The sequence below is a fragment of the Emys orbicularis genome, chromosome 4 (genome assembly GCF_028017835.1).
Source record: "Emys orbicularis isolate rEmyOrb1 chromosome 4, rEmyOrb1.hap1, whole genome shotgun sequence".
In the NCBI taxonomy this organism is placed as follows: domain Eukaryota; kingdom Metazoa; phylum Chordata; order Testudines; family Emydidae; genus Emys; species Emys orbicularis.
In genome coordinates this window covers 65,794,805-65,855,752 of record NC_088686.1, presented here as the reverse complement: position 1 = coordinate 65,855,752, position 60,948 = coordinate 65,794,805, and the positions used below count along the sequence as shown (strand labels likewise).

Below are 60,948 nucleotides of genomic sequence, written 5' to 3'. Positions count from 1 at the left end.
GGGTCACCGACAGGGCAAAAAAAAAAATCATCATTAAGAATGAACCGGGTCACTGAGGGCTGGAAGGAAGCCGCGTTTTACCAAAGCTGCTGCTCCCAGCTAATGACAGGCGCCCCCTTTCAGCGCTGAACTGGGGGAAATAAGTACCCCACCGCGCAAATGCGGAGCCCTCCGGGCGCTGCACAGAGGCTGAGCTGGCCCCTCTGCGGGAGGGATGATCCGCTCTTCTGCTCAAGACAAGTGACCCGGAGGGGCTAATCCCCCAGCTCCATGGCAACGCCGACTCCCGCCGCGCCGGAGGCCCAGACCGGCGATGGGGGGCGGGGGGGCAGAAGGCGGGACCCGGCGGGGGGCGTGTGGGGCTCCGCTCCCCCCTCACCAGCCCCGGAGCTCACCGATGTCCACCACGGAGGCTCCGGGCAGGTCCAGCGTGTCGATGCCGCCCACGATGGGCACGGCCTCGGCGGGGCCCAGCGCGGAGCCGTAGGCGCGGTGGTGGTCGGGCTGCGGGGTGGGCTGGGGCATCTCCTCCGTGCACAGCAGCAGGCCGAGCCCGCCGGGGTGGCCGGCGGGGCCGGAGCCCTGCGAGAGGCGGCAGAGCTTGCTGCGGTCGCGCCGCTTCAGGTCCCTCCAGCGCTTCTTGAGATCCTCCACGTCGCGGGGACAGGCGGCCACCGGGTTCACCTTGTGCCGGATCAGCTCCCAGACCCGCCGCTTCTGGCCCGGGGAGGCGCGGCCCGGCCCCGCCGCGAACAGCAGCTGCTCGTGCTTCAGCACCTGCTCGATCAGCACCTCGGTCTCCGCCTCGTTGAAATTGGCCTTGCGCCGCTTGGGCGAGTCCTCGGCCATCATCCTCCCCGGCGGGCGGGGCCCGCGGGCCGCCGCGATAGGTGCGCGGCCGCCGCTAGGCCACAGCCCGGGCCCTGCTCGGGAGACCAACGCCGCGCACGAGAGCGGGGGACGCGCAAGCCCCCGGCGCAGGCGCCCCGCGCCCCGCTTGTTGACATGGGGAGAGGGCGGGAGTCGGTGTCCGGGCGGCCCCGCCCCGCGCAGGGAGCCGGCGCGCGCCGCTCCCCAATGGGAATCCCCGCTGCGACCCGCGTCCGCCCCACCTGGCCCCCAGCACCACCGGCACAGAGCGTTCTAGCCCCGCCCCTTTCTGGCGTCACAAGCACACCCCACGGCGCAAATCTGATCCCAATCTCTTCCCGCCCCAGGCCCAAGTAGGCTAGTGGCGGCGCCGTCCCCGCCCGCGTGGTACAGCATTCTAGCCCCGCCCACAGCTGGTGTCCCCCGCGCTCGGGGGCAGGCGGGGTCTGCCCCCACCCCCTGCCGCAGTCGCTCCTGTCCGCGCGCCGCGACGTGCGTTGTGCGCCTGCTCGGCGGGCGGCCGGGGCCGGGGATGGCGGCTGTTTTGGAGCTGCTGTTGCGGGAGGAGGTGGCGCCCGGCGCCGTGGTGCGGTGGCTCGACCACGGCCCCAGCCACCGCCCAGCCGAGGTAACGCGCAGCCCAGCAGCGTTGTGTGACGCCGCTCCGCCCTCAGCCCTGCAGCGAGGGGCCTGGGCCCGCTGCAGCCCCGACTCCCCGGCCCCGGCGGGCCAGGAGTCCTTGTGGCGTGGGGCGGCTGGAGACTGGCGTCTTGGGCTGCAGCCTGGCTGCCCCGGGGTGGCCTCTGGGCCACACGCCCAGCCCGCCGGGCGCCGCTCGCCTGAGCACGGAGCGCTGCTCCCGGGGGCTGCAGGGCTCCCTGCGCTCTCGGGCCCCGGCGTGAGTCCAGGCGTACCGGGCGCAGCGTCACTGGAGGGGCATCCTGTGGAGGGGAGGGAACCTCGTGTCCTGCTCAGCACTGATCTGAGGGCAGCCGAGGGGCCAAGGCGGGGACCGGGGCTCTCCACGGCGCAGGGTAACTCATGAAGTTGGCACCCTGTGTGCTGAGCCCTGGCGGTGGACAGTGCTTACAGCGGGCAGGAGGAAAATAATGCGGGAGGAGCAGCGGCGCTGGTAAAGAAGTGCTTGGGGCGTGTCCCTCCTCAGCAGCCCCGCCCCACTAATGCCTATATAAATAAAGTGGCAGGTGGGTGTGATCCTCTGCGCCCTCCCCATCCCCCCGCTTTCAGCACTGCCCGTAGTTTCCATGAGCTGTGTTAAGAGAAGGGTAGCTAAAGTTACGTTTTACATTAATTAGGTACAGCTTTTTGTTTCTGGCAGTTTGCCAGTCCTGGTGTGACCCACAAAACTGCTTGGTTATTATTTTGGTCTGTAGCCGCTGAGGCAGGCTTGGCCGAGTGAGAGCTGAGCAGGGAGTCCAGATAACCTCAGCCTGAGCTACAGATCCAAGTGTATGTACAGAATACTCACACAATTATCTTGTATTCCTGAAATATGGCTATGCCTGTAGTTTGTGAGCTCCATCTGCTGGTTTTGCAGCAAGCTGTTATCAAACGCTATTTTAAAGGCACATTCTATTAACATCTTCTTATCAACCTGATAAGCTAAGTGAGATCTAGCCTGGTTATTTACTTGAATAGGAGACTTCCAAAGAAATCCAGGTTGCTGCAGGAAGAGAGTGGCAATTTAATAGATGGCACTGATCCCTCTGAGTTAGTAAAAAGAACAGGAGTACTTGTGGCACCTTAGAGACTAACAAATTTATTAGAGCATAAGCTTTCGTGGGCTACAGCCCACTTCTTCGGATGCATATAGAGTTAGTGCTGACTAATTACTCCAGTGGAGTGCTTGGGTACTGTGCTGCTGTCAGTGCTGTCTCTTGCATGAGATGTAAAATGCTTCATTAAAATCCCTTGGCATTTTTCATAAGTTAGAGGTGGTAAACACTATCTTTATCAAAGGCCACCTCAGGTAATTACACTATTTCTCTTAGCTTCCTTTCTAAAACTGTTGTATAGCATTGCTGCTGAGCAGGTGCCACTTTCTAATGCCACAGTTACTGTGAATCAAGGAGTAGCTGAATTGATAGTAGTAATTGTTAAATACATTTACCTTTGTGATGTGTTTAGAATCTTTTTGGGAAGAAAAGTGCTGTATAAATGTAGTTTAATTATGTGATTGTAAATAAAAGGTGCCACCATGGGAGAAAAATCTATATCCTGTGGGAAAGAAGTCAAATCAAAAGACACTCACTGCAGTTTTGAAATAAAAATTAAAAAAGCAAGGGGAAAGAGATACAAATTGAGATATATTGTGAAGTCATTGTCGGTGCAGCTTCACCAGCTAGAAGAATATTGCTTAAAAGGGAGATTAGAGGTCTAGTGCGAGGGCACTGGACTGGGAATCAGGAGACCTGGATTCTATTCCTGGCTCTCCCCTGCCTTTCTGTGTCTCCTTGTATGTGTAGAGTGCCTAGCAGTGAGTCTTGGTTGGGGCCTCTCGGTTCTGTTGTAATACAAATAATAAATAAACGTTGGTTGTGAGTGATTGTGTTTTTGGGATTGTATTTGAAAACAGGCTTTGCACTTTATAGCATTTTCTGCTTAAGGACTTCAGTGTGCTTTACAAATATTAACTAACCCTCACAGCTGTCTCACTCATTAAGACACTACCCCTATGAGGTAGACAAGTAATATTTGCATATTCTTAGATGTTAAGGCCAGAAGAGAGTATTCAATCATTTCGTCTGATCTCCTGTATAACACAGACCTTAGAATTTCATCTAGTTACTCTTGCATTGTGAGTACATTTTACAGGTGGGAAACCTGATGGTCTGACAGGGTAACTGTCTTGGTGAAGGGTGCAGTCCTAGGATACATCAGGTGTGGTATTTCTAGTAGAGATAGGGAAGTGTTAGTATCCTTATACAAGGCACTGGTGACACCTCATCTGGAATACTGTGTGCAATTCTAGTCTCCCATATTTAAGAAAGATGAATTCAAACTAGAACAAGTGCAGAGAAGGGATACTAGGATGATCAGAGGAAGGGAAAACCTACCTTACAAGAAGAGACTCGAGGAGCTTGGCTTGTTTAGCCTAACCAAATGAAGGCTGAGAGGAGATATGATTGCTCTCTATACATACATCAGAGGGATAAATACCAGGGAGGGTGAGGAGTTAAGTGTCAATGTTGACCCAAGAACAAATGCGTATAAACTGGCCATCAACAAGTTTAGGCTTGAAATTAGATGAAGCACAGGCGTGGACTTTGTGATTTCCCTGGGGAGTGCTCGACACCCCCCCCCCCCACCCCCAGCTCTGCCCCAGACCCCGTCCCCACTCCATCCCTTGCCGCACACCCCTACCCTGCCTGTTCCACCCCACCTCTGCTCCTCCACCCCCCAGCGCCTCTTGCATGGTGCTGAACAGCTGATCACCAGCGGGCGAGAGGCGCTGTGGAGGAGGGGGACGAGCTGATCAGCACAGCTGCCAGTGGATGCTGAGCACCTGCTATTTTTTTCTGTGGATGCTCCAGCCCCAGAGCACGAAATCAAATGAAGGAGGAGTGAAGTTCTGAAGCAGCCTTCCGGGGGAGGTGGGTGGGTGAGCATGCGTGTGAGAGAGAGAGAGAGAACCTAACTGGCTTCAAGACTGAGCATAAGTTTATGGCGGAGGGGATGGTATGATGAGACTGCCTACAATGGCACGTGGCCCATCTGCGACTGCTAGTAACAAATATCCCCATTGTCCAGAGATGGGACACTAGATGGGGAGGACTCTCAGTTGCTACAGAGAATTCTTTTGCAGGTGTCTGGCTGGCAGGTCTTGCTGATATGCTCAGGGTTCAACTGATCGCCATATTTGGAGTCGGGAAGGAATTTTTCCCTAGCTCAGATTGACAGAGACCCTGATGGGTTTTTGCCTTCCTCTGCAGCATGAGGCACGGTCACTTGTTGGTTTGAACTAGAGCAAATGGTGGGTTCTCTGTAACTTGAAGTCTTTAAATGATTACTTGAGAACATCAGTAACTAAGCCAGAGGTTATGGATCTATTACGGGAGTGGGTGGTGAGGTTCTGTGTCTTATGGTGTGCGGGAGGTCAGACTAGATGATAGCAATGGATGCTTCAGGCCTTAATATCTAAGTCTAAGGGCATTTAGCAAGTCTGTATCAGAGCTGATAAAATCCAGGTCTGTTGACTGTCAGTTTTGTGCTCTAATTAGTAGAGACATTTTTGGAAAACAATGAACAGTGGAAAAGCAGAGAGAGACTTTACAGATTTTTCTTACTTGAGCAGGAAACTGAAATTCATTTGCATTCTCAGCCAAATCTCCCAGCATGTGCTTCTTGAAGGGCACATATATGAAGCAAAGGAAGATACCTCCTCTCCTAAGAAAAAGCTCCATAAAAATAAAGTACTTGCTGTCTTCTGAAATTCCTGCTTTCCATTTCACCAGGGTCTCACTTAGGGAAATAAAGCTTTTCCTCTTTGGATAGGGCCTAAGAGAGGAGAGCACAAGTATGACAATGTGGTTGCCAGGTCTCAGTACAAAAAAGAATTAGTATCCAAGAGAGTTCTTCTGGCAGTGTGTCTAACTTTGCCTAGTTCTGTTGTGAGGAAAATAGAAATGTGATGCACTGAAAGAGCAGAGTGACTTTTTTTACACTGCATACAAGGTTTTACAGTATTATAATAATTTTTAAAAGCCGATGGTAGAATTCTCAGATAATTTACAGATGTTACCCTTTTAAGGATTATGTTCCCATGAAGATTTAAAATATATTAATGTTGCATTTTTATTTAGCTTTCTTGAATATTAGTTTTGTGCATCATAAAAGTTGCAGCATACTATATTTGGAGCTCTGTGATCTCACAAGTGAATAATATGACTTCATTAAAATGTAGTAAGAGCTTTTCTCTTCTGTTGTGTCCTGCACGTGAGGATATCAAAGCATTATACAAACAATCATTTATTTTTGGAGCACCCTCTGAGGAAGTAGATGGTATTAGTAGGGAACTGGAGCACGGAGAAGCTACAGGTTTAATAAATTGTCCACTAATTTTGTTTGCCTCAATTTTTGGCACTCTACTTGAAACATTTTAAAGGGGTCTGATTTTGAGGTTCTGATCACCCACAGCTCTTAATGACTAGGTGCAGTGGTGGGTGCTAAGCATTTTTGTCAGACAGGCCCCAATTGTTTCCAGCTGGGCAGCCAAAATTAGTGGCTGCTTTTGAAAATTTGGGCCTGAGGAATCATTGTCAGACTTGGGAATTCTGTAGAACCAAGAACTCCTGAATCTGTTCCTTGCTGTAACTACTAGAGACACTCCCTCAACTTAAGTGTTAGAATCCATGATGAGGATGAATTTGTGCCCAGTATTTGAGAGAGAGAAACAAATTGGAGTAAGTCCACGGGTATCTTTATTAATGTTTTGTTCTCTTTCCTTGCAGGAGAACCATGTCCATGACAAGCTGGTACCTCATAGTTTGCTTCAGAAAGACTTTGTGCCTTTCCTGTTGAATTTTTTAAGGGAACAGACTAGTCAGATCTTGACCAATGGGCCCTCTACCCCTGCTAAAACCCCAAATTCTAATGTCCTCAGGAGCTCAGCTAGCCATGGGAGCCAAAAGACAGGGTCAGAAAGGAGGGCAGGCAACTCAGCAGGGTCATGCAGCAGCCGAATGCAGCTCTTTTCCCAGAGGACCCCTGCTAGCTCCTGTACCCCAGGTGCTAGTTTTCCCTCCTCTGCTGCATCAAGTGGCTCTTCTGCCTTTACTGGGTCAAGCTTGTCTGGCCCCGGCAGTGATTTCCCCAGCACCAGCCCAAGCTTTGGTTGCAGCCCTGTGTTCAACCACAGCGAGAAACGTTCATCTCAGAAGGCCAATTTGGGCAGCTTCCTTATGCCCACACCAGATGTCCAGCCAGTGAGGCGAGGCAGAAGAAAAGGCAACAATTCTGCCAATGCCGCTTGCCGGCAAGTGGCTCGGGACATAGGGCAAAGCCTCACTGAAGAGGAGGATGGGAAGGGTGACAGCACATCGTTGAGTGGCGGGAGGAGGAAACGGAGTGAGGTGGGTCCTACCTCAGCCAATTCCCCACCTGATCAGCTGAACCTCAACAACTTGGAGGAGTTCCCACCCATGAGTGCTGCTTCTGGCTTGACAAAGTAAGAGCAAGTCTTCCTTGTTGCACTCTTATTTTTCTGATCGTGCTGGCAGCATTAAGTACTGCAGGTTATTTATTGGGAGCAGCTGACATTGTTATCTCACAGGTAATAATATATAGGTGATCTTATACCGTCTCAGTTATGAACGTTTTGTAATAGATTGCAGGTTGGGGGCTGTTGCTATGCTGTGCAGCCCATGTTTCTCAACTCACCATGCTCCCCCCTCCCCAGTATCCTTCTGAGGCTCCTCTAGGGCAGGGGTCGGCAACCTTTCAGAAGCGGTGTGCCGAGTCTTCATTTCTTCACTCTAATTTAAGGTTTCGCGTGCCAGTCATACATTTTAACATTTCTAGAAGGTCTCTTTCTATAAGTCTATAGTATATAACTAAACTATTGTTGAATGTAAAGTAAATAAGGTTTTTAAAATATTTAAGAAGCTTCATTTAAAATTAAATTAAAATGCAGAGCCCCCCGGACCGGTGGCCAGGACATAGGCAGTGTGAGTGCCACTGAAAATCAGCTTGGGTGCTGTCTTTGGCACGCGTGCCATAGGTTGCCTACCCCTGCTCTAGGGGCTCATCTTCATTAGGAAATCTTACCATTAAACACAGTTGTGAAGAGTTGAGACAGTGGTGATGTGATGCTGAGCACACCTTTGTCCTTGTTTGCCATGACCAGTGAGTCACAGTCAGTCAGCATTATCTTGACTCTTTACAGTTGTATTTAAACATGATAGGGCTTATCCTCAATATGAAATCCTAGGTGGCTCCTCTACTTTGCTGCAGCTGTCTGGAACAGCTGCTGGGATGGCAAACAGGCATTCTGAGACCTCTGGTGGCAACAGCATTGTCAGGTGAGGCATCGTATGTCTCTGGCTCTGTGGTGGCGGTTAGAGGGAAGTGGGTCCCCTGTGGTAATGGGCTGGGTGGATGGTTGGCATGTGGGTTCTGTTTGGTTTTTGAAGTGCATGAGTTTCCTCTGATTGCTAATGATCTCTTCTAGCTGGGCTGGCTAGGGGCGCAGCTCTTCCTGGTGGTACAAGCTGTTGGCCCTTTTTTCTCTCTGTCTGTCTCTCTCTCTTTCTCTTTCTCTCTTTAATGAAAGCTAAGATTCGCTGCTAGGTCTCAATAAAGGAGAAATCAGGCCCCTTTAAGGTCTCTCATGTTTGCCACCTAAAATCACTTTCGAAAATTTAGGTCATGGCTATCTGTAAGAATCTGAAGGATATGTGATTCTGAAAGGCCTCTTCAGATCAAGGCAGGGGCTTCTCCGGCTAGACTTAGCTGAATGTAATGTAGGTCTGGCCCACTAATCTTAGCCACCTTAACTCTCCTTCTCTTTAGTAGACCACAAAGTTCATAGGTTCAGAATTCCGAATAGTTGCTACAGTAGCTGATGCACAGCTCTCCATACCACAATGTAGGCTACCAGATTTTTCTTCCTGTGAGTCAGTGGTCTCTTTCTCCGTGAGGGGTGGGATAGGGAGTACCCCCTCTCTTTCCAGGAGGTATAGTTACAATTGAATCTGTACTTAGCAATTCCTGTTAGGCCTGGTCCATCTACACTGAGGTAATATCTTCACATACACCCCCCCTCACCAAAAATAAATAAATAAAAATAAAAAATAAAAAAATTAACCACCTTGCAGGGAGAGTTAAGCTTCTGCTGCCTGGTCTGTGCAGTTCTAAAGTCAGTTAATTGAAGTGATTTTAGAGCTGGTTAGAACTCTTAGTTCTCTTGAGAAATAGGGTCCCACATGGAGGGTGGGGATTTAAAGATGGGAAATCCTTATGATGCTCTGTGAGATGGTTTTGGCCTGCAGGATATGATGCATTTCCATCACAAGCAGTAAGTTTCAAGCTGTGCAGAGTGTGACTGATGTGAAAAGTGTGAGGAGACCGGTCAAATATAAGTCTGGAAGTAACAGTATAAGTAGTCTTTTGAGGTCCCTAGCAGCTAACATTGTAGCAGGCAGCAGATTCATTGGGAAAAGAGATGTCAGTTGTAGAACACTGATTTTATCATAATTTCTACATTTTATTTCAAATGACATATTACTGTTCTATGGAGCCTTTTCCCCAAGAATCTCACAGCACTTTACAAATCTTATGCCTCACATCACCCTCGTGAGGTGGATAAGCAATATTGTATGGATAGGTAAACAGAGGTGAAGAGAGATTAGGATTTGTCCAGGTTACAAAGCAGGTTGGTGACAGAGGCAAAAATAGAAATCTGGGAGTCCTGACTTCCAGTGATCCTCTTTGGCCACTATGTCATGCTTTCATGAACATTTTGGGACTATATGATGAACTATATGATGACTATATGAAGAACTGATGAGCAGCCAGAACTTGGTATATCCTAGGTTAGCAGTCTTACAGTGTGGGTAGATAAGTTGAGTAGTATCCGTTTTCCCCCATAGTGATCATAGTTACTTTTAAGTCACAGCAGTGTAGTAGCAAGAAATACGTTGTACTTCATCAGGATCATTGAAGTCTATATTTGTAGGATGTACCCACTGTTTGTCTACTGACCGGGGTAAAATCAGCCACCCTGCCAGATGCAATTACGGTTGCACTGTATCTTGATTCTCTCCTTCCTTATCAATTTTACACTGGCATCAAAATCCTCTGAATGAGTTTGATGGATTTGACTGCTATTTTCTCTCTTGATGATCAGTTTATGCTTCATTTAAGTGGAAGCCTCTCTTAAATTGTTGCAGCAAAAGCAAGCCATCAAGACGAATCAACCCAACTCCAGTGAGTGCTGAGCGCTCCCACTCAAAACCTAAGATATGTTTCACTTCCACACCAGTCAGCCAGTCTCCAGCTGCTCGGTTTCCACCTGGGACCAGTCTTGAGACCTTTGCTGCCATCCAGGAAGGGAACGTTACCTCCATAACTGGGAGCAGCCTTCAAGAGGAGAGGGAGATGCTGAAGAAAGAACGGTACAGTATGAACAGGGGTGGGGACACATCTGCAGGGGTTCATACCTCTCCCTTTATTAGGACATTGCCAATAAGAAGTTGTAAATTAACAGAAAATATCCAGACCAGATACTAGTTGTTTAATCAAAAATTGACCTAAAAGCAGATGAGATGAAAATGAACGTGGTATCAGACTAACAAGTTTTCAAATTCAGCCTTCACTCTGCAGAGTAGAAGCACACCTTTAAGTGAAAAGTGACTCTTGCATCATATTGGTCCTGAATTTATTGTATTTCAGTTACTCCTTATTGCATTAATGTAAAGTTCTGTGGGTCAGACTGCACCCTCAAGCATACTTATGTAACACCATTGTCTTCAGATGATGCTCTGTTTTACCTATGCAAACCTACTGAAAGCTAGTAGGGTGCGCAGAGATGTAATGCAGTGCCTATCACCCCATTTTAGGAAAGGGAAAGCTATAGGACAGAGAGGTTGAGTGACTTGCCTAGGGTCACACTCTGAGCCACAGCAGATTTAGAATTTGAACCCAGTTCTCCTGAATTCCAGTTCTGTGCCTTAACCACAAGACAATCTTTTGTCATTAGGTGGAAAATAGATGTATTAGGTAATTTAACCCATCTCCTGTATGGAAACTGCATTAGACTCTGTAAATGTTGTGATCAATTCTTGTAGGAATCCCAGCAAACCATACAGTGAAAAGAAATCTTCCTGTGTTGAATGTGGTGTGTGTCATCTTCAGTTCCTCTGTAAGTCATTGACTTTGAATTTCAGATGCAAGTTGCTGCACCAAACATCTTCTCCTGCAGGCCTGTCTCTGGATCCCAGTACACCTACCAAGCCTAATTACAGTTGGAGTGGAAGCCTTGCTACTGATAGTCAGCTAGTGACCTGTGCAGATCTCAGTAAAGTTTCCTGCAAGAAACAGCTGGAACAGCTGGCTCAGCTCTATTCAACTTGTATAGCAGGTAAAGAACTGGGAGTAGTGAGATGACCATGGCATGGAATATCTTCTTTAAATACTTACTATTTCCAGAATGCACGGATGACTTAATACAAGTGAGTGCTGCCTGGAAAAATAAACAGAAACCTCCCTTCTGCTCAAAAGAGTATATCCACTCCTCACTGGACAGAAGCCTAGAAAACAAGATGGGCCCTACACAATTCCCTGAACCCCTCAGCAGACTCGAACTGTATTGGCCCAACTGGAAAAGTGAATACCAGAGGCCAGGACTCTTCCCTGACAATGCTTATTAGGTTGAAGTAGTTTATAAGCTGTTTTAAACTGTTACCCATGGTTTAACTTTTGGGGGAAAGGAGGTAAAACGCTTTCTATAATGCACCTACCCAAATGCGCATGTCTGTGTATCAGCATTGTTGAGTCCTGTATGGATCAGCTGAGACTGTAAGCTTGAGATTTGATTATCCTCATTGTTATCTTGATTTATTAACATAGACTAATGCTGAGTATCTAACCATTTTATCTCACTTCCTCTTCCAGAAAATCTGGTTCCAAATATTTTCCTGGAGCTCTTCTTTGTCCTGCAGCTGCTAACATCCAAGGGCACAACTTCTTCGGAAGATGGTGAGAATGACCTGGAATTCAATCAAGGATGTAAAGGTCAGCAATGCTCTTGAATGGACACTAGGTTGTTCCCAGGCCTGGTTATGGGATACAGAGCATATCACCTCTGATTCAAGGGGTTCAAATCCAGCTTCAGGGATTTATTGACCAAAAGTCATTACACTGAAGACTTCTGAGGCCTGCATTAAGTGAATTAGCATATCTCAGTGAGTGGTATGGAATATGGCATTCAGGTAGTGAACAAATAAAGAACCCTAAAAGCTTAGTTACTACAAAGAGACCAGTGTCTACCCTTGATCTAGTATAACCCTCCTGTTGATATGAGGGGATGTTCCACTATGGAGTGACAGGGGTATTTAGCCCGAAACTTATAGACCAGGCCACCAAATTAGTTTGACATTTGGAATGAATGGGTGTTTTATAATCTAGTAGGCTATTGAAAACCAGGTTATGGTAGCTCACTGCTATTGTCTAAGAACTCCATATTTACCTGCTAAAACGAATTTTCAGAGAGAAGAGTGATTCACCAGATTTCCTCCTCCCATCATTTCCTTCAAACCCAGAAAGACCATTGTAAGTTTAAGGTCTAATTCTGCCTAGGGACACGTGTGCAGTTCCCATCAGTGGGAATTGGACACAGTTTTTTGGCAGATTTGGACCTTACACTAAGTTAGTTGTCAGATGGATTTTTGGGTAAGCTGTGCAAAGAGTGACTTCTAGCTGAGAATAGCTCCTGTTGTCTGTTAGGAAAAGGCTCCATTTTTGGCTGCTCTTACTGTTCTGTCACCTACAGATCTGAAGGACCCCGGCTGGTCTTGACTTCGGTAGCACAGTGCACCCCAGCCACTGTCTGGAGGAGTCTAATAATTGGTTGTATTTGCTCGATGTTTTGGCCCACAGTTGGCAGTCTGTGGACATAGTGCTGCCAATGTGTTCATCCTGTTCCAAATCAGTTTGGATTGATTGTTTCGTCAAGGAGGGGATGGATAGAATCCCATTGATGCTGTCCCAGGAGTCCACATCTGTCTTGTAAGGGCTCACTCCATGTCTAACTCCCATTGACATCAGTGGAAATTCCATTACTTCCAGGATTGACCCTTAAGAGAGAAGCAGCCTCTTGTCCAAGGCTGAGATTTAAGGAGTTAACATGAACTCTGATCTAGTTGATTGCCCACTGCTAACTAGAAAAGGTGGATAATTTTGTCCAGCAAGAACGCTGGTAGTTATACCGATTAAAATAAGAACGGCCAAACTGAGTCAGACCATGGTCCATCTAGCCCAGTATCCTGTCTTCCAACAGTGGCCAATGCCAGGTGCTTCAGGTGATCCATCCCCTGTCGCCCATTCCTAGCAAACAGAGGCTAAGGACACTTCAGAGTACGGTTTTGCATCCCTGCCAATCCTGGCTAATAGCCATTGATGGACCTATCCTCCATGAACTTATCTAGTTCTTTTTTGAGCCCTGCTATAGTCTTGGCCTTAACAACATCCTCTGGCAAAGAGTTCCACAGATTGACTGCGTTGTATGAAGAAATACTTCCTTTTGTTCGTTTTAAACCTGCTGCCTATCAGTTTCATTTGGTGACCCCTAATTCTTGTGTTATGTGAAAGAGTAAATAACACTTCCTTATTTACTTTCTCCACACCAGCCATGATTTTATAGACCTCTATCATATCCCCCCTTAGTTGTCTCTTTTCAAAGCTGAAAAGTCGCAGTTTTATTAATCTCTCCTCATATGGAAGCCATTTCATACCCGTAATCATTTTTGTTGCCTTTTTCTGTATCTTTTCCAATTCCAGTTATCTTTTTTGAGATGAGGTGACCAGATCTGCACAGAATAATGGCAATCAAATATCAGGCTTCAGGGCAGGCTCCAGATAATTGCCACAGAGATCAGGAAGAATCCTCCCCTCTCATGCAACATTGCACAATTGGCCAACTATGTTAGAATGGGGTCTTTTTAATGGGGTGTTTTGCCTTCATAGAATCATAGAATATCAGGGTTGGAAGGGACCTCAGGAGGTCATCTAGTCCAACCCCCTGCTCAAAGCAGGACCAATCCCCATACAGATTTTTGCCCCAGATCCCTAAATGGCCTCCTCAAGAATTAAACCCTCAACCCTGGGTTTAGCAAGCCAGTGCTCAAACCGCTGAGCTATCCTTCCCCCCTACATGTCAGGTAATGGGCACTCATGGAAGGAGGATGCTGGTCTTGATGGACGAATGATGTGACTGGGTTTGGTAATTCCTACATCCCTCTCAATTAATTGCATTAGATTTTTCTATTTAGCTTCTGAATTTTCCACCAATTGTTGTTAAATGCTGTTTATTTTCAGATGCAGTAGAGCGGCAGCATTTTCGAAATGTACACAACTGTGTTTATTTTGCTGTGCAGGTCTTGGATTGTCAGTTTGAGTAAGTTGAACCTTTCTCTTTCTTTGTGTGTAGGTGGGTTGTGTGAGAGAGCGAGAGGGCGAGACAGCGTGCATCTGGATTTCACTGAAGTCATTTTAGGGGCATGGTATTGAGTAATTTGTGCAAAGTCACGCACTGAGTTAATGACTCGATTGAATTAGAAAACTAGGACCTTTCTTTGTGGTGGCCTCTACACCATTATGCTTCAGTATAAAGTGTCCCCACAGGGAAATGGTGGGTTATGAGGTAACACATCCAAAATGCAGTTGGAATTTGGTGAGACTGGTGTTTTGCTTCAGATGCCACCACAACAGAAAAAACTCAGTGGACTTTTTCCTTCATGTCACCTCCGTGCGACTATGGCATTTGCAGTGTGTCCTGTTGATGCTAGTAGGATCCAGATCCCAAGTGGCTAGTGGTTAAACCTGCATGTTTTTTGTAAAATAAATGTACACTTTATTTAGATTTACTCTCTCAATGTTGTGTTCCATGTGTGTTCTCTTTGCAGAATTATTTCTCGTTTAGAAAAGGGGACATTGAAACTTTTGGCTGAGAATGAGCGGATTGCATCCTTTTCCCCTGGCTTGCATGCAAGGCTTATGAAAGTTTATGAAAGCAGCACAGCCAAGGTAAAAAATGAATAGTCCTTAGAAAGTTGAATGTATGAAATTCCAAGGGGTTGCCAGTAATATGCTTGCCTATCTCTCCCTTGCCACAGTGAGTTTGATGGTTCTGATATCAAATCCTGTTCATCCTGCTCTGGGGCTTCATTTTTCAATTTCTTTGGAGACTATGTTAAAACCACCCTTTCCTGTCCAGATTGAGCCTGTGCATTGCTAGGGCCAGTGACCTGTAGCTGGGGATTCCTTTAACTTGTATTCCAATTAGGGTGAAATCCTGACTCCATTGAAGTCTGTGGCCAAACTCCCAGTGAATTCAGTGGGGCCAGGATTTCACTTTTACCCTTTTCCCTGTGGTGAGTCTGGAGGAAGGAAGGATGGCCTAATGGATATGGCACTGGGCTGCGACTCAGGAGGCTTGGGTTCATTTCACAGGTCAGCTACAAACTTTCTCTGTTGTTTTGGGCAAAACACTTAATCTACTCTGTGCCTCAGTCCCCAATCTGTTTTAAAAAAATTAGAATATGGGGTTGTACTTCCCTGCCTGAAAGCAGTGTTGTGGGGATAAAATCAACTGATGATTGTAAAATGCTCATGTGATGAGGGCCGTATAGATAGAGGTAGCAGATGTGATGAAGCTGTTTTACTGATTGAAGGGATTCTTTCTCTTTCAGAAGAGGGGAGGAGAGATGATGACATAGGAATCACCAGCTGTTACTCTCACCTTCTCAGAATCCCTGTGTTGAGCTGACGTGCATTAAATGATTGCACAGGGCTCTTTCCCCAGCGCAAGTGCCTGCTAGTTCTGTTCTCCTCGTCTCAGGAGAGTTCCTCAAAAGTGATAGGAGATGCCCCCTTACCATCCTACTGAGTGACTGTCTGTGCCTGTGCCTTTTCTGCACTAGTGCTGACCAGCAGTTACTCATTAATGGTTAGGAAATGGTTAGTGTCTGAACAGCTTGACTGTGGTAATACCTAAGTTCAAGTTCATTTCTTTTTACCCTTCCAACTGTTAGGCTGTGTGTCAAATCAGAGAATTGCATTATACTAATGGACTCTGTTATATATTCAATAGGTGTCCCTCCTGCTGCCTTCATCTGTCCAGTCCGTTTCTTTCCAGCCAGAAACGGACAATCGTTCTAACTTTCCAAGTGACAGGGCTTTTCATATATTTAAGAAGCAAAGGTAAATGTTCTCCAGTTTTAGTGTGTGTGGGGTATGTTCTATCCATGGTCGTGAACAATTGGATGCCATAACATCCAGCTATACTGTGTACATATACAGCATAGTGGGGATAGTCTTAGGGATGTTTTGCTCTAAAAACACAGGCCTTTACTATTTACAGGGAGTAAGGACTTAATCTCTTTAAACAATGGAAGTCTAAATTCTGCAGAAGTTGTTGACATGGAAGTACAGCACAACGCAGTGCTGGTTCAGCTCAGCCTTTGGAGCTACTCCTTCTGTCTCTTTTCTATTTTGTGGGAGAGTAGGGGAGCGTCTCCTCTCGACTTGTTCTCTTTTTCATGTAGAAGTAATTTCATGTGGTTCCTATTCTCTTTGCTTCATTGAGGGATCCACCACACAGGTTCATCTGCTTATCTGACCCTTACCCTACGAGTTCAGTCCTTGAGGGGGCCACTTAGGGATCTGGGGCAAAAATCAGTACTTGGCCCTGCTAGTGAAGGCAGGGGGCTGGACTCGATGACCTTTCGGGGTCCCTTCCAGTTCTATGAGATAGGTATATCTCCCCCCAAAAAAAAAATACTCTGTCTAATAATGGGATGGGTGTTTTGGTCATGATGCCTGAGCTCAGGCAGAGCACCTGTCAGTGGTGGGCTGCAGATTGAAACTAATAATCTCAGTGGTGATGGTCACTGCTGCAAAATGGTAGGATACATGAGGCTTTGGAGATGTGACTTTTATTCAGTTTGGAGTGTATTCAATTAGGGGATATCTTGTGAACTGTTGGCTGGGCATCAGTTGATATTGGTTCAGATGCTGAAGGCCCAGGACTTGACCTGTTTGCATCTTTTGTTCAATAGGGACATCTTTTATGAATTGTTGCGCGAGTGGGAAGATAACCATGAAAAACCAGGCTGGGACTTTGAAAGAGTTCTGGGCAACAGGATCAGGTAGGATACTGGTGCTGCAGCTCTGGTTTGCTAATAGGAAATCCAGTAAAAACTTATTTTTGTCCCTGAAGCCAGTAGATGCACAGAAGGCACAGAGCTAATTATAAAGAAGATGTTGTTTTACAGTCTCATGTTTTGGAGCAGAATAGACTCATAGACTAAGTTCAGAAGGGACCATTGTGATCATCTAGTCTTATTGACCTCCTGCACGTGGCAGGTGACAGAACTTCACCCACCCACTTCTGAAATAGACCCCTAACCTCTGGCTGAGTTACTGAAGTCCTCAAATCATGGCTTAAAGACTTCAAGTTACAGAGAATTCACCATTTACACTAGTTTACACCTTCAAGTGACCCCTGCCCCATGCTGCAGAGGAAGGCAACACCCCCCGCCCCAGGGTCTCTGCCAATCTGACCCAGGGGAAAATTCCTTCCCAACCCCAAATATGGCGATCAGTTAGACCCTGAGCATGTAGGCAAGACCCACCAACCAGACACCTGGGAAAGAATTCTCTGTAATAACTCAGAGTCCTCCCCATCTAGTTTCCCATCTCCAGCCATTGGGGATTAAATCTTTGCCTAGTTTTGAGCCTAAACTTGTTGATGGCCAGTTTATATTCATTGTTCTTGTGTCTGCACTAGCACTTAACTTAAATAACTCCTCTCTCTCCCTGGTATTTATCCCTCTGACGGATTTATAGAGAGCTATCATATCTCCCCTCAACCTTCTTTTTGTTAGGCTAAACAAGCCAAGCTCTTTGAGTCTCCTCTCAAAAGGTAGGTTTTCCCTTCCTCTGATCATCGTAGTAGCCCTTCTCTGCACCTCTTCCAGTTTGAATTCATCTTTCTTAAACATGGGAGAACAGAACTGCACACAGTACTCCAATGAGGTCTCACAAGAGCCTTGTATAATGGTACTGACACTTCCCTGCCTCTACTGGAAATACCTCTCCTGATTCATCCTAGGACCGCATTCGCCTTTTCACGCCACATCACATTGTCATAGTCCTCCAGTGACCAACTAATACACCCAGGTCTCTCTCCTCCTCTGTCGCTTCTAACTGATCAGTCCCCCTCTCGCAGCAAAAATTCTTATTGTTAGTCCCTAAATGCATGACTTTGCACTATTAAATTTCATTCCATTTTTATTACTCCATTTTACAAGGTCATCCAGATCTTCTGGTATGATATTCTGATCCTCCTCTGTATTGGCAACACCTCCCAACTTTCTGTCATCTGCAAATTTTATTAGTGCACACTCATTTTTTGTGCCAAAATCAGTAATAAAACTGTTAAATAAGATTGGTCCCAAGACTTATCCCTGAGGAACTCCACTAGTAACATCCCTCCAACGGTTCACCATTCAATATGACACTTTGTAGTCTTCCCTTTAACCAGTTCCATATCCACCTTTCAGTTCTCGTATTAAGCCTCATCGTCTCTGATTTAACTAATAATTTCCCATCTGGAACTGTATCAGATGCTATACTGAAATCCAAGTAGATTAGATCTACTGCATTTCCTTTGTCTGAAAAATCTGTTATCTTCTCGAAAGAGATCAGGTTGGTCTGGCATGATCCACCTTTTGTATAAAAACCATGTTGTGTTTTATCCAGATTACTGTTCACCTCTATGTCCTTAACTACTTTCTCTTTCAAAATTTGTTCCAAGACCTTGCATACATTTGAGGGCAAACTAAGAGACCTGTAGTTTCCTGGATCACTTTTTTCCTCTTTCTTAAAAATAGGAACTATATTAGCAATTCTCCAGTCGTAGGGTACGACCCTTGAGTTTACAGATTCATCCCACTTCTTCTTTCCTTGTTTTCTTATTTATATAGCATTGGAAGGCATTGTTTTTTAAAGAAACCAAATTGTGCTTCTGCTATAGCTGTATGTAGACTCTGTTTTGATTGGCTCTTTATGGTTTTAGCAGTTTGTTTTGTTTCCCAGGGCTATGATGAATCATCTCACAGCAGCCTATAATCACAGCCACTTTGCCAGGCTCTTTCAGAAACAGCTTATCCAGGTAAATAATTTTATTGTATTTTCCATAAACAGAGCAATTTTGCTAAGCTATAGCAAAATGTAACCTAGTATTTATACATTTGTACACATACTTTTTGCTGTAATTGAACCCTTTCCTGAGTGAATGGAATTATTTGAGGGGGCGGGGAAAATGGATATCTCATCGGGATAATTTTATCAGTTCAAATCCAGCATAGATCGGTAGGAAGCTACCGTTATCTAATGACTGTAGAATGGGCTGTGTAAAATAAGTTTGTTCCCAGTACAGTTCTTAATGGACGTGTGTCCATACCACAGTGGACAGATATGCCAGGGAATTAATTGATGATGGAGACTGGATCACTTAATCTGTTCTACCTTAGAGATGATTCCTCTGTCAGGTTTGTGGCACACTAATAGGGCTGTGTATGGAGCTGTGACTACAGAGGGCTTTGGTCTTGACAGCTGTTCACCTGGCACGTTTTACCAGCAATAAAAATTCACACATTTGGAAATTTAAAAAAAATGTTTAGACGTTGATGTGTATCTGATTCAGATTTGCCCGGTTATGTTTGTTGTGTTTCTCAGTGGAATTAATTGTTGCTGCTGGATCCTGGTCTGGATATGATGGCCCCTGATTTTGGTTTATTTATGCCCAGAAGAAGACTCGATGCTGTTTGAAGCATTATTGTTATTCTATCTAATTTTTTTGCCTGCTATTGTTCCAAGTAATGTGTGAGATCACTGTGAGAGAGAGAGAATTTTCTACTCGTTTGCTTTGTGTGTAGTCATTTCCATTGCTGATCCTGTATAGTTGGTCAGTTTCCCTTGTTTGTGGGGGGTCTCCTTTCATACCGCACTGTAAAGAGAGATATTTAAAAAAAAAAATCTAAACCACAAAAAATTGTCAGAGGCTTGGTCAGGTGTAGTACTTGAAACTACTTGCAATGCATATTTTGAGATCAATGGCCCTTTAGGTTGGGATTTTCAAAGGAGACTAAGGGAAGTAGGTGCCCAGTTTGCAAGTTGGGCACCTAACTCCCTTAGTCACCTTTGAAAATCCCACCTTTTAGGTGTATTTCTAATCTGAAAAGAGACTGTAAAAATGTTATCTTCTTATTCTGCAAATGTGCTCCCTGTGTGTCTCCACAGTTGTCATCTGCTGACTTTAGTGAGCAAAATACGTTTTTACTGCTCTCTACTTCTGTTAGCCTTGCAGAACCATCATAGCTAAGAGACTGGGATCATCAAAAAAGGTGTTAACTAAGTTCCAATTGCAAGGCCAGATTTCTTCCTCAGTTACATCTTTGCATTCCTATTGAAGACCGTAGGGTTTCATAGGTGTAACTGAAGACTTAAGTTGAAAATGTTTTGTCTGCAATGAGGTATGAGTGTAACTGACCAGGACTTGGCCTGCTGGCCCTGTGTGATTTGTGATACCTGAGCAGGAAGGAATCTAACTTGACTCTTAGAGCCCAGGGTGAGTTTACAGGGTTGGCAGTTGTAAAATTATTTTCCTTTGTAAACTTGAGCAGGTTCAGTTTAGAATTATTGAGATGCAATAAATGTTAACCTCACCATACCGTATTTTAAGGAGTTTACTTCTCAGTGTGGTGCCAGGATTTAAAGTTGCATCCTTGAGGTGCCTAGGTACCTGATTAGTTCTGAGGGCTTGAAGACCTCTTCCTTTGAGTGCTGAGCTGTAGCTCTCTGTGTGGATGAGCCACTGCAAGTAATCTTAAAATCTGTGAAGCACTGGGGAGCCCCACAGAGTCTGGTCCAGGAACATGCAGTAGATGACAGTGAGAAATTGCACAGTTTTAAATAGTCCTGATCCCTGAGCGGTGGGCTAAACCGTGGAAGACTGAACTCTGGTTTGTGCCGGTTGTACAGTTATCCATGGTATTTATATTCTCTGTGTAATAGGAAGGCAGGCTGGCCCAGCAGCCTAGGGTCCTAGTGTTAATGTGTGGGATCTGGATTCCATTCCTGAGACTACTAGGCTGGGAGGGTAGCATGTGTTGGGCCTTGTACGCTTTTCCATATATTCTCCCCTCCCTTGATTGGCTGAAGGAGGTAGCATTCATGGGCTCTATAGGGAGCCACATCCAGTTCCTTGCATTGGTTAGAAAGCTCCTACACCAAAAGTCTTTTTATGGGGCAGAGTGTGGGTGGGGCAAAATATCCAAGATAAAAGAAAATCTTATAAATTTCCCATCTCCCTCCTTTTTCCCCCTCCTGAAGATGTGTAAAGGTCCTATTGGTGGTGGCACAAGTTGGGGAGATACCCCAGACCAGGATGTCCTTAATATGCTGGGTTCCGATAACCTGAGCCGGCTGAAGAGGCTACAGGAGAGATTTGTCGTTCCTCAGAGCATCAGAGGGCCCTGCCCGCCCCCTGCCTTCCCAGGGTGCCAGCAGTTCTTCAGGGACTTCATTCTCAGTGCAGGAAGGTTAGCTGCATATCACTGCTTATGCCTCGGCTAAGTTTGGATGGTTGTTGGCTAATACCACTGGCTTGTGCTGCAGTTGGGGAGTCAACTCAGAAACTGGTCTTGGAACTCCAGCTCTTTGGGACATTGGAGCCCAAGTGGGGACGTTTTCAAACTCTGAAGAAGGTTGCCATTTGCACTGTCCATTAAGTACTCCTGGCTGGTGTAGTTACCAAGTTGCTCTTGTATCCACTGGCACAATCCATCTTCCTCTCCTAAGAGCTACATCAGGCTAGTTCCTAGTTAGCTTACTACAGAATCAAACTGAATGTCTTGCCAGAGGGGGTCATGGTTCCCTAATACCACGAGGTGATGCAACAGCGAACAGCAGGAGCTCTGCACAGCTGAAGTGTTCCTTACAGGGTGGTGGTCAGTGCCCTGCAGTGGAGTGTGGGGCTGTTCTATGGTTAGCCTTTCATGTTCCACAGCATAGATTCAGATCTGCCTTAGACTGCAACTGAAATGAGTTTAAGGCCCTCACAGTCTCATCTGTAAATGTTTAGCCACAGCATTAGAACTAGCATGCTGTTGGAGAATAAGGGGTGTCTCTGTTCCAGAGAGGCCCAAGATTAGAATGGAAAAGGTGGTTAGTCAATGTTGAGGTTGGTTAGTGCACTGACAGAGCTGTGTGGCGAGACTTGTATGGAGTCTCTGCCCAGGCTCTGTCTGGCTGTTAGACAGTGCTATTCTTGGCCACACAATGCACTTGGAGTTCCTCCCTTAAACGAGTTGATGTTTTGTATCGGCCGTCCCCCACTTCAGTGATTAAGGCTTAAATGTTAGTTGAGATTCCACTGCTATTTTCAGTCTGACTTTTCATCTTTTGCTGAAGCTACCAGTTCAACCAGCACCTGATGGATAGCCTGTGTCTAAAGATACTCGAGCTGGATGGCCTTACTTTGGTAGAGCATGAACCTAGTGATGGGGAGGCAGATATGGATGAACAGGTAAGTAATATGTTCCAGACACCTACTAAGAACTTGTTCATTGGATCAGTCCAAGAGCTGGTTCACGACGAGGGTTTCCTAGTTGCTACAGTGATATAAATAATAATAAGACTTGTTTAAAATTCAGTTATAGTTGCAATTATTATCCTCTTTAAATAGTATTTTAGAATATTTTTTTAAGTTACATCAGTATGTTTGGAAGATAAGAAATTCTCCACTAAGGTTCCAGTAGCCACTTTAACTTTGCTTCTCTATCCAGCTACCATTTACATGTGCTCAGTTATGGTCACAGCTGTAGCTATGCAAACTATGGCACCTTTTGATGTTTAGCAACTCTTAAAATGTGGTTCTATTCTGAAAAGGGTCAAGTTTTGTGTTTTAAAAGACGTCTTAGCAGGTCTGTTCACTGTGTGTTGAGTCTGATGGTCTGACTGCAGTACAAATAAAGTGACTTTTAACATTTTAAAAAAAATCATGTTAAACCTGTAGAGCTAGCATACCTATGTTTGTAAGGCTAACTGTGCAATCCCATTGTTCTCAAATTTTGCCTAGTTATACCTGTGCAACTCCACTAAAATCCTGAGGGTTGCACAGGTGTAACAGAGGGCAGAATATGGCCAGCAGGATCTTTGATGATCATGTTGCACAAGCCACAAATTTAGTTTAGCTGAGATCCCAGGGTGTGTTTGTGGTGCCGGAAGCTTCTAAGATGAGCAAACAGTCTGGAGTCACTGAGACAGAACACACGTAGGACCCCAGGCTGCCATCTTCACCAAGTCACTTTTCAGAATGAAACTGCTCTCTAAATTCTCAGAGATATGCAGCTGCTACTCAGCTGATGTTGGCTATGTGCTGATTGCTCTTGCTTCATTGCCAGAGATGGAGGAGTGCAGGAATATCAGGTTAAGATTAGTAATATGGAAGTATGACTGTTTGAGCAGCTTCTTGTTTTCTTTCTTTTTTTTTAAGAAAAAGATCTTGGATTCATTTGTTGCTTATGGCAGTAGTGGGACTATCCCCTGAGTAGCCAGTGCAACAGTGAAGACAGGAGCTGTGTACAGCCATTTATGTATGTAATTTAAATGTACCCATCACCACAATATCTAGTTACATTTATACTGATTAAATGTACTGCACTAGTCTCTCTGGAGGAGGAGCCAGGTCTCTACTTGCACTCAATTCTAAGCTGCTTTTGTAGGTCTAAGTGGCATGCCCCCGGAGCATGTTTCTGGGGCTGTATTGCAATGTGGTTAAGGGAATGCCTGCTGGAAGAGGTGAGACTTTGAAGGCTGGAAGAGGTGGGCTCAGGTTCATCTCTTGTAGTAGTGAGCTTCACAATTGAGGGTCCTCTGCTGAAAACGCTCTTAAACTGAAACCTGGACTCTGTCAGTGGAAACATTTTTGTGGAACCCATCTACCATGGAGAAAAGTAGAGAGACATGAGGTCACATAGCTCAGCCTCTGTCCATGCAGGGCTTTGAAGAGAAGGGCCAGGTCCTGTAAACACTTGATTGCTGAACTCCACTTTTGAAGGAGACTTGAATATTGCAGAGTGCCCTTCTCTGTGTTGTAGGGGGGAAAGTTTTTCAGAGAGTGGTGGGGAGGATGAAGCTGGGAGGCATTTCCCATGCAGGAAGAAAAGAACTCTGGTAGATAACTGCCTCCCAGTTTGGTGTGGTGTTGTCCCTGACCAGTTTTCCTTCTCTCCATTTCAGGATGAAAAAAAGCGTTTCACTGCGGCCCTGATGACTCTCCGGCTCCTGGCAAAATTTCTAGGATTTCTTGTTTTCCTGCCATACCAAACAGTGGAACCACCGAGCAGAGACTTGCAGGAGTCTGCAGTGGCATTAAGGAACCAAGTAAGTAACCTGCTAGAGAACCAGCCTGTGCTTTTGCTTGGCAAGTAAGTTTCCTTTGCCCCAGATGAGGCAGATATTTCTCTGCTGCCTCTGGCAGCATCATTTCATGAGGTGGAACAGACTCCAAAATGACATTCCACACTGTGCTGTGCCCTGTCTCCTACGTGTGTGTCCTGTTGGGTGAAGAAGAGCGTATGAGATAGGGAAGAGGGAGGTGTTAGTAAGTGGTGCAGTGCTGAACTTCTTGATGATGCTGTTGAATCATGGCCATTGTATCGAAGACCTGAATACACTGGAAAGACTTCCTTTGCATTGTGTCAGGTTCTACTGCCAGAAACACTTTCAGGAGTGTCTCAGCCCTCCGCTAAATACTTCCACTAATATGTCAAACCAGATTCAAATTGTCTGTAAGAATTGAACCCAGATCTCCTGATACCGGGTCAGGGTTCTAGCCAGAAGACCATCTTCTCAAAGCTACAGTGGGAGCTCCATTAGCTATTACTAGCAGGATATTTAATTTATGTAGATCTCCAGCGACTGGAAGTTACAGAGATATAAATACTAGCCATTTTGTTACCACTTAATTGTACAAAAAGTTAAATCATGGAAAGAAAAACCATAAGGTAGATGTGGATTTTTCTTTTTAAAGTAAGTGTGAAAAGTTAGCTTCAGACTACTTTAAGTTGACTTAATGTGTGTTGCCCATCAAGACCCTGCCTGTACTGGACGTATTGAAGCTCCTGAGACGATCTATCTTGAACCGACGTACTATCCTTACCGTTCCTTGGGTTGTAGAGTTCCTCTCCCTTGTGGACCATTTTGCTCCATTCCTTGACTACTACGGGAGGGTATTTTCCCTCCTGCTGCAGCTGTACAGGTGAGAGACTGAGCAAGGATGCCTGCACCTGCTTGAGAACATTTCTTTGCAATGATAATCACGTCCCACTCTTCTTCCAAAATGGTGGCTGTGAGGCTGCATGCTGGCCCTCGGGTGGGATCATTATAAAAATCGCTTAATTCTTCTGTCCCTGTTACAGCTGTAAATCACTTGTATTTCTTTTGATTTTATACTATGTTAAGAGGAGTCCATCACAAGCTCTGGGAACCTTTGACACTTGATTAAAATACAGAGTTTGACCAAATATGTACAACTTCCCATGTGTCTTCAAGCCGTGTGCAGCTGCAAAATATAAACTTAAGTCCCTCCGCAAAGTTCCCCACTGCCCAAATATTTTCAATTCTTCTCTCCTCCATAAAAAACAGTGCAAAGAGATGGGATTTGTAGCATGTCCTCAGGTCACCAAACTGGCTGCTGCAGACCAAATGTACAATGCACTTTATACACCCCCACCCCCCACACACTCATGCACAGGCTAAGACACCTTCCCTGCTCAAAAGAGCCTGAACTTTAGGGTAGACAAGGCAGGGAACAGGTCAAGGAAATGGAGAGCATGGAGACAAGTTATAGTATAGCGAGAATATTTTTTTTTATTAATGCAGCTGAGTTTTAATGGTCTCTTCTACTGCCCTTTTTCCATGGCAGATGCCTGGTTCTTTCTGAAGATAAGGAGATGAGTTTCCTAAACAAGCTACTGATACTTGCAGTGCTGGGCTGGCTTTTTCAGGTACAGTAGTTGGAAATGTAAATGGCTGGAGGAAAAGTGTGATAGAAGTTAATAGAAAACAATTGAAAATGAGATAAATAAAGTGAGCTAAAATAAACATGAGATCCTTTCTGTAGAGAGTTTAACACTGGTGTAAAAACAACAAGGAGTCCGGTGGCACCTTAAAGACTAACAGATTTATTTGGGCATAAGCTTTTGTGGGTAAAAAACCTCACTTCTTCAGATGCATGGAGTGAAAGTTACAGATGCAGGAATTATATAATGACACATGAAGAGAAGGGAGTACCTCACAAGTGGAGAACCAGTGTTGATGGGGCCAATTCAATCAGGGTGGATGTAGTCCACTCCCAATAATAGATGAGAAGGTGTCAGTTCCAGGAGAGGCAAAGCTGCTTCTGTAATGAACCAGCCACTCCCAGTCTCTATTCAAGCCCAAATTAATGGTGTTAAATTTGCAAATAAATTTTAGTTCTGCTGTTTCTCTTTGAAGTTTGCTTCTGAAGTTTTTTTGTTCAAGAATAGTGACTTTTAAATCTGTGTTAGAATGACCAGGGAGATTGAAGTGTTCACCTACTGGCTTTTGTATTTTACCCTTCCTGATGTCCGATTTGTGTCCATTTATTCTTTTACGTAGAGACTGTCCGGTTTGGCCAGTGTACATGGCAGAGGGGCATTGCTGGCACATGATGGCATATATAACATTAGTAGACATACAGGTGAATGAGCCCTTGATGGTTGATGTGGTTGGGTCCTCTGATGGTGTTGCCAGAGTAGATATGGGGACAGAGTAGGCAACGAGGTTTGCTACAGGGATTGGTTCCTGGGTTGGTGTTTCTGTGGTGTGGTGTGTAGTTGCTGGTGAGTATTTGCTTCAGGTTGGGGGGTTGTCTGTAAGCGAGAACTGGCCTGCCTCCCGAGGTCTGTGAGAGTGAGGGATCGTTTTCCAGGATAGATTGTAGATCATTGATAATGCGCTGGAGAGGTTTTAGCTGGGGGCTATACGTGATGGCCAGTGGTGTTCTGTTATTTTCCTTGTTGGGCCTGTCCTGTAGTAGGTGATTTTGGGGTACCCGTCTCGCTCTGTCAATCTGTTTCCTCAATTCCCCAGGTGGGTATTGTAGTTTTAAGAATGCTTGATAAAGATCTTGTATGTATTTGTCTCTGTCTGAGGGGTTGGAGCAAATTCGGTTGTATCTTAGGGCTTGGCTGTAGACAGTGGATCGTGTGATGTGATATGGAAGACACTCCTGTATAATTCCCTAGTTTATTTCTATAGGGCCTTGGCTACACTGGCGCTGTACAGCGCTGCAACTTGCTGCGCTCAGGGGTGTGAAAACACTTCACCCCCCCCCCAAGCGCAGCAAGTGCAGCGCTGTAAAGCGCCAGTGTAATCAGCGCCTGCAGCGCTGCACGGTCGCTCGCAGCGCTGCAAGCTACTCCCTCGGAGAGGTGGAGTACATACAGCACTGCGAGAGCTCTCTCGCAGCGCTGGCGGCGCGACTACACTCACGCTTCACAGCGCTGTGAATTCCCAAGTGTAGCCAAGGCCTAGATCTCATCTTCATTAAACCATATAGCACTTTTCCTCAAGAGCAAAGGGCTTTGTCTGTTACAAGTGCACACATTAGTTCCCACTGAAATTGGAAATTGTCTTGCACTGCAAAGGCAGTGTGCTGAATGCTCTGGGGAGGTGGCAGTGCTTTGTATTAATCAACAGATAACTTGTCCAGCTGATTAAGAAATGGCATTGATGAGACTCCAAAGGGAGTCCCATTCTGTCCTCAGCTGGGAGAATTATGCCTGTTTTAGTGGGAGTGAGAGACCCCTGAAGCTTGGTGAGGGATATGAAAGATTTTTGGTGGGAGGTTGGGATATGTGAAATGTAGGGTAATAAACTCTTGATTTATAGAAAGAAGCTACCTGTGGCATGGTGGGTCTGGCAGAGTATGGAAGATTTAGTGGCAGGATATATTTTTTTAGAACATTGAAAGACTGTCCCACCCCTGTAGCTGGGACTGTATTTCACTCACTGACTGCCGGTGCATGGCAACTATTGAGAGTTTGTGTTCCAGGTCCCCTCAGTCCCAGAGGAGTTGTTCTTCACCAGTGAAGTCAAACAGGAGGGGTTGATGAGGGACACTATGACATCTGCTCAGGCTTTGGTAAGTTTGTGTAAAAGTAGCTGCTTTAATATTTGCTGCTGATTGACTGACTGAGGCATGGGTGACCTGCAGGCCAAGTGCAGCCTGTGGACTTCAACATTGTGTTTAATGGCTTATCTTCAGTGCAAATGTGTCGAACAAAGACGCTATAGGCTCCAGCATGCAATGCTTCAACTTGTCTGACTGGTCAGATTGCATTTTATGCTGGGACCTGTAGTCTCCATGGGCTGGACTTCAATATTAAAAACACAGGCAGCTGCAATCTGCTTGTTTTATGCAAATTACCCCTCGGGGCTTTTGGTAAACTGCCAATATGACTCTAAACTGGAGAAAGTGTGGACAGTCTGAACTGGGGGTGCTTTGCCAAGGAGATGAGGCCTTTCTAGGGCACACAAACATGTTTATTTACAGACTCTGATCTACTGTTGATAGGCTATCCACAGTGCAGTGTCTGTGTGAGAGTTACAGCCTGTCCCAGGTGCTAGGAGTGATGACAGAACAGAAACCAGAAATAGGTGACTCACATCTTTTTTTAAAGAAGTCTACTGTATTGGGCTTCCCTACAATCCACCTGGCCTGGCAAAGGGTAATTAGCACCTGAACCAAAACCACTTCAGAGGATAAAAAATAATTCAAGCCAACAAATAGGCAGTTTTCAGATCCCACCTCCCTTGCTGTGTGTGGGAGCCTCCAGCCTGTCTCACCACTATCTGAGAGTATCTTGTTACCGTGCAGTATGTGCCAGTCGCACCTCCAATGGCAGAAGGGAGATGCAGAACTCCATTGCAGCCTTTCCTAAATATGTACAATATACACTGCCTGCAGTGATGGGATGCTAGGCCCTCCCTTGATCCCCACGCTGCTTGGCTGTGCCAGGTGATAATATGGCGGCGGGGGTATGTGTGGTCCTGTAACTCCATAGGTCAGAGTCTAAAGTCAAGTAGACTGATTCTGTGTGTCTGGATGGAAGCAGTGGTAGAGCTTTAATTTTTAATAGTTGTGTATTCTTTACCCTCCTCCTAGTTTGGGCTCCTCCCCCAGTTAGCGGCAGTCATGGCAGCACGCCTCCACTGGGGTCCCTAATCCCTTTTTACAGCCATTCACTCTCAGTGGGGTTTTGACAGGGATCAGGACTAAAGCTCAAGCAATGGCAGATCTTTTTGAAATGCAGCACTGTTCACTGCACATTTGAGGGCAGGAATGAGCTCTGTGGGTGTTCAAAGTTCATGTCTCTCTTCAGAAGCACTTGATCTGGATTGTGATTAGCTTCATTTTTGGGGGGTAAGGTGCCCTGAGACATCTGCGTGATACGTAAGGGATTTCTAATCCTCTAAAGATGATGCCCTTTTGCAGCTGTTCTGTCCTTCAGCTTCCTTTTCTTCCTTTACCAGGATTCTGTGCCTTTGGTGGATCAGCAGTTACTTTATACCTGCTGTCCCTTCCTTGGTGAGTATTGTACTGATGTTCGTGCCAGCATTCTTTGGTCCCATGAGTCAGGTCATCTTTCTTACCCCTTCCCACAACCTTGGTCTTTTCATCAAGGTCAGAGTTATGATATTCAAGTGATGGATACTCCAACAACAATTGATAGAAGTACCTCTCAGGGGACAGGGAGGCTGCAGATTGACTGTTCTGGCTGTGTAGAGTTAGTGATTCACAGGAGAGGGGGAGCCTTGCTATCCATGGAAAGTCAGACTTGAATGGGGGAGTGCCAGGCTGCCCCATGCTGCGTTAAAACGGGAAGGGTTTGGATTGTGACAGTACCCTGGTCTCTAGGCTGACACTTACTGAAGGCAGAGGGGAGGGATCCCTTTATACCTTGACATCATATACTGTCAAGCTTGTGCTGTCGGGATTGCTAGTGACCCTCAGTCATTGTTTCCTTGAGAGACTGCCTCCTGGTGGCTGTGCACTCATACAACGGAGGCGCCCACCTTACCATTGTGGAGGGCCAGCGCTGGCTTTGAAGATGAAAGGAGGAGGCTTTACCTCCTGGGGCTACACTGCTGTGTATGTGGCTGCAGGGAAGGCTGTACAGTCAGTGCAATGATTCTTACATGAGAAATGTGCATCACAATTTGAAGGGTTGAAATCCCCCGCACTGAGCTCACCTCCAGCATTCTCTTGGTAACCACACCGGAGTGCCGAGGGGCCTTGATTCTCCCACAACCCTGGTGGCCCTTGCAGAGCTGCCACTTTCCATCCGGCGGTCTGAGGAGGACTGGGCGGGATTGTCGTGAAAACCTTGTCTGAGTCAGTACTCCCTAATCCTTCTGAAGGGTCACTGTTGAATGTTGGGAAGCAGAGTGCTGCCTTCCTGTTCCCTGCTGGGAGTGCAGCTTCTGGGGGTGCCTTGCTGCCCTGCAAGGGTAGAGGCTTGTGGCCTGCTTTCCTACCACCCTGTGTGGGATATTGGGATTGCGCTGGCCTCTCCTCGGATCCCAAACTTAGTCTCCTTTGCTATTGCAGAACCTGGTTCAGTGAATTTTTCTCTGCACGTCTGGCTCTGTTACCCATTGTCAGGACTGTCTATGTGGGGACTACTCTTCACACCTGTTTTTCTCTTTACAGGTGAACTACGGAAGCTGCTGGCTTCCTTTGTGGCTGGCAGTGGAGCAAAGAATGGTGGCTTTATAAGGAAAATAACCCCAACTGCTGCAGAGTCCTTGGCACCTAAACCTTCTGTCACACAGCAGAAATTGCAGGTAGAGAGAACTTGAGGATCTTTGTACTGACTCCTTGCACAAGTTAAAGATCCACTCTGTTTCCACGTAATGAAATAGCTCAGAGCATGGTGAAGTGACTTTTCACAGCAGATATGCAAAGGGAGGGAGTGTTCACAAGAGGGCAGGATGCACAGTGTTAGCATAAAACTATATTTGGGGGGTCGTGGGGGGGACAACACAAGCATAAGCAGCAGAGAATCTCTTGCTTAACAGTTATAAGTTATATAACAGTTATATATACTGTCTGCTTGTTAAATCTTCCAGCACTGATACTGGGTGGGCTCTAAATTCTAGAGAACCTGAATACACAAGCCTTTCCTGTCAAACGCACAGCTGATGCTTATATACCCAGTCTTTCTTCCTGCCTCTTCTTTCTGGCGTGTACCTCTGACTTTCTTTTTACACTGCTCTGATTCCCCTATAACCATGGTAGGACATATGAGAGTTCTGTGTGTGGTACAGTGTTGTCCATCCTATAATTAAAGGGGATAAAGTAACACCACCTGGGAATGGCTCATTGTCATACAGTGCTCCCAGTTGCAGCCTGCTGTGAAAAGGTGCTGCTCTCAGAATGGACAGAGCTATCCATGTTTTTCCTTTCTCTTTTTCCCCCTTTATCAGTCAATTGTTTTGCAGTTTCTCACAAGTCAAAAGGAATAAGCTTTGGGCTAAAAGGTGAGCGGAAGATAGGACATAAGCATTTTACAGGGTGTGCCGGGGTTGTGGTCATAAAATGCTCTAGTATAGACAAGTTTTGTGCCTTTACTGTGTACAGTACACAACAAAGTCAATGTGCCCTGGGCCTGTTTATTCCTGTAGTGCAAAGGGGAGGATTGGTGTGGAGTGCCCTGGTCTGTTTGTAGCACTTGTTCTTCCTCTCGAGCAGGTGGAGCTGGAGCAGGCCTTCTTCCACAACCAGCCTCCATCCCTGCGGAGAACAGTGGAATTTGTGGCAGAGAGGGTGGGATCCAACTGTGTTAAGCACATCAAGTAAGTGCTGGTTTGGGCACCTCTGAAAATCCCTGCTTGCCTGTTGGGTTTTAATCTCTGAGGCCAAGGGTTTGGGTGTCCAGTTGCCTGTTGAGTTCAGTACTGCAAGTTCCTGGTGGAAACTAATCTGAGTGCTAGTCTAGGCAGGGTGCTGGTGACTGGCTGCCTGAAGTCCGGTCTGCTCTAGCACTCTCAAAAGAGCTTAGTGTCTTAGGGTGTTTCTGTGAGCATCTTCAGGGGAAAGCTGTGTATCCCTTGTCACTTTGGATTATGTCTGCTTGGAGTGAACATGGAAACATAGAAATTGCCACGTTGGATCAGGCCTGTAGTCCTTCTAGCCTAGTGTCATATCTCTGATAGTGGCTAGCACCAGATGCTTCAGAGGAAGATTCAAGACACATCACAGTAGGCAGATGTGGGATAATCTACCCCTCATGTTGGGTCTCATTGTAAACCCTAATAGTTAGAGATTGGCTTAGGCCCTTCCAAATTTTGTTAGCTATAACTGAGAACTCTGGATATTCCTGTTAGCCGTAGAAACCTACACTCCCTTTTTGAATCTCACTGTTTTTGGCCTCAACAACATCCTGTGGCATTGAGTTCCAATGAGCCTGGGATGATAAGACTCTCTCATGGGGGGGGGGGGGAGCAGTTAGATTAATAAAATAACGTGATGGCGTTTTTAATCTCAGTGTTTTTTCATCTGTGATCTAAAGGAAAATGGTGCCCCTCTGGAAGCAGGATATAAGGGCTATATACTGATTTCCTGGCTTGTTCTTTCTGTTGTCCCATTGGCTTGTAACAGGGCAACGCTAGTAGCAGAGCTGGTCAAAAGGGCAGAGGTCATGCTGCAGGATAAGGTAAAGGAAGAGGATGCTAATCATAGCAAACTGCTGGACGAGGTGTGTGCTCAGCTGTACGAGGAAGGGGCGCAGGCTCTCCACAAAGGCAGAGAGTAAGCAGGAGAAGCTACTTAAATTAGTCATTTCTCTTCCTTTTCATTGTAGAGTCCTTAATAATGTGCAGGCTTTGAGATTAAACCAGTATTTTTAAAACCCCCAACCTCTGCTTTAGACACGCTGGTGTGTTTAGCTGCATCCCTGTAACCTCAGCTCAGTTTCCCTTCAGATGCCTCCTGTTCCTGGAAAGGAATTGAGGAGGATACAGTCCTGTGTACCCTAGCTGCCTTCAGCTCCAAACTGACTTAAGCTCCAGTCATTGTATTTTCCCCTCTTTTGGGAGAGGAAGGAAGGAATCCTGGGTGTTACGGCTCAACTGTCTATGGCAGGAGCCTGTAATTAAAACTTTGCTTACTTGGTTCTGTCTGGTTGTGGGACCCACTATGATGTTCAAGTGGAGAAATGTAACAAAGCAGGTGGAAGTCCCTGCAGGGACATTTCTGACTGTCACCCTAGAGCAGTGGATCCCAAACTGTGGGTCAGGACCTCAGGGCTGGCTTAGACTTGCTGGGGCTAGGGCCGAAGCCAGAGGGCTTCGGCCTTTGGCCACCCAACCCAGGGCAGCGGGGCTCATGCAGGCTCAGGCTTCGGTGCCTCCTCTAGGGGTCGTGTAGTAATTTTTGTTGTCAGAAGGTTGGGGGGGTCTCAGTGCAATCAAGTTTGAGAACCCGGCCCTAGAGCTTTGGCTGACACAACAGTATATTTTCTTTGCCATTTTTTCTTTGCAGATTTTGCAGGTTGAAAGGGCCTGAGGCTGTGAGAGTGCTGCTGCCAGAAGAGACGTCAGCAGCAGTACGTACCGTGTCTATTAAAGGCCTTGCCTTTCAGTCCTGATCGGTATCCCTGTATCGCCATTGCTGCCACTTTTAAACCCCTCCGTGATAGGATGGTCGAATTTACTGACACATGGGTGTAAAATCACGCTGAGCCTCATGCCTGCCCAGGTTAACTGGGCATTTCTGTCAAAATGATCCAGCAGCAAAATAGTTAACTGTTGTTTACATCATTATCGTTTGACTTCATAGTTAACTCCCGTTACGATTAATGTGATTCATTAATCATAATTTATATTACATTAATTATACATTAATATAATACATCTTAGCACCAAATACTGCCTGAGTCAATGGGCTTCACATAGAGAATGTGTGTAAAGGGACCCTTTTGGTCATTTGAGAACCCAGTTTCCATGACAGCAGCCTCGTCCCATTTGAGTTTATCAAGAGACGCACATATTGACTCTGAACACGATGTATGTTGAAATGAAGACTTTCCCCTAGAGAGTTTGTTCCTTTGTCTCTCCTTGCCCAGCAGGGCAGGGCTGTCCTGTGAATGGCAGTAACTGTAATGCTGCTGCTTATCCATTCCAAAGGTTTTGAACAGTGCAGAAGACATTGCGGTGGGACTGGCTACTGAGAAGGCCTGCACTTGGCTGTCAACCAACATCACAGGTAGGCCTCAGCTCTCTGCACTGTGGCTGCTCCCGACTTGAAGGCAGGGACTTTTGTAAGATCAGAGAGATCTTTCCAGTGTAATGAAGTACATGCTCTCCCTGGTTTTCTTGTAGTCAAAGGTTTGTCCTGCCCATCCATACCTGTTTAGAAGCAGGGGAAGGGGTTGCTATCCTCACCCATCTGGTTTCCAACCCTAAGTGCATGTTACAAGGTTTTGAGTTCTCAGACTTTGGCATTTAGGTCACTTCAGGATCTGAGGTCAGGAGTCTGTCTGGGGCATGCGGGGTTCTACAATATGGGAGGCTTCCTCCTAATCTGTCACTTGGGCTAAAGTCTTGTCCTCACTAGACATTTACAGCACTAAAATCTGCTTGGTCCCTTTAGCATGCTTCTAAAATACCTTGTGTCCACACCAACTACTCCTCCTTAGGGCTTGCCTGCAGAATAGGTATCACTCAAATTGGAATTGCTTTCAGCAGAACGCCAGTTTAATCAGAACCATTTCAGACTGCACTGGCTTACTGCTAGCATTGATGGCAATGAAATGATTCAAAGCTAGTTCTCCAGCTACTGTCCCATAGTGCCTTGGTAGCATTTCAGAATCTCGCAGAAGTCATTGCTTCTGGGAGTTGTGCCAAGAACTATGGGATAGGTACCCAGTAGGCGTTGCAGCTAAAATGGTTTAGAACAGCACTAGTGTGGATGCTGGGCTCAGAACATGAATTGATGTGATGGCTAGTGCAGCCATGCTAAAGCATTGATGTGTAAACTGGCGCAACGCACCAGGTCAGCTTTCTAGTGTAAACACTACCTAATAGCGATGCTAGTTTATCTCCTGCTTAATTGATGTTCACAGATCCTCTAATAGAAGGCTCAAGAGATGGGTTAGGTATTACCACTAACCTACACTTCTGAGAAGAGCTGTGGGTGCAGCATTGACTCTGCCCGTGCCCGGGGTCGGGAGCCTGTGATTACGAGAAGGAATAGGAGCTCAGAGGGCTGGGATGTTGGAAACCTAACACATTCCTCATGCTGGTCCTGAAACACCACTCAATGGAGAAAGATTTGAGGGAACACCCCATATTGTGGTTTCTGGAAACCATTTTCTCCATGTCCCTTGTGAGAAAAATATGAATGTAATAAGCCCTGTTATTTGTTCCTTACAGCACTGATCAAAAGAGAAGTGAGAACTACCTTTAATCGGATGTTGAGAGTCCAGGGGCCTTCCTTACCCAGTGAGGACGCACAGGGGGAGAGGAAAGGTTGTCCCCCCAACTGCCAGCACCATGCTCCGTTCCCCTCTCAGATCATCAATGAGATCAAAGTACAGAACTTCCACTGTCTCCTTGGTTACATTGATACTTTTTTGACTTTCCTCCCATGGATACAGTTAAGCTGTCACAGTTCCAAGGAACAAGCTCTGAGCCTGGGTGGGGTGGGAGTGGAGGCGGGTGCGCCTATGTTGCTTCTCACTCCCTTCCAGTAGCTGCTTAGAGATCAGCATTCTGGTCCCAAGATGCCCTGTCAAATACAGTGTTCATGGTGACATGGCCATGGGGTGAGAGGGAGATGTCCATCTGACTCCACTTGCATAAGTCCAGAGTCCCTGTTTTAGGGATGTAAGAGCCATCCTGCCACAGTGAGAGTTTTGTGCAGCTCTGTTATGAAGAGTGACCATGTCAAAATGGTTCCTCCTTACACTGCAGATCTGCTCCCTGTGTGTTTTTTCAGTGAGCTCTGCTGACTTCAGGGACTAAAATAAGTATTTCCTGGTCTTTATCCCTGTCAGCCCTGCAGAGCTAGCTGGATTCTGTTCCTTCTTATGCACCAACAGAATTGTTTGCTGAGTTCCAGTCAGCTACATCAGTGCAAATCCATGGAAAGGGGTTTGCCTGCCTGCCTTTCCCTCTGCATTTAACTGGACTTAGGGGGAATTGAAGTTAGAGAGAAAGAAGGGAGTGGTCGGATGGCTTGATTTTTCCAGATTGCCTTCCTATTAGAACTGATATAAAATGCCTTCCCACCTCTCTTGTCCCAGGCTTAAATGGATGCTGTTCTCCTAGAAATCATATAATTAAAAAAAACCCAAACAGTTCTCTCACCATCACCTGAAATTATTAAGTGAAAGAATATTAATAATCTCATCTGCTTTTCACTATTTGTTCTGCTTGTTTTTCTGAGTTAATTTCTGTTTACCTGGGTAGTGAAAGTAGCGTAGCTATAGTCAGATTCCTATCAGTTTCATATGTACTAGGCCACTGCCTCCAATGTTTTGGTTGCAAAAACTGAAATGGAATGTGTTTTTTGTTTTAAATAAAAAAAAGCGTTTCCACTGGAATTACAAAAAAAAAATCATGGAAAGTTATATGAAGATCTTAATTTTTTTTTTTTTAATTTTGCTTTTTACACAGCTTAAATTTGGAGTCACTAGATTTGACATAGTCCTTTTGAAGTTCTAAAACACAGTTGTTTCCATGTCTTCTAATTGAAGTTCTGCCCTTTAGTTGTCATTCAAGGATACTAGTACGGTTGGTAAGTCACTAGTGATGCTAGGTGTTAACCACACACAGCATCAGGAAAAATATGATCCAAGGAACCAGACAGTTAATGCTACACATTTGTTTTGAGTGTGATATAGTGCTCCTTGTAATAATGGTGTTGAGTCTCATAGAGAGGCAGAAGATGATGTCGTGGTTGAGATACAAGATGGTGGATGGAGGCAGGGGTCAGAAGACCTGGGTTCTGTTACCAATTGTGCCATTGACTCTCTGTGACTTTTGGCAAATCACTTAGACCAAAACTTTGAAATTTGGATGGCTAAATAAGTGATGTGATTTGCAAGGGTGGTGAGAAGCTGTTGCCCTTATTGACATCAGTGAGAGCTACAGGCAAAATTCAGGCCACTTATTACATGCCTAAATATAGATTTAGGTTCCTAGCTTCAGGCACCCAGGTTTGAAAAAATTGGTGGCAATATTTTTATTTCTATTTCCCTTTCCTAGTCTGTAAAATGGGGATAATACTAACCTCCTTCATATTGTGTGTGTGTGTGTGTGTGTGTGTGTGTGAGAGAGAAAATTAAGGAATGGTTGTAAATCACTTAATCTTCAGTCCAGTGGTCTCTCTAGAAATGCAAAATATGAGTTATTAGATGAGCCATTGTTGCCTTTTCGTCTAGGACGTGCTCTGTATTGCTGTGGGACCCAGGGATGAAGATGAAGGAATTCCCTATGTCCAGCTGGAGTGCTTGCTGAAAAGACTGAGCCAAACGCTTCAGTGCAGAAAGGTAGAAATAAAAAAGTACGCAGTGCTTTCTGAGCCATCTGTGTACCTGCTAGTGTAATGAACCTGTCTCAGCTTGTGCTACGGGGGCACCTTTCATCTGAGCTCAGACGTGGCAAAGATAAGTGTCATTCTCTGACCCTAGATATCTGCATGTGATGTGTGGGGTATGTGAAGATTGATTATTTTCGTGGAGAATTTCCTGGAACTTTCCAACAATGCCTTCTTTAATGACCCTGAGTCAGCAGCTCTGTGGCTCCTGCTGTTGCTGCTTGTGCCTTTCCTAATTATTTTTAATGCAAAGCTCCTGTCCGATCAGTCTGAACCAGAGGCTGCAGGTTCTGGGATGATTCCCTGATGGTGACATGCCAATTTTATGTTTTCAGTTCATGTGTCCCACATCGGAGCAGCAGCTGGCTAGGTGCACTGTAGAGTTGGCATCTCTCCTAGGTAAGCCAGTTGTGATGCCTGTGCATTGTTAATGCTGACTGCTTTCCCCTCACCTCTGAGTGCCCCTTAGGTCTCCCTGCTTGAAACAAAAGTGCCACTGGATCTGCAAAGACGTTCCATTGCAAAACCCAGAGCATGACTACTGGGAGATTGCTTTCTTAAAACCCCTCACAAACATCAGTCTTTTGAGCTGGCCCTCCTTCAACTACATATTTACCTCATTCACCCTTTTTTCCCCTCCCAGTTCTTGGCCCCCTCATTCAGACACGCAGTCAGCTCTGAGATCCCTGTCTCTGGATTCTTGGAATTGAGCATTTTCCTAAATGTAATGTTTGATTCCAGTTTTCATGCCTCGCTCGTGAGAGAGAAAGTCAGTAGCTCATTTCATGTGGATCAGTGACGACCCTGTGCAGGTTCAGCCAATGCAATACTGTTATATAACTTATAACTGTTAAGCAAGAGATTCTCTGCTGCCAATGCAATACTGTCTCGATCTCTTGGCAGCAGCCAACTACAGTGTGTGATTTCCCCTCTTGCTAAATGTGTCATTATGGTTTCTGATACCTGATGTGCATCTATACCTCACACACTTCTAGCTAATGATGTGGGTGCAGAGCTTTCCTCCTGGCCAGTCTCCTAATCTCTGCTATCTAGAGCCTTCAGAGGGAGTAGGGCTCCCCTTGAAATGTCCCCCTTTCAGAGAGCAGTCTGCTGTACCTTGGAAGGATGAAACGCTTACACTGAACTCTTTTCTGGGTCTGGAAATGCAGTTCTGTCTTTCCATGAGATGACAAGAAACTACAGGGAAGGTCTGAGAGTTTTTTAGGATTCATTGGTTAGTTGTATTTAGAAGTACTGTAATAAGAATAATTAAAAATGAATATGTTGTCCTTAGAGAAAACAGTTCATCCACTATAAAGTGAGAGTACAGCAGCCCCACATAAATCTGGGATCTACTAATCTACCAGTAAAATTATTAATGTAAAGTGTACATTTTTATTCATTTAAATGTTCTATTCAGTTAAAGTAACCACTGCCTTTTGTAGGAGTGACCACTACATCCCATTCTGTTAGCAATAAAACTAGCTACTAGTTCTTAGTCTTTCTTCTCCCAGCTTTGTGGGCAATAGGCCAGTAGAGTAGCATTAGTCAACTTCAGAACAGACTTCTATTTCTTGTCTGTGATGTCTTCTGCTTTGGGTGCAGAACCCAGAATTTTGCATGTTCCAAGATTCATAGAATATCAGGGTTGGAAGGGCCCTCAGGAGGTCATCTAGTCTAACTTCCTGCTCAAAGCAGGACCAATCCCCAGACAGATTTTTACCCTGTTCCCTAAATGACCCTCCTCAAGGTTTGAATTCACAACCCTGGGTTTAGCAGGCCAATGCTCAAACCACTGAGCTATCCCCAAGCTATCCCCTGTTGTAACTGCTGCTCTGCATTGCCTCTTCATGAGTGTTTTCACCTTGGTGTTTGTATTGGTGCTAACCAAGCCTGTCAGCTCACTAACAATGTGCTGCACGTACCAAGATGACTGTAAATGTAATAGTAATAAACTGTATTGGTCCATCCCCTCCGTCCCATAGTTTCAGATCGTGTTCCTATCCAGGGCCTTAAGCCTCAGACCCAGAAGAAACCTGAAAGACAACGAGGGAAGAAGAATGCTGTCTACGGCCTTCTGAAATCGCTGCTGTCAGTTTGGAAGGAAGACTTTTGGACACCTGTTCCTGTTCAGCTGATGTTCAGCAGGAAGAATGTCGGCTACATCGCAGAAGTCGAGCGACGTGAGGTGGGACTTCCTTAGCTCTCCAGAACCAGCTGCCCAATCCTGCTCGCCATACTCACACTGGAGTTCTGTTGACTTCTGTGACTGACTATCATGTGAGTAAGGCCAGCAGGATTTGGCTCTCACTGTTCAGCTGCCAATAAGTTTCTTCAGGGACAGCGGAAATGTAAGAGCAGTGTATAGTGTTGTCAAGAAGGCAGACTGTAATACTTACGTTTGGGGAGATGCAAGTGACACTAGAATTTGTTCAGTTTAATGCCCGAACAAATGATAAATTGCTGATCAACCTGAGAGATTATAGGACTGTAAACGTAAATGGCCCCATGGTTAACTTTGGATCTGAAGAATTTTCCTGTCTAGTTCCAGACCAGGATATCAGCTTTAGTTGAAAATTAGACTGGCATTCCCAACCTCTCCTTGAGCTGGGCAGGAAACACTTACTCTATTTCCAACTGGGAATCCAGAACTGAAAATGAACGTAAGAACGGCCATACTGGGTCAGACCAATGGTCCATCTAGCCCTGTATCCTGTCTTCGGACAATGGCCGGAGCCAGGTGCTTCAGAGGGAGTGAACTGAACAGGGCAATTTAACAAGTGATCCATCCTCTGTCATCCAGTCCCAGCTTCTGGCAGTCAGAGGTTTAGGGACACTGGGAGCATGGGGTTGCATCCCTGCCATTTTTTCTAATAGCCATAGATGGACCTATCCTCCATGAACTTATGGAATCTTTTTTTAACCCAGTTATTGCCAGGGGATGTTGTGAAGGCGAGAAGTAGGAGTTTCACTGGTTGACTGTGCATTGTGTGAAGAGAAGTACTTCCTCATATTTGTTTTAAACCTTCTCCCTGTTGATTTCTTTGGATGACCCCTGGTTTGTGTGTTGTGAAGGGATAAATAATACTTCCTTATTCACTTTCTCCCCACCATTCGTTATTTTATAAATCTCTATCATATCTTGCCGCAGTTGTCTTTTTCAAGCTGAGCAGTCCCAGCCTTTTTAATGTCTCCTCATATGGAAGCTGTTCCATATCTCTGTATTTTTTCCAGTTCTAATATATCTTTTTTGAGATGGGGCAACCAGAACTGCACTCAGTATTTGAGATGTGGGCACACCACGGATTTATATAGTGGCATTATTATATTTTCTTTTTATCCCTTTACTTATGGTTCCTAACATTCTGTTAGTGTTTTTGCACATTGAGCAGATGTTTTCATAAAATGCTTCACAATGACTCCAAGATCTTGAGTGGTAGGTAGTAGCTAATTTAGACCTCATCATTTTGTATGTATAATTGGGATTATATTTTCCAGTATGCATTACTTTGCATTTATCAACATTGACATGGTGTGATTGTTTTATTGTAGAATAGACTAGATGAGCTGCAAGGGAAATTTACGTCATTCAGAATGGTAGACGACATCTACCAGGTGCAGCTTGTCCCCAGAACCCAGGGACAGAGTTTACTTCCTCCTTTCACCTTTGTTTTTTCCCCATAATACAGATTTGAGTACATTCAAAACATAACTTGTACAGAGTTCTTACAAAGCAGTAAATAGATGCAGGCCACAGCCCATCTTGAGGAACTTGACACTCCTTGTTCCTTCTGCAGTGGGATTTGTTCCTGTTTATGCTTCGTGGTCTTGTTGAGCATGATCTGATGGGAATTGCAGAGATAGAGAGCTGCTTGCATAGCCTCCAAGAACTTCTCTGGTCCTCAGTAAGTATTTATTTATTTTTCATTTAATATTCAGGCATGACTATGAGGATGCTGTGTCAGTTTGGCATTTTGCTTTCATTTTTTGTACTCCTCTCTCAAAGACCTAGGCCCAGATTCTTGTCTACGTGGAGTTTCTGCTTCGTGGAATATAACGTGTGTAGGGTTGTCTTAGGCTGGATCTGTGCCTGCCCTGCTCCAGCATAGATTAGAAAACCTGCCACTATACCAGCTTACAATGGTCCCCAAGAAACCATAAACTAGCTGGGGATAGCTGAAGTGCAGCAAACTCTGGCCATCCCCTGACCTGGCCAGGCTAACAGGGGGCTGGGTATGTTGGCTCTGCTCCAGCTCAGAGCTTCTCTATGCCAGGGGAAATTCTCAGCTGGCAAGATCCAGCTGCTTTTCAGCCTGTTTGCCATCACCAGAATGCACCAGAGAATCTAGCCTGCTGGCCAGATGTTTCAAATATGGGAGCCTCAGGTTAGTCTTCTGACGAATGTGGTCTGATTTTTGATGTGCTCAGCACCCATAAATCCCACTGCAGTTAATGGAAACTGCAGGTGCTCAGCACCTTTAAGAATCAGGCAATGATTTTTAGCTGCCGATAGGTTCGTCCATAAACTAAGATGGGCACAGGGATCAAAGGGAAGGCTTGGCGTGCCAATCTGTGTATCTTATCGCTTCGGCAGCTGCGGTCTCTTTCACTCTGTTTTTACTGGTATAGTCTGCGTCATTGTATTAACATCCCAACACAAAACCTTGACCCCGTTTTTGCCTGTGAAATCTCAACTTTATATTATACAAAATAATTTTGTATCCCTTGGTTCACACTTTTAAAAGATGGTCTCTGATTTGCATTGTTTGTTGCAGGATTTCTTGGAAGAATTGGAAACTATCTCTAGAATATTTATATCCGCGTATCATGTTGCAGAACCCAGGACTAGGCCTTGTGAATTGGTGAGACAACCAAGAGGTACTGTGGCAGCACAAAGCTAGTGCAAATAATCTCTGTATGGATTAAGGAACTGAGGCGAACTCGACATGTGGAATTCGATAATGCTGCTGAGTCCATGCAGTAAGCCCCTTGCTTAGATCACAATGCATTGAAAGGTTACTTGTGCAAAAACTGCATCAAACTTTCCCTCGAAGGAGGGTCACTAGGTGTGACAGGAACACACATCCCTCAAAGGATTTGGAGGGGTTTACATCTGCAAATGGAAATGCTTCTAAGAGTTGCTCTCTAAGTTTGGAACTCTTAAGAACCTGACTGTGGTTCACAGCTGATGATCTACATTTGTAGTGGAAACACATCTCGTACTCCTGCAGCAAGAGGCTCTGACCAGAGTCTGGAATCCGTTCTCATGCACAAAATCTGCTACATTGCTGGAGGGATTTCTGGTGGTTTCCCAAGGTGCCATCTCTTATCTTAACTTAGTGTGATTTCTTATAGACTCTCTTAGAAAATACACTGTGCCACCAGGAGAGGGAATAAGTCAAACTATAGCCCAAGGAGATGAACGGATATTTATTTTTCACCATGAGCTCAAGCTTGAAGGTTTGTTTTTTAAATTTTTTAAGACTCATTTTAAAAGTAAAATCACAAAAAAAATATTTTGGAGCATTGGATCAGATATTATTTTAAAGGACGTTCATGCTTATGTTCGTGTCTCACTTAACAAAAGCAGCACTTGTATTTCATGTTTTTTATAGAATTGAGGGGGAGATTATCTGGTTATCTTTTTTACTGGGGAGAGCTGACAGTATTTTAAGAGGCATTGTTTTTGTAGTGTGAGCATAAATGCCATGTATTTGTTACTCACTGTCTTTAAAATCCTTATTGCCTTGATTTTGGGGTTCTTCCATAGAAATACTTGTGTGTCATAAGCTCAGACTAGAGTAACTAGATTGAAAATGTAATGGAACTCCCATGAAGTAGCATCACTAGGCTGTTGGAAGGAAGCAGTCCTATTCATGGCATGTCCATCCTCATGGATCCACCTTAAAAGGGGAACTGCCAGTATCTTAAATACAATGTTCCAAGTGTTGAGTGACTAATATATTGCTAAAATCCAGTCCCCATTAGAGAGTTTGCATAGGATTTGCCTCCCTGTATAAGGAAGGATTTTTTTTCTTTTGCCTAACAGGTTGATGGAGTGTCTTTTTTCCTCACTAAATACAGGTTATTCAAAAGTAAATATTGTGTTACATAAGCAATACAGCCAGACAAGGTGAATCCTAGGCTGTTTGCTAATGGCTAATGGCCATTTCTATTGCTAATTAACCTATCTCTTGCTGGTATGGGTAGGAATTCCTGGGGTAGAAAATAAAATGTCAAGGAGTTAAATTGTTTTTAAAAATCAGAGTAACTACATAAATCTGGCTACTACTAAATCCTACTGGACACAGAGAAAATGAGGGAAACCAAAGAGGACAATGTGCATGTTGCAACTTTTTTGGGTAGTTTTGTCACCTACTCAGACTGGTGGGTGCTGGATTGAAGGAGACTGCAGATCCCAGGTATCTGTCTTTTCAGTGTTTTTTGTTTGCTGTCATCGTGCTCAAGTTGATGTTCGGTAATAACATTATCACGTGAACAAAGTGTGTGGACAGGAACAGCTGCCGCAGTATGAACTGAAAGAACAGGTGTGCTTCATGCTACAGCACGCTCGCTCTTCAGGGCTCAGTATAACAGGACCATTTCACTGTTGATATCTCAGTGAAGCTGCCAGATTTGCTATAATAAACAGATTATCAAAATGCAGCCCTGTTTTGTGTCTGAACTGTAAGTATATAAAGCTAGAAGTGCACAGAGTCGCTCATTGTTTTTTTTAAACTGGTGCAAACTAAAGCACACAAGGATGCCCATCTCTAAGAAGCATGGCTGGGGAGCTGCACTCATCCTGTAAACACTCTGCAAGGCTTTTGTTGCAATAGTGAAGTTGCTGGGTCTTTTTCAGCCAACTCAGGTGTAACACTGACTTTGCCAACACATTGTCCCTGCGCTGGCTGGTGAGTTGTGTTGTTCACATTACTTGTAATCAGTTTTTTATTGTGAACTTTCCCCAGCCCAAAACTGTTGGGCTGCACCTTTCTTCCTGCCAAGGCTGGAGGCTCTCCTCCAGGCTCCAGGGTTTGTCTGTGCCGTGGCATCAGATTATCTGCTGCTGATGGTGGAAACAGAGTGGTAGTTCAGGCCTTCTTCCTTGCCCTTTAGCCTCTTGATTTTTAAAGTTTTTCTTTTGGGGCAATAACAAGCAACATCTTTTTTTCCACCTCTCCTCTGTTTTATTTAGGCTCCTCCTGGGTAAGTCCACAAATCATCTTATAGTCAGTATAACTGCAACAGAGCCTGCATTCATATGGAGATAAACTTAAGGAGCTGCATGGTTCATTTCCCAGACAGATGGTTCCAGTCAATTTTAGACAGGAGGACATGAGTGTCATTGCAGTATGGATGCTCTCTGGAGTGCCAGGCTCCTCAACTTCCTTCATCCTCTCTCCAAACTCCAGGAATAAGAAAACATTAAGCCATTCTGATGGAAAACTTACACCTGCTAGAGCTAATGGCAATAAAACCTGTCCCAGGAAAGAGATTCAGGGCACTGCTCTAACTTCTTCCTAGTGAGAAAAGGGTTAGGAGGAGACTGGGCCATCCTAGACTTCAAAAAGATCTCTCAGTAATCTCTCCAGGAGACCTTTTCCACTGTTGGACCAGGAAGAGGTTTATCTGCGTAATCCCATCAGATGCTGTCATTGGCAGTTTCTCTGGTTTGCCTGCAACAATTGCTCCTGTCAGTACAAAATGCTACTCTTTTATCTGTTAATCCACAGGGCATTGACAAAGCTACCGGCCTGAGTGAGGCGTCTAGGAATTTAATTATACCTGTTCTTAGACTCCATGCTAATCAGGGCATGAACTTCGGATACCTCATAAGAATGGCCCTACTGGTCAGACCAAGGGTCCATCTAGCCCAGTATAGTTTTCTGACAGTGGCTAGTGCCAGGTACCCCAGAGGGAATGAACAGAACAGGGAATCATCAAGTGATCCATCCCCTGTTGCCCATTCTCAGCTTTTGGCAAACAGAGAGAGACTACAAGATCAAGAAACTGAGATGTGTCAGTACCTGGCATCAATCCATCTTTGTCTATTCCTTCCAGTTGTTCTTGTCCTGTGTGAGAGTCTACACATGAGAGAGAACTTTGGAGGTTCCTCTGATAGGCCTTGGCCTTTGAGGCATCCTTAACAAGAGATGCAAAGGAAAGGAAAGTTTACCATCCACTGATTCATTCCCTGAGTTGGTGGAAACAAGAACCCCATGTGATGGAAGGATTCTTCCTCCATTCCTGAACACAGCTACACCAATGCCAGCCTTTCAAGGTGGGGAGCCCACTTGGGGCACCACAATACACAGGCAATGCTAAAGGCCAAAAAAGGCTCCAGAACATCAGCTTTCTAGAGATGAGTGGTCACACTGGCTCTGCTGGACATCTAGAACACAATAACCTTGGTATATATAAAGTGACAAAGGAGCATAAGGAGGTGAAGTCTAAATATCACTGCAGTCCAGGTGTTTTCCTGAGCACAAGGTCACATTGCCTCCATTGTGGCCATCCACCTAATGAAGCTGCTGAACATAACAGTAGGCTAGGTAAATTGTCAGCAGCTATGGCCCTGAACCTATAAATGCTCCAGCTGATATCCAAGGAGCTAGGCCACCTTAGATGGGACCTATTCATGTTCAGGTGAAACGTCAAGGTGAAAAGCTTACCTCATCAGGCAAAGACCAATGGGATTAGATGCTGTGGAGTTCACAGATGGCCATATCAGCTTCTCCATGCTTTTCTCTCCATTTCCACTATTGGGAAGAATTATGAAAAGATGATAGAAGAACTGTTCCTCTCATTCCAGATTCCTAAGCCATGATATTTACAGCTATTGGACTTGACCCAAAAGCCTCCGCTCCGTTTTCCCAGCAGGTAGGATTTTCTGGCCCAGAACCTGTTCCTGAGTCCCAGTCCAGATTACCTGAGTTTGACATCAGCTCTTGAGTGGCAAATCCTAAACAAGAAGGAATATCCCTCTAAAGGGCTTCCCCTGCTTTTCACAGGCCTTCCACTACATTAGCCTATACAAGAGTATAGACACCATTCCTTTAATGGTGTCCAACTACAAGGATCAAAGACCCAGGAAACCAGGTCTTCTGGATATCTTTCAGGATAGCCTAGATGTTGGTGTAAGGCCTCCCACCATCTCATCTTGTGTCGGCACTAAACAGTGTTACAACCTCAGGCTCCCTTAGTGGTATTGAGGTTCCTTTGGGCAGCACTTCTATTCAAACTAACAGTCAGGCCTGCCTTTTCCCTACCTGGGTTTTACAGCAGATTTTCATGGCTCAATCTGATCTATTTTTTCTGTTGAAGACCTGCTTCCTGTTTGCAGTCCTGTCAGCAAGAAGGGTCCATGAAACTACAAGGACAAGTTAATTCTTCCTTCATTCTGGCCAAAACTTCATCCTCTGAAAGCATCAGGGTGCATGCTTCGTCTGAGAAAAGTACTTACTTGGGTGTTGCACACTTGTAGCTTGTGTAGATAATTTATTCCACATACCAGGAACTCCTTGCATCCCTACAAGCACCCTGTGTGCCAGCACCTTATCCCCTTCTATTTCAGGAACTTCCTGCAACTCCCCCACTCTCAGGGCTTTTGTGTGCCCATTACCCCCTCCTCTGTGTGAGGGTCAGTCCCCCTTAATCCCAACAACCACCACTGTCACCATCAATGACTACTACTTACTTTAGGGATGGGGCAGATTTTCTCTCCTGTCCTGCATCTTCCCCTCCCCACCATCATTCTTTATGTTCCAATGGCCTCTGCAAAATGTCCTTATTTCTTTTCTGGGACTGATTTCACCCTCTCTGCCCAAGGTACATTCTTTGGGTATCTATACCATGGCTTCCTGAGAGTCCGTGTATATAGCTATCATACTTTGTATTTTTCAGGAATTTATGTAGTAACGACTTTGTTCCTATACAGTTTTAGAAGCTCTTATGAGGAGGCGCCAAGCCCTATGAAGAAGTTGAAGTGCATCCGGTATTTGCAGGAAGACAGGCACAGCCTAATTGTCTCTGACTGGCCTGGCCTAGAAAAGAAATAATCAGGTAACAGACTTTCAATTTTCAGTCTGCTCTCTAGTGGGGGTACATCTAGTTCTTCTGTAGTTTAAGATTAAATAAATCACCCATTGAGCATTATGTTGAAAGCAGGGCCCTCCTCTTCAGTGTTGTAATAGAACCTCAATTACAAACACCCTGGGACTGGAGGCTGTTTGTTCAGTTGTAAACTTTTGAAAGAACATTTCAGAGTTACAGTGACTTAAAAAGCAGCGTTTTTCTTCTGCAGCGTAAGTTTAACTACCTTAATTGAAATGAAACCAGTACAGAAACAGTTCCTTTACCTTGTCAAATCTTTTTTAAAGGGAAAGTTTTTTTTAGTAGCTTACATTTAACAGTACTGCACTGTATTTCCTCCTTTTGGGGGGGATGGGGGGGGGAGTCTTTCTGCTAATGCCTGATTGCATACTTCTGGTTCCCAATGAAGTGTGGTTGACTGGTCAGTTCATAAATCTGGTGTTCTACTCAAGTGAATCCATCTGGAGTGAGTTACCATAGGATGGGGGGGGGGGGGGGGGAAAGGGAAGAGAGCGTATGCTTCTCTTGGGAGGAACCTCTTCTGCCTCCTTTGAGTCTAGCTAAGCACAGGAATGTCCTGCTCTCTCCCTCTCTGCTTTTCCTTACACAGGCATTGGAGGCTCTATGCCAGGGGTTTCAAACTCTATTTACCTTAGGGCCAGGGCCAGTCCTCAAATCCTCCCAGTGGGCCAATAATGTCACTGAAGATGGTGTTCAGAAAAGAAAACATTCATATTGTATTTTTTATTTCAAATTTCTTAGAAATAATAAAACTGTCATATAACTTCATACAATTCTTTGCCTGCCAGAGAGTTTAGTGTTTGCCAGACACCTGGCAACATTTCAGTTGTCAGTTTGTTGATGTTTGGCCCCAGTGACTGAGCAGTTGAAACCTTCAGGATTGCTGCAAGGTGTGCATCAGATAGTTGTGTTCAGTATTTTAACTTGTTTATATTCATTGTGGGAAAAAAGTGATGCTGCCTGGCAACTAATGATGGTATCTCTGTCCCTCTCCCGCAGCCAATGGGAGCTGCAGGAGGCAGTGTCTGCATGTGTCATCTTCTGGCCATGACTTTGAGACCCCTGCTCTGTGCCTACCCTTTAGTGGCTGCTGCTGATGGTGAGAGGTTGGGAACTAGTGTGGGGGAGGAAAGGGGTCACATCAGGTCATGTGAGGTGGGAGGGAGTACTCATTCCTGCCAAATCCCAGTAGCTAGAAGCCTTCCCATCCCTTCTGTAGAAAGCAGTGGCCATCCAAAAATTGTGAAAATTAGTTACTCCTCAGGTGGAGGTCAGCTAGGAAGTTGTTAGGGTTGATACTCTAAAGCGCATCTTGAGAAGTCTGAACAAGACTCAGTGCTGACTTCAATATCTCCAAATTAACAGTTAGGCATTGTATTGTATGGAAAAAGCTATAATAATGCGTTGAAGGAACTGCAAATGTCTTGTGCTGTTTGTATTTTTTATAGAGAATTAGATTAATGAGAAATTACTTATTAACTTCCATAATTTGAGGGTGTTATATGGATGCCCTATAGAATTTTATCATCAAGTAAGCCTTTTGGTTATTTCCTAAATCATTTTAATGACCATTAACTCACACATTTTGTGAAGGACTGAGTAGACAGAGCATGTTGAGTCAAGACAATGAATGTCAGTTGGGGCGTTTTCTCTATGTAGAAAATACCATTTATTATGGATATGAAAATAGCAATCCTTGTTGAGCGAGATGGGATAAGAGATACAGTACGATTGATTTGATTCACTATCATTCAAATCTACTGCTATAATGATAGTAAAATACTGACAGGAAGTTTTTTGCCTAGTCTTGCTAACAAATACATCAGCTAGCTTTTGTCCCACTTTTCTTCTAAACAAACCAATCCCACACATTAACAGTATCATAAAATGTTGTTATATTTGCAAAAGAAAACATTTGTATAAATAGGGCTATTTAGTATCAATTGACAATTGTATTTAAAAAAAGCTTATTAATTGAATACCAGTAAAAATAAAAATTAACTTCATCAGCATATAAAACTTCAAAATAAGCATATATATAAATAACTTAATTTGTAAACATAGAAAAAAACAATCATATGCATTTATAAAAATAAACATCTGATGCACTGTACAAGACATTATCTTTCAATAGGCACTGTCACTGTTGACCTCCTTGAGTCGTCCTAGATGTTGTTCCTGAAAATATTGCTTTGTCATTAACAGAGTGCCATGTCCAAAATAATGGAAAACAAGCAAACCTTTCACTTAAACAGCAAATACTTTATGGGTTATATGAAGATTTCATACCTTTCCCTGTCTAGTTGCAATAAAATAGCTTATTGGCACTTTCCCGATTGCAATGTGCTGTAGCTACTGCTAAGTCTGAATTGAAGGGTTCTGGGGTACTTGGTTCCTCCTCCTGGCTCTAAGTCCACCCCCAAGTCAATACACAATGGCTTTTTTTAGTGGAAAGAAGGAAATGGGTTGTTATCCCTTTAAACATTGGGGAGTGCAGCGTGGGGTTTGTCACTTGCTGAAAGCTGTTTCTGGAATTTGTTTTCTCTGGCAGGTGAGTGATTAATGAAGTAAACGCAACAGTGGTTGAGTAGGTGCTAAGCAATCACTCATCCCTGTCACACCAGAACAACGATTTGATCTGAATATTTTACTTTAAATTTCTGGACCATTTGACACAAATGGGTGTCTAATTTACTATGCTTAAGGATTGAATTCTGCCCCGTTAGGCATGTGCAACCTCAGTGAAGTAGGTGGATTGCAGAGTTAAACTGAAGGCAGACTTTAGCCCTCAGATTCTAAAGGTGCACTGGACTTGTTAGGGGGGAAAAAATCATGGCTGTTTTTCTTAACTTAGACAACCAGCCTTAGGTACCATGTTGAAGTTAGATGCTTGATATAGATACCCATTCATCACATTTAAAGTGCAGTACTACCTTGGACAGCAGGGACCTTTACCCTTTTCAAGCAATAAAATGCCTTAAGTGGTTCTCTGCTATAGCAATGTTGAAGAGCTTTACCCAAAATAATAGTAATACAGCTCAATGAAACCTAGTCCCTTAATTATTTTTAAAAGAATATCATGACCGAATTTTATAGAAAGAGGGTTTTCTGTATATATAGCTTTAAAGCAGGAGTTTCAGACAAAATTCAGCCGGAGAGTTTCTCCCAGTCATGAGCTCATTAGGAATGCTACAAGGGAACTGTGAACAGCAACTGTCCCATTGTAGCCAATGTCACAGGCTAGAGAATCTGGTTGGTACAGGTGAGAAAAAGAATGGAACAGCCATCAGGACAAAGCTAAACTTCTCATGGTTTGCAGGATTTTAATTCTAGAAACAACTTGAATCATCAGTTCTACTCCCTATTTAAAAAAAAAAAAATAGTCTTGCTTTACAACTGTCAATTTGGTTTCTCCACTTCAAAGCACCTAATTCTACATTACAATGATCGTGTAATAGAGCACTAATAAATTGTGTCTCCTGAGGTATGTTTTTTTTGCCACTGTTGCTGAATAGTGACAATTTGATATACTGGATCTAGATCTTCATTCAAGCGGGGTGTAGAATGATTAGTTTGTCATGCTGTTAACATTTTAACCCTGCCAAGATGAAGTGACTCCTCCAGGTGGGCAAGCTGACTTTATCTACAATGTTTATTATGAAGCCTCCATCTGTAAGCATCATTCTTGTCAGATGCTACAAGGAGCATTACAACAGATTTGTTTCTCTATATAAGGGCTTGTAAAAAGCCTCTGGCCATGATATACTCTTACATCACTTCTTTTTTCTTGGAAGAAAAACAAGCAGTGGAGAAGGAAGGATTGCACTTTGAAATAGCTGTAACCTGCCTTTTGCACCCAAGCAGATTGCTTGCAAGGTGAGTGCTCTCCGCCTTTGCTGACAGAACTGCTACAGGCAGCACTTTTCCCCACTACTGAACAGCAAGTGCAGTTAGGGACCTACCTCTGGTAAGGACAGGTACCCCCAGAATGTTTGCTCTTTGAACAGTGATTCCTGAAGCTGATGATCTTCCATTTGTTTGTTTCAGTAATAGCTTTGCCCATGGCTGGTTAGCCTGTGGCTTCTCATCTCCAGTTCTGAAGTGGGACATGTTTTCTAAGCCAAAATTTTACTTTGTCTGGGAGGAGGATAAAGACTTTCACATCTATTCCTTGGTACTTAGCAGCTTTCTCCCACTGTAACGGTGTCTGGTTCTGTTGTTAACTAACGTTGTTAACTAGCAAAAAAATGTGCTAGCCTAGCAATCACCAGAGGCTGCCGCTTAACAATGGAGCTCAGAAGCCGTGCAGGGATAGCTGGGGCGCCAAGATCGACCTGCAGAAATTAAAATAGAAGGGTTTTTGTGAGTGCTCTTGAGTCAAGGCAGTTTTTCCAGTGTGGGTTTCCAATGGCTAAATGGTGTAAGAGTACACAGTAAACACGTTATAGTCCCTGTGTCACGAATAATGATGAAGAGTCAGGAAAAAGTACAAAGAAAAACCCCCCAACCTAAAGCAAATACTCACCAGCAACCACACATCACTGAACAAAAACACTGACCCAGGAACCTATCCTTGTAACAAAGCCCGATGCCAACTCTGTCCACATATCTATTCAAGTGACACCATCATAGGGCCTAATCACATCAGCTATACCATCAGTGGCTCGTTCACCTGCACATCTACCAATGTGATATATGCCATCATGTGCCAGCAATGCCCCTCTGCCATGTACATTGGCCAAACCGGACAGTCTCTACGCAAAAGAATTAATGGACACAAATCTGACATCAGGAATCATAATACTCAAAAACCAGTGGGAGAACACTTTAACCTGTCTGGCCATTCTTTGACAGACCTGCGAGTGGCTATCTTAAAAGAGAAAAACTTCAAAAACAGACTCCAACGAGAGACTGCTGAGCTGGAATTGATATGCAAACTAGACACAATCAACTCAGGGCTAAATAGGGATTGGGAATGGCTGAGCCATTACAAACATTGAATCTATCTCCCCTTGTAAGTATTTTCACACTTGCTTCTTATCAAACTGTCTGTACTGAACCATCTTGATTATCACTTCAAAAGTTTTTTTTCTCTTACTTAATTGGCCTCTCAGAGTTGGTAAGACAACTCCCACCTGTTCATGCTCTCTGTATGTGTGTGTATATATATCTCCTCAATATATGGTTCACTCTATATGCATCCGAAGAAGTGGGATGTAGCCCACGAAAGCTTATGCTCTAATAAATTTGTTAGTCTCTAAGGTGCCACAAGTACTCCGGTTATTTTTGCGGATACAGACTAACACGGCTGCTACTCTGAAACCAGTGGTATGATTGACGTCTGAAGTTAAAATTAAGTCTGCCTACTTCATACTGGTGTTGTATAAGAGAGAAAGTCAACTTTGTCAATTGCAGTGCTTAGGTACGATTTGAGCAAATGTAATTTGCGGTTTGATTTATAGCTTGTGACTTTAAGTCAGCTTCAAATTCATGAGAACAAGCTGCTCTGACAAACTATGCAAATTCAGTGTATACTATACTGCAGAAAATTAAGTAGGCAAACTAAAGCCCTTAGTCACTGAAAGTACTGTAAACAATGATTTTACATTAAAATATATGGAGAGCATTATACAATAGAACAGAATTGAAAAATGGGGATGAAAAGTTCTTTAAGTAGGAAAAAAATAAGCTTCATTAAATTTTAGCTCTCAGGGTATAACATTACTACACAGTACAGTTCCTTTTTATTTTTAACATGCAGGTGAAAAAACAGAATTAGTTTGGATGCTAAGAGCGTAACACAAACTCCTGTATCACAGTTCATTGAAATGAGGGGGGATCCTGTCTTCTCTTTTAAATACTCCCTAGTCTGTTTCTCACTCAACTTGGCAACAGGGGATGGAGTTTTACAATTCTTTGCTTCCTTGTAGCTGGCACATTAATACTAGTCCTGTGTTGTAAGAATGGAAGATGGGACTATGATAGTAAAAGTGAAACAGTGAAATGGAAAATTACATTTGTTGTCTGTCAGGTTCATTAACTTCCCCCTTGCTCTTGTATTATCTCAAAGAGTGAAGCCTAATTTTATTTTAACTAATTTGTAAACCACCTTCTTTGACCCCTCTAATTTGTCGTCTCTCAAAACAGTGCCAGTACTTTGTCTCTCCAGTACTCACTTTCATCACCTGGCTCTGGTCCCCTTCTGCTTGAGATAGGGGCTGAAATGAACATCATACTCTCAATGAGGTCTTGCATAATGGCAGTGTATTACAATGGAATTGTATTATTTTCAATCTCATTCTTTACATTCTGGCATTTTGTTTATAATAGCTGCAAGAAAATACATAGACTATTGTGGTGATTGTTTACTTAAAGTTGCAGAGCCACACAAATGCAAAATTACAGTTTGCATATAAAGTCACCTTTATGGAAGGTTCTCAAACCTGTTAATTATCCTTCTGATATCTAGGTAAGTATTATACCCATTTTACAGCTGGAGAAACTGAGACACAGTCATTAGAGTGGAAACTACACCCTTGGATTCTGGGACTTGTTAGACACCATTACCTTTCTAACCCTAGACAAATGGCACTTATTGGAGCTCAATACAGTGCAAGTATGTGCTGTATAGATTTTGCTCACTAAAAATCTTATAGTTAAGAGATGGGACACATGACAACACTTTGTGTAAACCAGTCTTTAGATGCTGTAATATCAATAAAGGGGTCTAGCTACGGCACATATGGAATCAGGTGCCCTGACACGCTTGTAACAAGGTTGTCTCCATACTAGCTTAAACAGTGTTCCAATATGTAATATAGACTGGAACTTAAGTCTCTCTTGTAATCAGGCTACCACTGTGCTCACAACAAAGGAGCAATCTCACTGAATTTAGTATGATTTAAAATCTGTCAAAGTGCTCATGCTAGTATATTGAGACTGTTAGTTGTATAATACTCACTGCAGAAATGAGTTAGGTGACATCAGAAAATGCTTAAACTCAACTGGATGTGTAACTGAATCAAAACATTTGCATGGAATCTCTCACCTGTGCCATGTAAATGACTCTGGTGATGTCTTTTCCATTTACTCGATCAGGTTCCAATATCCAAGCACTTGGCAGAATCTCCCCTCGTACCATTTCTTTACAGGGACGAGGCATGGACTCATCATAGATAGACTGAATAGCTAAAATCGACAAGTTTTCCTGCATACAATAGAGTGCCAAAAACAGTTATTTATTTAGCGTAGAGAAGCACAGTACAAGTTATACAGATGAAATAGTTTGGACACAGTACACTGAGACAAAGTCTGGGCCAAAGGGATGCTAATACCTATTAGTCCTGAGCAAAGGAAATGCCTCAACCAGCTCATGCCCATTCATTTGATAAACAAAAAATGCTCTTAGGTATGTCCTGTTACCTGTGATGGGATCCTCTCCAAGAATCCCACCTCCCTCTGGCTACAGGGAAGAAAAGTGACAATCTGTTTACAACATAAGGTACCATTGATTTGAATCACCTACAATAAAGTTAGCTAAATTCACTCACTGCTCAGTGCAGACAGCTCAATCTGTTAAGGCACAGTCTTAACACAAGCAATATAAATTGTGTGATACATTTTAAAGGTAAAACAACACCATGTGCTGTTGTTTATTTGAGGCAATGATTCATACTTAAATGTTAGCTTAGCCTAGTTTTTTATAGAATGTGAAAGCAGAAGGAGAAACCTGGACAAGAATGCCAACCTCTGTAAGACACTTATAATAACCAACTGGTGGATGCCACAATCTCCTGCAGCTGAAATACAGGTAAACAAAAATGTGCAACATCAAGTCATCTAAAACTGAATGTCAAGCAGCTATGGATCCTGGACTTCATTATACAGATGAGAGGGGGAGTGGGGGGAGGGACAAAACTAAGTTTCATACACTTCAAAGAAAAATAAAAGCTAGGGTGTTGTCTAGACTAGATTTAAAAAACACCCTTTTCCCAAGTTGAAACACCATATTGCTCCTAATCTTGGTGCAGTTTAAATAATGATATGTTAGGTTGATGGGAGTAGAGTGCAGCCTAGAAAATGAGAAGACATTCTGAAGTGGGGACTAATTTGTGATAAGTAGAAAAGAGAAAGGCATTGCTGATGAAAGGGACTCCTCACAGAGATAAATGTCTTAACTATGAATGCAAGCTAACATCAAAACTTGAGTAAGTTCGAGGTATGTCATGTCTTCTATATAACTCACAGACAGTACATAAGAACAGCCATACTGGGTCAGACCAAAGGTCCATCTAGCCCAGTATCCTGTCTTCTGACAGTGGCCAATGCCAGGAGCCCCAGAGGGAATGAACAGAACAGGTAATCATCAAGTGATCCATCCCATCGCCAATTCCCAGCTGCAACAAGTTAAGTCCACTGGGTTGAAAAATTTATTATAATAGATCAGCGTAGCATTACTTTTAACAGGAAACTGAATGCATGCATACAGAGGTCTTAGCCAGCCAGGGTGTGAATGTATAAAGCTCTAGCCTTCAGCAAAGTTGCCATAGGGAGTCTGCTACCACATATTTCAAAGTATACTACTGAACTTTTGGCGCGCAGAAGCAAGGTCCACACAGCCGGTTAGTGCATGGCAAACTAGTACTTGTTGCACACTAAGCCTCCATGTAGATCCTTGAGAGCAGTTTAACCAATTTTTTAAATAATAAAGTGACAAACCTTGAAGTAGGTTAAGGTTAGAGGTTACGTTTTTATACCTACTGGTGAATCTGCAGAGAAAGTAAAGCTAGTTTAAATCATTAGTGTCTCAGTCCAGCAACTCACTAAGCACATGCTTAATGTTTAGCATTTGAGTAGCCCAACTGAAGTCGATGGGACTGCTCCTGTGCTTAAATGTGGTGCTGGACTGCCGCCTAAGTGCATTCTTGGTATTAGTGTGTGAGTCTTTAAAGAGAAACTATGGCTATGAATAATCTAGGAAGGCCATTTTGAACTGACATTTCCACTTTAAGCCATTACCTAAATTTAAAATTGCATTTGGTTGAGGCCCTAGCATTCAAGTAACTTATTTTTATATACACTTGATTTACTAATTGATAAAAGGACCTGTATTAAGTTTGTAAACAGCATCATATAAACTTCTGTGTTTTTAAATTGTATTTTCACTAATAAAATGTGAGGTATCTTAAGTCTATGCTTTAACTAAACAACCTGAAATTCAGTAAATTCCTAAGAGACATGCTATGGGCAGCTGATCACATAACCATTCTCACAATGGTCCCTTCTGGCCTCGGAATCTATGAAACATTACTAGATGTTTTTAGTTTACTTTTATCATATTTATTTATTCTAATGGCCTCAGGGTCATTCTTCAGGCATTCCTCGCTCCAAATGTGGTGCGAGAGAAAATCTGCTGTATTTCCAGATATTATACACTGCTCTCTTTACGGACGCATTACTTTCAGGTGTGAATACTCAAGCTTTTTGAACTACGATTCTTTAACAATCCTAATGGCAATACTTCTGCTTGCATCTTTGCTCTGGCATCCTCCCTATGCTGGGTTATTCCACAAACCATGCTCCCATATCAATAGAAGTATAAAATCTTTGTGCTGGGCCAACAAGCAGCACCTCCATGCTCTGCTCACTCCTTCCAGATGAATACCAGAGCTGTTTGTTGCCAAAGCATTTTACATTGTGCATCAGCAAATACGTCTGGAAAATCTTCCCTCTTGCATTCTACAGACTTAACTTTCAAAGGCACCGGCCATACACGCTCTTCAGGATGCAGCCTGAGTTATTTTATTCTTATGTTCTGATAAATCTACCTCGTAATATAAGGAATCAGGTTAGAATTTGAGTCAGCATCTGAACTCTCAACACCAATAAGGACTCCAGGAGCACAAGCAAATCTCTCTTCCCACCTAATTCATAAGGGTGTACAGCTGTGGACCCTCTTCCCCATACCCCATCTTTTTCTTGAACAGTAATCTTAAACAATTTAGATTACCGGTAGGCTACATGTTGGAAAGTACTGATAAATTTACCTCTTTGGCCTCTACGGTGATGCAGCAGAAATCCCGTGGTTGCTTTAGATAACACAATGAAGTATCACTCACCAAATATACTGTAAGAAATTGGGGGGGGGGGGGGGGAGGGGCAGGAGAGGAGAAAAAAAAAAATCACACTACAGCAACTATACATGGCTACCTGCTTTTGAATGTTTCCTCTTTAGAAGAAACTTACTCCTCATCTGTACAATTCTCCACTGCCTTCAAAGCTTATAAATGCCTGTATATTAACTTGTCCAAGCTGAAAAGCAACATAGACTAGTGCAAAAGACAGCCTGTTGCACCCAATTTCTACAGTTTCTGCCACTGCTGACTGAGTTCAGAACTCTGTCCAACAGAAATGTTGAGACACATCTATGGATTAGAACTGAGGGGAAAGCCAGCTCCTTAAGAAGTCAGTGACATGAAACGGTAATAAGTCAAAAATCAGCTTCAGCTATTTAAAAAGCCCCTTCTTACAGATTTATTCTCATGACTTTCAAGCCCATGTCTTTATTTTTTCTGTCAAAAGCCATGCACACCAGTAGTACTATAGACGAATATTTAATAATAATAGTTCCAAGGATCTTCCAAGAGGTAATAATATGTATTTTTAAAAGTAGCAAAACATTTGTTTTCCAAACAGCTCATTGTTTCTATAGAAGCCAGTATGTTACATTGGGTCAATAAAATATTGAATATTCTGGGCACACTGAGCATAAGATAAATTTTTTAAAATACAAGTAACATTCTAAAGTAACACCTAAGTTCTGGCTTTGAAATTCTTCATTACAGACGGTCTGAGATAAGGGTGAATCTGTCTCCTTTATTTATTCAAATAGTTTGAGCTTCTATGGTCTCTAAGAGGTGGGTTCAAAAGATCCTGGGTCTCTGTGAATCAGTGGTACTACGTCAAATTGACACCATCTGAGGATCTGGCCCTACATGTACAGTGTCAGAGTGGGTATTTACCAAAAGCATCTCACTTCATATGTCTGTTGTTCAATTTACGATGTGGATTTTCACTAAAGTAGGTTACATTTATTCTTTATTTGACTTTTCAGCCTCATCTCTTCTGATAAAATGGCTAGCAGTAGGAATTGATAATATTCTTCAGAGGACAGAGACAGCTATGAACCAATTGCCATAAAGTTCCCCTTACACACAGCAATCCCAATTGATAACTCACCCAGCTGAATATGGCTCGTTACTTTCTTATGTACTTGAGCTGTGTAAATGGTTTTGTCATATAGATGCCTTTTGCCAGGGTCTTTCACCATGCACCACACATTGGGAAGAGGTCTTTCAATCACTCCAGCTCCCAAAAACCCATGCTTAGTTGCTGATGGGAAGACTTTGTAATAAACCAGTACCTCTTTTTCTGTACACTGGTATCTAAAGAAAAAAGACACGCTTCAGGTATTTGCACTAAAGACAACATAGAAGTGTGTCCAAGTACCACAAAAAGGAAAACATCTGGCATATACTTACTTCCAACCAGCTGCTGCCTGGCAGTTGTAAAAGTTCCTCAGGTTATTTGAACATGCTGCCATAACCTTAAAAATTACAATTCAGAGATGTAATCAAGGGAGAGTGCCTGATCTATAAATTGTGTTCACCTGTCTTGCAGTACAGCAGTTTGCCTCAGCCAGACTGAAGAACAAGCCTTAACTATTTAAGTGTATGCAACCAGTCATTCCACAGTGGTAAGACCACACCTCCCCATTGCCTATTGTGGGAGGGTTGACAGGACAGTATAAAACTGCCCCTCCACTTGGAGCACAGCTGATGTTCTCCCAGTGTGATTCCAAACAGGTATGTCAAGTTTTGCTCTCCCACCCTCTGCATGCACAAACACACACACTCAAGTCATGCTGGATACAGCCTGGTCAATAAGCCAGGAAGCATTAGGCAGAAAGAGCGCTTTCAGAGAAGAGACCTGGGGCTGGTCTACACTTGGGGGGGGGGGGGGGGGGGGGAGGTTGTCGATGTAAGATACACAACTTCAGCTACTGGAACAGCGTAGCTGAAGTCAACGTATCTTATTTCGACTTACCTCGGGTCCTCACGGCACGGGATCGACGGCTGTGGCTCCCCCGTCGACTCCGCTACCGCCGCTCGCCCTGGTGGAGTTCCAGAGTCGACGGGAACGCGTTCGGGGATTGATATATCGCGTCTAGACGAGACATGATATATCGATCCACGATAGATCGATTACTACCCGCCGATTTGGTGGGTAGTCTGGACGTACCCCAAGATGGATAGACAGCTTAGACATTCCTTGGATCTAGTATACTGTATGTATCCTTTGCACAGTGTTAAAACTTAACTGAAATTTGGGGAGAAAAGCATTAGTTTAAAATCCCCATCCCAGTGATGTTGAAATGGTCAGCTACACTATTACAATGAAGGTTTAAGTCTGGTAAACTTGTACAATTGCCTGGAATTATTGAGAATGAGTATGTTACAGAATCTGTAAGACTACACCCTATTGCCCTCGCCAAACCTTCGCCATTATGGTGCTCACCAATGTAAGCCATCTGGTTGTTGTTATTTTAAAATTCTAAATAATACACAACAGTCAGAACCCCATGGCTGCAACCTGGCTTGCTTCACTTCTGCCATTTCAGTTTCTCTGAGCATCCTTATATACAATTAACCAATAAAAAGGGCAGGTCACAGTATGCTGTCATGGTCAAATCAGCTTTCTAGATGGCTAAGCAAAGAGTGCAACATGTTCCAGACAGTGTGTTGTTGGAAACCTGCCGCACACTCTGTTAGGAAATACAGAAATAGATAATGACCATGCTCATTTACTCACCTCAGTGATAGCATTATCCAAAATGTGTTTGGACAAATCCTGATATTCTTTTGTAGGAGAGGAGCTGACTGAAAGAGTTAGTCCAGGACTGAACCTATGGCTGATGCTAGCAGATGGAAATGGTGACTGATCTCTGCTGCTCTCTGTGGAGGGTGAAGAAGTTAAAAGAGAAGTCTTTGAAATGGAGAGAAAAAATATTCTATTCAGGCTACTATACCATCTCCATCACCGTGGTACCCAAGTACCTCACAGTAATACATTCAGCAATGTGACTACTATCATGTGCAGCTTTCTCAAGGGGAAATTTGAATGTGGATATTTCAAAATAATCTGAGTGCTGTGCGATGTGTTTATATCAGCAATGGCAAAGAAGCGCATCTTACTCTTGGAACACAAAAGGGATGGGGAAGGTGGTGGTTCTTCAGCATCTCACTTCCTATAGCAACAGGATGTATACTTTGCTACAAGTTATGAAAGGCACAAAAACGCTCATTTGAATTTTTTTATTTTTTTTTAAGAGACTGCAAAGGTAACTGGGCCTTAAAACTGACTACCTTGACATCTATCCAGTTCTGAAATATCTGTCACATGATTCACTCCACATATATATTCAGTGACATTATTCTTAAATGGCCACTCTTAGAATCTTGGGTTGT

At 44.1% G+C, this 60,948-nt stretch overlaps 1 protein-coding gene across 1 annotated transcript; it reads left to right on the top strand.

Annotated features, from left to right (window-relative positions):
• The first annotated feature begins 388 nt into the window (after positions 1 to 388).
• On the top strand, positions 389 to 43,959 carry CDAN1 (codanin 1). Its single transcript, XM_065402756.1, has 29 exons — positions 389 to 398; positions 1,398 to 1,498; positions 6,342 to 7,057; positions 9,780 to 10,004; positions 10,776 to 10,969; positions 11,503 to 11,622; positions 13,924 to 14,002; positions 14,511 to 14,631; positions 15,698 to 15,807; positions 16,665 to 16,754; positions 18,706 to 18,781; positions 21,004 to 21,212; positions 22,084 to 22,198; positions 23,914 to 24,057; positions 24,768 to 24,934; positions 25,601 to 25,682; positions 27,755 to 27,844; positions 29,236 to 29,290; positions 30,416 to 30,549; positions 31,454 to 31,560; positions 32,366 to 32,515; positions 33,248 to 33,311; positions 33,892 to 33,970; positions 35,140 to 35,297; positions 37,152 to 37,259; positions 37,642 to 37,705; positions 39,292 to 39,494; positions 41,104 to 41,211; positions 42,082 to 43,959. Exons 2-29 carry the CDS (start codon positions 1,403 to 1,405, stop codon positions 42,205 to 42,207), a joined length of 3,990 nt encoding a protein of 1,329 aa, XP_065258828.1. The 5' UTR covers positions 389 to 398; positions 1,398 to 1,402; the 3' UTR covers positions 42,208 to 43,959.
• Positions 43,960 to 60,948: the final 16,989 nt, after the last annotated feature.

Bases quoted from the DNA above. Each gene is read 5' to 3' on its own strand.
- CDAN1 (XM_065402756.1), top strand. From the start codon at position 1,403: ATGGCGGCTGTTTTGGAGCTGCTGTTGCGGGAGGAGGTGGCGCCCGGC. The intron at 18,782-21,003 runs GTAAATAATTTT...CCCCTCCTGAAG, and splicing joins TTCAGAAACAGCTTATCCAG to ATGTGTAAAGGTCCTATTGG. The intron at 30,550-31,453 runs GTAGAGAGAACT...CTTCCTCTCGAG, and splicing joins TCACACAGCAGAAATTGCAG to CAGGTGGAGCTGGAGCAGGC.